This window comes from Aegilops tauschii, chromosome 2 (assembly GCF_002575655.3).
Source record: "Aegilops tauschii subsp. strangulata cultivar AL8/78 chromosome 2, Aet v6.0, whole genome shotgun sequence".
Lineage (NCBI taxonomy): Eukaryota > Viridiplantae > Streptophyta > Magnoliopsida > Poales > Poaceae > Aegilops > Aegilops tauschii.
Window position 1 is genome coordinate 623253555 of NC_053036.3, and position 70246 is coordinate 623323800.

General features: G+C 45.8%; 6 protein-coding genes and 1 pseudogene across 7 annotated transcripts; 2 read left to right on the forward strand and 5 right to left on the reverse strand.

The window, feature by feature from the left end:
• Window positions 1–8699: 8699 nt before the first annotated feature.
• Window positions 8700–10765, reverse strand: LOC109735536 (uncharacterized protein At4g06744). Its single transcript, XM_020294751.3, has one exon. The coding sequence runs from the start codon at window positions 10503–10505 to the stop codon at window positions 8934–8936; it is 1572 nt and encodes a 523-aa protein (XP_020150340.1). The 5' UTR covers window positions 10506–10765; the 3' UTR covers window positions 8700–8933.
• Window positions 10766–12493: 1728 nt separating this feature from the next.
• On the reverse strand, window positions 12494–16148 carry LOC109735537 (reticulon-like protein B11). Of its 2 annotated transcripts, none has more exons than XM_020294752.4 (6): window positions 15944–16148; window positions 15660–15840; window positions 14649–14790; window positions 14449–14518; window positions 14171–14347; window positions 12494–12729 (listed from the first exon to the last, which is right to left on the reverse strand). In XM_020294752.4, the coding sequence occupies exons 1-5, from the start codon at window positions 15990–15992 to the stop codon at window positions 14193–14195; spliced, it is 597 nt and encodes a 198-aa protein (XP_020150341.1). In that variant the 5' UTR covers window positions 15993–16148; the 3' UTR covers window positions 12494–12729; window positions 14171–14192. The 2 variants fall into 2 exon arrangements, with proteins under 2 accessions (XP_020150341.1, XP_020150342.1); XM_020294753.3 differs by lacking the exon at window positions 12494–12729 and adding an exon at window positions 13765–14038.
• Window positions 16149–20539: 4391 nt separating this feature from the next.
• Window positions 20540–23568, reverse strand: LOC109735527 (probable glutathione S-transferase GSTU6; annotated as a pseudogene).
• A 2549-nt stretch (window positions 23569–26117) lies between these two features.
• LOC109735538 (disease resistance protein RGA5) lies at window positions 26118–29698 on the reverse strand. The gene is made up of 3 exons (XM_020294754.4): window positions 28793–29698; window positions 26625–28368; window positions 26118–26428 (listed from the first exon to the last, which is right to left on the reverse strand). Exons 1-3 carry the CDS (start codon window positions 29596–29598, stop codon window positions 26417–26419), a joined length of 2562 nt encoding a protein of 853 aa, XP_020150343.3. The 5' UTR covers window positions 29599–29698; the 3' UTR covers window positions 26118–26416.
• An 8075-nt stretch (window positions 29699–37773) lies between these two features.
• On the forward strand, window positions 37774–39291 carry LOC109735539 (probable glutathione S-transferase GSTU6). The gene is made up of 2 exons (XM_020294756.3): window positions 37774–38164; window positions 38363–39291. The coding sequence occupies exons 1-2, from the start codon at window positions 37835–37837 to the stop codon at window positions 39122–39124; spliced, it is 1092 nt and encodes a 363-aa protein (XP_020150345.1). The 5' UTR covers window positions 37774–37834; the 3' UTR covers window positions 39125–39291.
• Window positions 39292–40207: 916 nt separating this feature from the next.
• LOC123497419 (probable glutathione S-transferase GSTU6) lies at window positions 40208–41170 on the reverse strand. The gene is made up of 2 exons (XM_045233826.2): window positions 40850–41170; window positions 40208–40633 (listed from the first exon to the last, which is right to left on the reverse strand). Exons 1-2 carry the CDS (start codon window positions 41168–41170, stop codon window positions 40208–40210), a joined length of 747 nt encoding a protein of 248 aa, XP_045089761.2.
• A 3535-nt stretch (window positions 41171–44705) lies between these two features.
• On the forward strand, window positions 44706–48439 carry LOC141041365 (uncharacterized). Its single transcript, XM_073507509.1, has 4 exons — window positions 44706–45444; window positions 45519–45694; window positions 45983–46132; window positions 46943–48439. The coding sequence occupies exons 1-4, from the start codon at window positions 44706–44708 to the stop codon at window positions 48437–48439; spliced, it is 2562 nt and encodes an 853-aa protein (XP_073363610.1).
• Window positions 48440–70246: the final 21807 nt, after the last annotated feature.

Consider the following 70246-nt stretch of genomic DNA (forward strand, 5'->3'; position numbering starts at 1 on the left):
CTTTCGGTCTCCGTGTTCCGAGGCCATATCTGTTATATGCTAGGCTCGTCAAGTTTAACCTGAGTATTCCGCGTGTGCAACTGTTTTGCACCCGTTGTATTTGAACGTAGAGCCTATCACACCCGATCATCACGTGGTGTCTCAGCACGAAGAACTTTCGCAACGGTGCATACTCAGGGAGAACACTTATACTTTGATAATTTAGTGAAGGATCATCTTATAATGCTACCGTCAAACAAAGCAAGATAAGATGCATAAAGGATTAACATCACATGCAATCAATATAAGTGATATGATATGGCCATCATCATCTTGTGCTTGTGATCTCCATCTCCGAAGCACCGTGCTTGTGATCTCCATCTCCGAAGCACCGTCATGATCACCATCGTCACCGGCGCGACACCTTGATCTCCATCGTAGTATCGTTGTCGTCTCGCCAACTTATTGTTTTTACGACTATCGCTACCGCTTAGTGATAAAGTAAAACTATTACATGGCGATTGCATTTCATACAATAAAATGACAACCATATGGCTCCTGCCAGTTGCCGATAACTCGGTTACAAAACATGATCATCTCATACAACAAATTATATCACATCATGTCTTGACCATATCACATCACAACATGCCCTGCAAAAACAAGTTAGACGTCCTCTACTTTGTTGTTGCAAGTTTTACGTGGCTGCTACGGGCTTAGCAAGAACCGTTCTTACCTACGCATCAAAACCACAACGATAGTTTGTCAAGTTGGTGCTGTTTTAACCTTCGCAAGGACCGGGCGTAGCCACACTCGGTTCAACTAAAGTGAGAGAGACAGACACCCGCCAGTCACCTTTAAGCAACGAGTGCTTGCAACAGTGAAACCAGTCTCGCGTAAGCGTATGCGTAATGTCAGTCCGGGCCGCTTCATCTCACAATACCGTTGAACCAAAGTATGACATGCTGGTAAGCAGTATGACTTATATCGCCCACAACTCACTTGTGTTCTACTCGTGCATAGCATCAACGCATAAAACCAGGCTCGGATGCCACTGTTGGGGAACGTAGTAATTTCAAAAAAATTCCTACGCACACGCAAGATCATGGTGATGCATAGCAACGAGAGGGGAGAGTGTTGTCCACGTACCCTCGTAGACCGACAGCGGAAGCGTTATTACAACGCGGTTGATGTAGTCGTACGTCTTCACGATCCGACCGATCAAGTACCGAACGTACGGCACCTCCGAGTTCTACACACGTTCAGCTCGATGACGTCCCTCGAACTCCGATCCAGCCGAGTGTTGAGGGAGAGTTTCGTCAGCACGACGGCGTGGTGACAATGATGATGTTCCACCGACGCAGGGCTTCGCCTAAGCTCCGCAACGGTATTATCGAGGTGTAATATGGTGGAGGGGGGCACCGCACACGGCTAAGAGATCTCAAGGATCAATTGTTGTGTCTCTGGGGTGCCCCCCTGCCCCCGTATATAAAGGAGCAAGGGGGAGGCAGCCGGCCAAGGGGAGAGGCGCGCCATAGGGGGGAGTCCTACTCCCACCGGGAGTAGGACTCCTCCTTTCCTTGTGGGAGTAGGAGAAGGGAAGGGGGAAGGAGAAAGAAGGAAGGTTGCGCCCCCCTTCCCTAGTCCAATTCGGACCAGACCATGGGGAGGGGTGCGGTCACCTTTTGAGGCCTTTCTCTCCTTTCCCGTATGGCCCATTAAGGCCCAATACGAATTCCCGTAACTCTCCGGTACTCCGAAAAATACCCGAATCACTCGGAACCTTTCCGAAGTCCGAATATAGTCGTCCAATATATCGATTTTTACGTCTCGATCATTTCGAGACTCCTCGTCATATCCCCGATCTCATCCGGGACTCCGAACTACCTTCGGTACATCAAAACACATAAACTCATAATACCGATCGTCACCGAACGTTAAGCGTGCGGACCCTACAGGTTCGAGAACTATGTAGACATGACCGAGACTCGTTTCCGGTCAATAACCAATAGCGGAACCTGGATGCTCATATTGGCTCCCACATATGCTACAAAGATCTTTATCCGTCAAACTGCATAACAACATACGTTGTTCCCTTTGTCATCGGTATGTTACTTGCCCGAGATTCGATCGTCGGTATCTCAATACCTAGTTCAATCTCGTTACCAGCAAGTCTCTTTACTCGTTCCATAATGCATCATCCCGTAACTAACTCATTAGTTACATTGCTTGCAAGGCTTATAGTGATGTGCATTACCGAGAGGGCCCAGAGATACCTCTCGACAATCGGAGTGACAAATCCTAATCTCGATCTATTCCAACTCAACAAAGACCATCGGAGACACCTGTAGAGCACCTTTATAATCGCGCAGTTACGTTGTGACGTTTGGTAGCACACAAAGTGTCCCTCCGGTATTCGGGAGTTGCATAATCTCATAGTCATAGGAACATGTATAAGTCATGAAGAAAGCAATAGCAACATACTAAACGATCAAGTGCTAAGCTAACGGAATGGGTCATGTCAATCACATTATTCTCTAATGATGTGATCCCGTTAATCAAATGACAACTCATGTCTATGGCAAGGAAACTTAACCATCTTTGATTCAACGAGCTAGTCAAGTGGAGGCATACTAGTGACACTCTGTTTTGTCTATGTATTCACACATGTATCAAGTTTCCGGTTAATACAATTCTAGCATGAATAATAAACATTTATCATGAAATAATAAAATAAATAATAACTTTATTATTGCCTCTTGGGCATATTTCCTTCAACACATAATAGTAGAACCGTAGTTACATTTCAGTTTTCTCATTTTCTCTAATGAAGAAACATGTGGAATGTTATATTGAGTTAAATACACAATGGATGCCTTAACTTGTCTGCCACGGTCAGTTTGGTATCCAAACTTGCAAAATAAACAAAAGTGGTGCTATAACTTGTGATAGAGTTCAAATATGATGCCTCTGTACGTATGCGCCCGTATGGGCTGCACGCGTGGCATGCCAGCTGGTGGCTGGCCCGCATGTCAGTGGGTGTGGGTAGATGCTTATTTTGCAGAATCCTCCCTTGGCTTTAGTTAAACGTAACAAAAAAGCCCTCGCTCTATGCTAATTATGCTAATTAACATGAAAAAGTTAACTTCATCATTTAGTGGTTGACACTGGGACCTACATGTTTTTTAATGGTAATAAGTGTCTCATTTATATTATAAGGATCATAGTACAAGCCACGTACATACACATACCAACCTGACAAAACTGAAAAGACAACAGAACGCTAGCCTTTGCACACAGGAACACCAACCAAGAAGTAAAATTACAAACAAGACCGAGGAATCCTCTGAGCTTGACAGCAACGCCCGTCACCTGCCTCTGACATCACCAGAGCAGCCACCAAAGAAAAAAAATACGGACAACTCCACACCCGAGCTCAACGTGGCTCCGTCGCTGATATGCAGCTTTGCGAACTTCTAAGGTGACTCGCCAATAAAGGCGAAGCCGCCGTTGAAGGAATCCAACGGGGGCAACACCCCTGACATGCCAACTCCAGATCTAATGGTTTACATAGCATGCAGGCTAGCCACCGGGAGAAACAATACTTCGTGTAAAAGAGTTAGCTGGAACTTATGTAGATCAAATCTACCTTTACATTATTTAATGTTTCTTTAAGTTACTGTCTACATTCATGATATGTAAATTTTCCCATATAAAAATATGATAATTACCAATAAGCGATTATTTTCTATTTAAATATTCATTATTTTCATTATTGTGTAGTTTGAAGAGGTAAGCGTGGTTTTTCCTTCTAAATTTACGTGGGTTTGAACAGTACAAGGTATATTACAAAATATTGTGTGATTTTTTTTGTATCTTCATTTAGGACCACAAGCATGCACAATTATTGTGTATCTTCACCGTATTTTCAGAATACATAATTATTAAAAGAATAAAAATGTTGTATGTTGAAAACTGTTCAACATGTATTAAAAATCATTGTGTAAAAACAATAAATTCTATAAATGTGTTAAAACTTGTTAAACATGTTTGTAGAAATGTAAGAATAATTTTACACATTAATTTTTTAATACATGTTGAACATTTTTTAAAATAGATGTTATCCAGTTTTTGTTTGCATAACGAACATTTTTTTAAACACGTTTACAATTTCATAATTCATGTGAGACTTATTCGAAAATATCTTCAAGATTTTTCTTTAAATGCACTAACACGTTCTTTAAGTTTATGGGAGTTGCAATATTTCTTACATTTTTTCAACCGGAAAAAATAATATCAACAATTAAACATGAAAATTGAAATAGATAAAAAGAAATATTATGCATGCCCATAAGAGAAAATATTACTTGTGGTCAGCTTGGGCGTAACAAAACTGCCATGTTCTAGTTTGTGCAGCTCTCTTACATAATTAAATTAAACACGAGGGGGTTTCTACAAAAATCTTTATACACGGGACACCGGGCGCCTTGCCCACTGCCAGCCACTGACACGTGGGCCAATGTCGTGCTGGCATGCCACGTGGGCAAGACATATACCTGGATACGTATGGAGGCACCATATTTGCACGGTAAGACAAGTTACAACACCACTTTTGTATATTTTGCAAGTTTGAGTACCAAACTGGCCGCAACGAACAAATTAAGGCACCCGTGGTGTATTTAACACTCGATAGTAGGGAGATAGATGAACCAGCGGGATTAGTAGTTGTGGTCAACTGGCGACACTAGTTGGTAGCACAATAGCTATATGCAAGTCATTTGAATTTGGAATTTGGGTCAATTGATTTTCACGTGAAGGAAGGAAGGAGCTCGCCGGAGAAGACACTGGCATCTATCTTAGGGTGGCAAACTACCACATTATCTATCTTAGGGTGACAGACTGCCCCATTATCTATCTTATTAGGGGTGTGGGGGTGGTGCAAGTTCGCTGGAAAAGAACCGGCAACCGCTGGGGTTAGAGGGACGGCCGGAAGTGGCGAGAGCGGCGGTAGCGCACCGATGGGCAAAGGTTAAGTGGAGGGCGGGCCAGCGAGGCGGTCGCGGGAGCGCCACCGGCCACGGGCGGCGGAGGCCAGTGGTAGCTACCGGCTTCGGCTCTGGTCAGGGTAGAAGATGAACATGGAAACAGTTGAGAGGTGGAAGAAGAAATATACACCGTTGGATCCGCATCTAAAGGCTGAAAACGATCGACTGGCCCCAATTTATGTTTCAGTCGACTTACCCCTAGCCTCTCCTAATTGGTAAGTACTTATTTGACCACATTAGCTATATGTAAGTTGCCTGAGAAATGAATTTGGGTCACTCGATTTTTGAGCCATTGTTTTCTACTTTACGATTAGTGCTTTTGTCTTTTTTCCTGTTTTATCTATTGTCTTCTTTTGGGCTGAAATTTTCGAATGACCACTACTTTGGGTTAGTCGATTTCTTATTGGGTTGAAGCCATATTCCTGTTCCTGTTGCCTATTAGACTGACACGCTTCTTCTTTTTCTTCTATTCGTATTCCTCTATTGATCTCTTTTTCTTAGTCTTTTTTTCTTGGTATTTCTTGGGATGTTGGTTGAGTGTAAAATATATACATGCAAGTATTGTATAACATGTGAATAAATATTATTAGAGTGTAAAAATGACATTGTTACATGTTTATTCTTACATATTAAAAAGTGTAAAGTTTTGTGCAGGTTTTTGTTTTGTTTTTTGTTTTCTTAAAGGATAATATCAATATCATTAATTTATTCTACCTTAAATTTTTCATTATTCTAGTTATGTTTTAGTTTTTATTTCATTTCTTTCTTCATTAAGGTTGATACCAATTTCACTAATTCACTTTTATTAGGAAACTTATTTAAAACAATCCACTCTTATATGCTTATTCTAGCATATTATAAAAAAAAGCGCAATTTATATGTAAATTTTGTGCAAATTTTTATCATTTGCTTTATATTTTGCCATTTTCTCTGTTCTTAAAGTATAGCAATGCCACTAATTCATTATTTCCTAGGATACTTAATTATTTTGTTTTTGTTTCATTTTATTTCCCTTCAAGGATAATACCAATGCCACTAAATCCATTCTTTCTTAGAAATCTTTTTTTTAATTCCACCGTTATATGCTTATTTTTGCATCTTAAAGAAAATTGCAATTTCTTTAAATTGTGTGTAATTTTTGTCATTATTTGATTTGATTTTTTACTTTTTTCTTCTTCTTAAAGGGGCAATAATACGAATGACCCTAATTCAATCTTGTCTTAGAAAGCCTCATTATTATTATTATTTGGTTTTAGTTTATATTTCATTTTCACTGTTCTAAAAGGGTAATACCAAAGACACTAATTCATTCATTCTTGGAAACACTTAATTATTATTATTTTATGTTCTTTTTTCATTTAATCTTAATATCAATGCCACTAATTCATTCTTCTCAGGAAACTTAAATTTTTTAGTGAAAAGTGAGTATTATATGCTTGTTCTTGCATATTATAAAAGGGTGCAATTTTTATCAATGTTTTTTTAGAAAACAAATTCATTTCATTTCTTCGGTAATACCAATGCCACTAATTCATCCTTCCTTAGAAAACTTCATTATTATGATTTTGTTTTAGTTTATATTTCATGTTCTTTCTTATGAAAGGGTAATACAAAAGGCCCTAATTCATTCTTTCTTAGAAAAGCTTAATTATATTGATTTTGTTTTAGATTTGTTCTTTTTTTAATAGTAATAGCAATGCCAATAATTCATTCTTCTCAGGAAACTTAATTGTGTGTGTGAAAATTCCGCTATTATATCAGCTTGGTCTTGCATATTGTAAAAAAACGCAATTTCTATGTAAATTGTGTGCAAAAAATTCCAATGTTTGTTTTAGATTATTTTTTAAAATTTATTTCTTAAGGGTAATACCGATGCCACTAATTCGTTCTTCCTTAGAAAAAATCATTATTTTTATTTTTGTATTTTTTTTGTTTTATTTATTCTCTAAGGATAATGCCAATGCCATAGGAAACATTTTTATTATTGCGACAATTTCCCTATTATATTCTTATTCTTGGATGTTATATTAAACCACGATTTCTATGTAAATTGTGTGCAGTCTTTTTTTTTCCTTTCTGAAATGTTCTTTCATTATTCGTTTTATCTTGGTCGATGGGTCAAGATATTCTGAGATGTTGTGCTTAAGTATCTTGGGATTTGGTTATACTCCAATAAAAATCACATCATCTGGTGGGCCTAGCTCATATGTAAATCTCAGTTTGGTATTTAGGGTACAAAAAGTTGAGGACATTATCAAATATTTCGATTAAGTAGGAGAATTCTTAGATGATTTTTGATATATCGATTTGATAGGTGACATATGTAACAAAAATAATTATTTGTGGTTTGAGCTTATTGTAAGTTTTCTTTATCCTCTGCATGATATTTTCACCCTTTTCAGAAAACTTTTCACGTAGCTACACTCTACACACTCGGTCACATGTATTAGTGTGGAATATCAGCTCTATGTGAGTCAGAGTAGTTTTTGGCTAGCTGCATTACAAAATGGATGTTTTTGATTTATTTTTATTTTTTTGAGAAATACAAAAAGGATTTTTTTTTCTTTTTTGAGGCGTAAAGCTAATTTTTATTGATCGAAAGCCACTTGGAGTGGGATACAAAAAGGATCATGGGGATGAACCAACTAAGTGTGGTGTCCCCGGTCCAAAGAAATTGAAAACTTAGCTAAGCTATCTGCTTCCTTGTTTGCCTCTCTACGGTCAAAATTAAAATTACAATTGAAAATAAAATTAAAAATTAAATGGATATTATAATGAGAGATGGGTTGCACCTTGGCCAACACTATCGTTAGATGGGCCAAGCTTGCGGGCTGCTTGTTTCAACGGCTGGCCCTAAATACTACTTAATATAAAAAAATCAGTCGACTGGAAAAAAAATCAAAAAGCCCCGTTCTCGTGCCACCGCTGCCACCGCATCTGAGAAATTTAGGTCCCCTCACCTCCGGCCGCCATCTTGGCGCTGAGAGGTGGGGGGACCTCGGATCTTGAAGATCTCTATGTTCTCGGTCAACGTCTAGTGATCATCATAGTTTTGTGAGAATAAATTTCCTCTCGTTTTTATGGCGGTGCCATGAGATTAGAGAGTTTTTTGTTCTCGCAAATCCGAGTACTCGGATCTGAGGAGTTTATGTTGTTGTGTCAAACTTTTTTTGTCGGTCTGATTCTTTGTGGAGGTGGAATCTTCATCGACATCATGGTGTAGATATAGTGATTCGACGGACTGCACTACTAGGGGTCATCCCCGGCCCAAGTACGTTCATTGATCAATGCTTCCAATCTTTTTGGATGGGCGACTAAAGGCGCTTTCAAAAATCATTATTGGTAATGTTCGTGCGGGTGAAAGGGTGACAACATCATTGCTCCTGTCCAATTGCAGCCACTTATCAAAGTCTTTAGAGTATTTCTTCGAGCAGAGATTTGATACCGCGAAGATGGTGTTTTCAAGAGATTTGATTGTAATTCTTAGTCATATGAATTACTTTGTATTTTCTTGGATCTAGGTAAAAATCAGTGTACTTGTAATTGTCACGAGTATGAATAAAGTTACAGATGTTTCTAAAAAGAATCAAAATATAAAAAAAGAAACTATAGTATCTACAATACCAAGTTCGTATCATTGGATCCACTAGGAAGTGTATTTTCCATATTATATATATATTTGCATATTTTATTCTATATTTTGGTCAAACATACACATGTTTGACTTGCACAAAAATTGATACCCCTTATATTTTGGAATGGAGGGAGCAGTAAGAGTTGAACTTATTTGCCGGTAACACAACACAATCATGCTTCATGCGATCAGTTCGACATGCTATACAACACTTAAAAAAATCATATGACGACCAAACGATTCATATCTGTCACCTTTCTTGCTGTCCGTCTCACCTAACCACCTATCCCGACGTCAGTTCCCACGGCCACACTCCCGTCCGCGCCGTAGCCATGCGCCGCACTCTCCCCCACCGGCAATGCGGCGGTGGCGGCCGTCGTCTTCGGCTTGAACCCCGGGAGGTCGCAGGGGATGTGCGGGATGAACGGGCAGTGCTTGGTGGGGTCGGCGTAGAACATGGCGCACTCGATGTGCGGGCGCTGGCCGGGGAAGCCGAGGATGCAGTTGCGCCGGACGTCGAGCACCCGGCTCCTCACCAGCTCCATGCAGTGGTACCCCACGGAGTGGAAGTAGTTGTCGGAGAGCGAGAGGTTGGTGAGCTTGCCGGTCTTGGCGAGGAGGCAGAGCACGTCGGGGACGTGGCCGTAGAGCTGGTTCCCGGCGAGGTTGAGCTCCTCGACGTCGGCGAGGCAGCCGAAGGAGAGCGGGATGGGGCCGCGGATCTCGTTGCCGCCCGCGTCGAACACGGTGAGCCCCTCCACCAGCCCGATCTCGTAGGGGAGGCAGCCGGAGAGGTCGTTGTTGAGGAAGAGGATCTCGGAGAGCGTGCCGGAGGCGTTGAAGATGGTGCGCGGGATGGGGCCGGTGAAGCGGTTGTTGGCGACGACGATGTACTCGGCCCTGCTGGTGCCGAAGGTGCTCTCCGGGATGACGCCGGTGAAGCCGTTGTTGTTGAGGAAGAGCGCCTCGACGGAGATGCCGAAGACGGAGGGCGGCACCTCGCCGGCGAAGCCGTTGAAGCGGAGGTCGAGGAAGGCGAGGCGGCCGAGGGGCGGCACGGCGGCCGGGAAGGCGCCGGAGAAGGCGTTGTTGGAGAGGTCGAGCTCGTAGAAGTAGCGCAGGGAGGTGAGCTCCGGGAGCACGCCGGAGAAGTTGTTGGAGTTGGCGTGGAAGAGCGCCAGGTCCGGAAAGGCGTCGATGAATCCGGCGAGCGTGGGCGCGCAGAGGTGGAAGCCGTTGAAGTCGATGGACGCCACGGTGAGCGTCTTGTTGGCGTCGTCCGGCGGCGTGTCGCAGTAGAAGCCCTTGTACGCGCTGCCGCCCTTGGAGCTGTCGCAGATCTTGGTGCCCACCCATGTCGCCGTCACGTTGAGTGGGTCGCTCGTGATGGTCCGCTTGAACGCCTGGATCACCGGGTACAGCAGCTTCAACTTCTCGTTTTCGAAATCCCACGGCGTCGGCTCCGGCGGTGGCGAGGGCGGACAGGCCGGCGGTGGAGGTGGAGGGCACACGGGAGGTGGCGGCGGGCACGCCGGTGGTGGAGGTGAAGGCGGTGGCGGGCATGCGGGAGGTGGCGGTGGCGGTGTTGGCGGACACGCGCAGCCTTCCAGTGACACCGTGGACGGCACGCACACGCAACCTACCACCGACACCCTCGACGCCGGAACATGATCGCGGGCAGCTAACTCCCTGCCCTCCTCACCGGCCCTCAACGACGGCGCATTGCCACCGTTGGTCCGTTCGTCGGAGGCACTCACCACGGCGAGCACAACCGCGAGTGCAAAAACGAGCCCACGGGCAGCAGCCGGAGACGGAACTGCTGCCGCTCGAAGTACAGCGGGCGGCATTGTATTTGTTGCGCACGTTGGCAATCACTTGGTCACTCACAGCATGACACACCGGCGGCCGGCCTCCGCTCCCGTTCTCGGAGAATGGCATGTCGGCCGTGGTATAAGAAGGGAGGGAGAGAGAGACACAAGTGGAGGACAAGCGAATATGAAATGCTTTGGCGAAACGAAAGGAAAAGGGGTGGGAACAACGGAAGCTTAAGTGGGAGATGGTAGTGGGGTTGGCGGTTAACTGGTCCTCGTCGGCGGTGGGAGAAGATCGATACTACTCCGGCAGCGTGAAGTGCAGTGCAGTGCAGACCTCGCAGGAGATCTCCGTCTGATCCGATGGTGGTCTCACGAATCTCGCATGCATCCTCGTGCAATCCCCGTCGTGATGATTCAAGTCCCGCGCGATCCCCGGCCCGGGTAGACCCCATGTAAACCCTTCTTCAAATTTGCGCAATGGCTGGCTAGCTAGCTAGCTAGTACTAGTCTAGTTCTTTCTAGTCTCCATATAAAATTTGGTCAGAGTCTAGCTTTGTAAAATTTAACTAACTTCATATTAAAATTTGGTCAGAGTCCAGCTTTATAAAGTTTGGCTAACTTTATGTTAAAAAACATCAGCATTCGCAATATGAAGTCAATATTATCAGATGCAGCATGAAATTTATTTTCATACCATATAATTTTAATATTGTAGATGTTCATATTTTTTTAAATTTGATCAAACTTTGTGTTGTTTGACTTCAACAAAATCTTATACGCGGAGTAGAAAGAAACGGAGGGAGTACGTGTTGCCTATTTGCATGTGTCAGTTTAGTCAAATAGTTTTGGCAGCCCTGGCGATCGAGCCTCTTGGTCAGTGAGGAAGGCAATGACGGCAGAAAGATTTGATCAGGTCGGCTTCTCACAATCGGTCTAAGCACAAGAACAGCAGAAGAGCAGGTACATGACGATGCTTGTGTTCAGTTCACCTGTTCTCATTACCTTGCTCTTGTCGACATGATTGGAACCACGGACAAAGGCACTCTTCACAAACCACGATGTGGGACATGGATGATTGTTGGACATCATCATAGTGTGGGACAACAAAGGCACTCTAAAAAAATTTAAAAGATGCATGGCCAAGAAAGAAACAAAGGAATGCACACCGGAAAACTTTAGCTAAACAAATAAACTCCTGATGGCATGCAAAAACTGCCCCCATCATCGTTTCTGTATTTTGATGAAAGGGACACTACTCATTGTTTATGTTTTTCTAAGGGACACTCATTTGCCGTTGTCAAGGGCCCTACAATTTGGCAACCCTCACAAGTGGCACCCAAGGTTTTTTTGCTACGGCTCGTACAAATGTGATAGTGATCAGAAATTCGAATTGCCAGTTGATATCTGGCACTCCACGCAATTTAATCGCTTCGTGTGCTTACACCCTGCAAGTAATGGTGGGGTGATGCAAAGGCCGGCGGTTGCACGGTAAGAAAAGGTTGAAGATGATCAAAATGGCGCAATCGTGGCAAAAATTCAACAGGCCAAAAATTCAAATGACATAAAAATGAAATCAGTTAACTGATAAATAGGAGCTTCCAGAAAAAAGACCTGCAAAGAATCAACTGAATAGTGCACTTGTTCGAGCAAAAAGAGGGAAAGCAAAGACCACAAATGAGGAACCTTTCAGTTGAAGGAGTGGCGATTAAAGGCTGTATGAACGGAAGATATACATGCCCATCAATTAAGGACCTTTGAGCTGGAAGTTTGAAATAACCTAGTGATCTATGATTGGTTGTTCAAAAAGTGGTCTCAAAGTTCAAACACGCGGAGCACGCATTGCAAGTGCATAAAAGGTTAGCATATACAACATACAACTCACCAGCTACGCGTGGTACCTTTTCAGTGCAACCACCCCCTTCGGACTGCAGAGTAGACATACAGAACCAAAGACTCGAACAAGGACTGCATTTGTACATGCAAGACACGACATCGCGCGTAGAGCCATAGAGAGAAGGATGTTGCGAGAAAAGGTATATGTCATTATCCACAACATGTAAACCTCGGCAAGTTTCATGTTCATGGAAACAATATACAAATCATTCCGTTTCTCAGACTGAAGAGCGTGCATCTAAACCCACGTATCAGCAGTTAAACATTATGCCCTGGATATCCAGAAATACTCTCAGCGGTGGATGGATCACGGTATAGAGACTCTGAGGACGAGGCCAACTGCGCTGGACAACTGGAGAGCTTCCTGATAAGCCAAAAAAGAGCCATGGTTAAGAAACGCTGCCATTGCCAGGAAAATGGTGATGATATTTGATAACATTTGTAAACAAAAATCGGTAACCCCAGACAAATTCCCTTGTGCCAGTGAGTCCTCAGGATTAATGTTTGAGCATACACTACTATTAGGTATCCTTTGCTGAAAATATTATTTCGCTGGTTTATTAAAATAGCCTGCAAGTAGGCTTCCAGGTACCTCGCATAAACACTATGAACTTCCGTAACCACAAAAAACCGGCATAATGCTACCCTATTTCAGTATTCTTTTATCCAGCAGACAATATATTGTGCTTCATGGGATTGTTTTTTCTTTCTAGAAAGAAAGCCCAAAAGAAACTCAATGACTTGAAAACATTAGACTTGTGAGATGCCAGAATTCAAAATAATGCAATGTACTTATATACTCCATGAGATTAAAAATCAAGTAGAAACTTCAAAGAATGACACGATTGTTAAGGATTGAAGAGCCTAGTCTTTGTCCTGACTTGCATTTTGTGTAGAGCAACGGGTGGCGGCAATTCATTTGAATTTGTTCCTCTAACGATATGTAAACAGAAAGACAAGCTACAGTAGTAGGAGAATCATAATAGACCATAAAACTATGTGAGCAGCATAGGTTACAATAGTTAATAAATATGACAAAAAAATGGGGCTAGTGGTGAGCCCGACTCATTGATGTGACTCATTGATGTTGATAAACTGAAAGTGATAGAAATATGATTCTTTGCATATTGACGCCAACATAGGCAGTTCTATAATTTTAAAACAGACAGATAACAACTTCTTTCGACTTAATCATGATGTTGATAAACTGAAAGTGATACAAATATAAGTCTTGGCATATTTAAAGCCAACATAGACAATTCCATTAAATTCTAAAACAGACTGATTGGAGCTCTTCTTATGACTTAATCATGTCACAGAGTCCCTCTCGAAAAAAGGAAACAACATTATGATCCCAGAATATGTTCAAAAAAGAGTTATCCTAGTAGCTTCCAACAATTATATTTTAGCCTCTAGGCCCTACTACAACTCTAGTCGCCTCACCTCCCATGCCATCTGCAATACATCGTAAAAGACACTTTTGAAGCAATATAATGGCCCTTTGATAGCATCTTCCAGGGATTTTTAGCGACTGCCCAAACTTGAGATCCAAGAGGCATTCAACAAATTCCACAGACACTGTTAACTACACCCAGAAATATGCTAAGGATGTACTCCGTACAACACAGAAGCTATTAGCTTGTTTGGATCACTGGATTTATCATATACTCCCTCTGTAAAGAAATATAGGAGTGTTTAGATCACTGCGTTTAGATCACTAAAGCAGTGATCCAAACGCCCTTATATTTCTTTACGGAGGGAGTACCATATAGATGTGAAAAAAAATAGTTGCTTCAAGAACTCACCAAATGGGCCAAAATATTTCTTCTACTCGGCCTTCTTTTGTTTAGGTGGTTGCCCTGTCTTGCTAATGGCGGTATTCAAGTGCCTTGACAGTATGCTGTGTACTAAACCAACCTTTTCATCAATAACATCCTGGTGCCTCTCATATACCGGGGGAACCAACAGAGCGAGTAGTACACCTGAAAGAAAGCCCAAATGGTGTAAACTTAGTGTAAAAACAGTAATCCAAATACTATAGAAATCCAAGAGGACAAAAATAAGAAAATTCATTATAACTCACCAATGTAAATGAGCGTAAAGAAGTTGAAGAGCATCCCAATACATGAAACCACCCATAGAGCCATTATAACCTTTTGCGCCGAGCAGACCATGAGACAAAAGGAGAACTTGCATGAGGTACAGTACAGAGAGAAGTTTGTGTGTGCGCAAGTATATGAAACGTGCACGTAAGAACAAGTGATGGGTACGCAAGAGAGATACCTGTATAAAAACTGTCCTGTCTCTCTTGATGGCAATGTCATGGGCAACAGCCAACACCTTGTTTACCCATACAAGAGCCCGAACTACAGCTTTCTCAACAACCACATCTGAGACCTCTAGATTAGGCACTGGTGGAAGAGGTCTGCAAACAACAGTACTTGTTATTGCGGTATTGCAGAAATAAATGAAGTACAAAGCAGTGCTACACAATAATCAATTAAGATGCACTGACTAGTTTATAACTAGTCTCGATCAAGTTAACAGAAACCCACGTTGTGACCAAGTGCAACAAGCTCCTAAAGCTGGTTATGGATCACAGTCCATCTCCAAAGACGAATGTGGAGCACTTAATACAAATATCTAGAGAAACACGGACAGACCGGTTTTCCAAGAGTCCACACGTCATAATTAATATGCTAAGAGATAAAGGACATGTGCTAGCAAAAGGAATATCAAACTGCTGTCATAACTTGACTGTAAAGTTAAGGAACCTGTTTAGTCTTTACTTTGTAGAGAAGGGAGCACGTAGGTTCATGATAACTAATGCGCTAGTGGACAAGTGGTAAATTAGAAGATCCTCTGCACACTGAATGGGCAGATCCATCCTTGAACCCAATCTAACATCTCCCAAAGATTAATCTCAAACTACAGCCAAATTCCAAAGTGCGCAGGCCCAAATTCTACAAAACATCTGAAGTACAGTAATATACATTGTAGCAAACCGACTGGACGACTTCAGTTTGAACAATCCACCAAACAATTTAGCAGTAAGAGCATAAAACTACAGAAGCAGGGCAAAGTTCAGTTCTAATATGCACAACTGAAAATTTTGGTCTAAATCTGTATAGTGTATACAGCACGCATCAGTGACCACAGAGCATACAAGGACAGCAAAACAGGCGAGCAATTCAGTTCTAGATCAGATCTCGCACGAGAGCTACTCTTGACTGGAGTAGTAAGACAGGCCGGTCGCCAGGCAGAGCAAAGTGGGGAGTAAACGCAGGGACGGACCTGTTGAGCAGCGAGGCGGACTTGGCCCAGAAGAAGAGGATGACGACGAGGAGGAGGAGGGCGTTGGAGAGGACCGACGCGAGGCTGTACCCGGCGCGCTCGAAGAGGAACCAGACGACCGAGGCGCCGGCCACGGCCGCCGCGGAGGCGTTCCTCCGCCTCCAGAGCAGCAGGTCGGCGACTGGGCGAGCAGCGGCGGGGCAGGGTCAGTCAGTCAGTCCCGCAGATCGGCGGAATCGGGAGAGAGCAGAGGAGCGGGAGGAGGTGCTAGCGTGGGTGCGTACCTGCGCCGCCGCCGAGGAGGGCGTGGAGGGGCCGGTGGTGGGTGGCCATTGGGATCGGCGGGGATAGCTAGGGTTTGGTGCGCGGCGAGGAGGACGAGGCGGGGGGCTTTGGTCGAGCTTTGGGAAATGGGGATTGCGGTGGACTGGTGATGCGCACGAGGCGACGAACGTGCCGAGATGAGATGGGATGGGATCTCTCCCTCGGTCTCTCTCTGCCTTTTTGGATCCTGAAAATTCAGGACGGCGTGAACGGCCGGTCAATGCCATGTGGGCCAGGAGCATGGTCTTTTCCTTTGGCATGAACAAAATGATTCAAGTACTCTAGAAACCCATAAAGAGAAATGAAAACTCGAAAAGAATCTTTATGATTCTCAAGGAACTAGGGGCAAAGGGATTGATACCGGAAAACTTTGCTTCTTATTGTATGATGTGCTTTTATTTAAAATTCGCATATGTTTGGTAAAAGAACAATCTTCTCTTTTGATCATATTGTAAATAGAAAGTGTTCCATTACATCATGAGCGACTTGCCACGTCGTCGGTAGGCAAGCGTTCGCCACGAAGCGAAAACCGCGCGAGCGAGGAATGCTTCGTCCACCCACTCGTCGTGTCGCATTTTCCCAACCACTAGCCCAATGACGGGGCCAAGAATTTGCTCCTTAGTATTCTTGTAAAAAAATCGATACAGTATAATAGGACAACGAATGTGCAGTAAGATAGCAACATCAATGAGCAGTCAATGACCATTTATCAATAATAGTAGCAAAATATCATTATTGCTATAACTGTATCAAAGTACTCTCTATAAACAAATATAAAACATAGAACAGAGGGAGTAGCAAATTAGAAATCAGTATCAACGGCGATGTAGCATGGACAAATAATTACAAGAGTAGCAATCAATGTCAACAACAATGTGGCATGGACAAGTAATTACAAGAATAGCAATCAGTATCAACAACAATGTGGCATGGACAAGTAATTACAAGAATAGCAATTAGTATCAACAACAATGTGGCATGGACAAATAATTACAAGAGTAGCAATCAGTGGCATGGACATACAAAAAAGCAGTGGCATGAAAAAGAGGATAAATTACCTTATGTAGATTGCAGAGTACTCTTGTAGATGGATCAAACAACCGGAGCATCAGAACTACAGAAGCTAGAAGGTGGGCAGGGACGCACACCCAACGGTCGACGGAGGCCGGAGCAGTACTGGGCCGGATGGGGATGCTAGGAGGGTTGCAAGCTGCGACAGTGCGGCTGAGGTAGGGTCGCAGGGACCTGTCCACCTAGGTCCGGGGACTAACGGAGCACAGAGGTCGAAAAGAGAGAGGGTCATGCCCGACACTGTCGGGCCTGGAATTGCTTGTCGCCGATGTCACCTACAACTAGGAACCGAGGCACTGGGATGGAGCGCAAGCCTATGACCTGGCGACATGCGTGGAGCCGAGGGAGCCGCTTTGGGCTTCAATTGGGGACCCGTTAACTGGTAGTGTGCTAGCGTGAGAGGTTTCAAACCCTGGTCGCCTAGTTTACAGGAAGGCAGCTAACCACTAGGCTTTGCCTCAGATTCGTGACAGAGTAGTAAAGCTAGGTTACTTAAGTCCACAAGAGTTGAGGTTTCCACTATTTCTTCTCTGTTTTTCCCCTTTTTTTCTTCATTTTTTTCATTCTTTTTTGCATTTTGTTTCTTCATTTTAATCTTTTCAGTGGTTATTATTTCTACAAAAATTATATATGTCAACAACATTTTCCCAATACATGTCTAACATTTTTCCAATACAAATTAAACATTTTTGTAATACATAGTCAACATATTTCTATACATCTTTTCAAATGCTTGATTAATATTTTTAAATACAAAATTAACATTTATTGAATGCAGGGTCAACATTTTTTCTATACTTTTTAAACATGTCCTAAAATGCTTGGTTAACAGTTTTCAAATAAAAAAGTTACATTTTTTTTAAACATGGTCAATATTTTTTAATACATGATAAACAATTTTCTACACAAGTTTAACATTTTTCGAATGCTTGATTAACATTTCTCAAATACTTGTTCAACATTTTCCGAATGCTTAATTAATTTTTTTAAATACTTGTTCAACATTTTTTAATACTTGTTCAACATTTTTTGAATGCTTGTTCAACATTTTTCAAATACTGTTCAACATTTTCAGAATGCTTGATTAACATTTTTCAAATACTTGTTCAACATTTCCAAATGCTTGATGAACATTTTTCAAATACTTGTTCAATGTTTTTCAAATACTTGTTCAACATTTTTCGAATTCTTGATGAACTTTTTTAAATACTTGTTCAACATTTTTGAATACTTCTGTAACATTTTTCGAATGCTTGATCAACATTTTTCAAATACTTGTTCAACATTTTCCGAATGCTTGTTCAACATTTTCCGAAAGCTTGTTCAACATTTTCCAATACTTGTTCAACATTTTCCGAATGCTTGATTAACATTTTTCAAATACTTGTTCAACATTTTTCAAATACTTATTCAACATTTTTCATATTTTTTGTAGAGTATTTTTGTAATGTGTGTGTGTGTGTGTGTGTAAAATATTTTAAAGTATAAACAAAAATAAAACAAAAAACAAAAACAGGAAACGTAAAAAAAACATGTTGTGGCCTCGCTCGCCCCCCTCAGCGAGTCGAAACTTACACTCAGTGAAGGCGAGGTATAGAGGTGCTCATCGTATAAGCGTATATGTTAATTATTTTGTGCGAAAATCTTGGGTATTCCATAGAATACCTAGGAAGAAAACCCCTAGCGCCGACCTGCCCCATTCCCTCTCCCCAACTGCCTCTTCCCCTCTCTTGGTGATTCGAGCGGTGTCCCTCGCCTACTCCGTGCGAGCTTTCTCACCCCATGCCACACCCACTGAGCTCGTCACGAGCTTGCTCACACACATTGTTCTTCTAGCCACTAGAAGGACCAACGACAGTGCATATGGGCTGGTCGTCAAAGGGCAGGGGCCGATTCGTCACATTCGACATGCGCGAGGAGGATTCAACATGCGGATGGGGGTTCACGTTGATTCTGTCCAAGCCTACCCAGAATCAATGCAGTGAGGGCTATGAGTACGGGCTCAAGTCATAGCATATAAGCATGCCCTGTGCATTCCGAGGTCATGTATGAGGCAATTCAGGTTAGTTCTTCTTCATTCGTCAATACAATGGTTATGCATATTTGCCTTGCAACACTGATTACAATGCGTTAGCATGTTGTAGGCCCGGCTAGATGCAGAACAAGGACCACGGGGGGGGCAGCAGAGATCGCGGGCTGAAGACCGATCCATAATCGAGAAACAGAACAAGGAATTGTAGACACTGAAAGAGATGGTTGCACAACTTTATGCCATGAGTGGCAAAACTATGCTAGTATCACCAACCCACCCTACAGAGACTCCTGCCTTGGACATGGTAAGTTCTCTTCAAACTTATTCAACCACCATCTTAGTTCTTACCATTCATCTTATTCGTTTCATGTGCTTATAGGTCATTCCTTCAATTGGGTCTAACAATGTGCCGGTAGCTAATCCTGGAGTTGAGAAAGCAAATCCAATAGCTACTTTCAATGTTCCCATTGCGAACAAAACTGTGTGAACCCCTAGTTATTTACATGAACTTTGTGCTTTCCTATGCATGCACTTGTGCTTTTTATGAACTTGCTATGCTTGAGAACATTGTGTTTGTGCGCTTGAGACAATGAGTTTGTGCTATACTTGAGGCAATATGTTGTTTGACTATAATGTGGCAATGGTCAAGTCATCTGCGAAGTGATATTGCTTGTTGTATATATGTGAGATATTATTTCAATGTGATTTGTTGCAGGGCAAACAAAAAATTGCCACTGCCAGATGCTTTGTTGAGTTCGGTACTCGGGGAAATAGATTTACCAAGTGTAACACTCAGCGGTAATGCCACGTGGTGCCATCTGGTTCCTTGGATACATCATTGCCAAGTACCCTACAGTGACAACTCGGCAAATAGCGTATCCTAGGTTATTGCTGGGCTAATCTTTGCCGAGTGAGGAACTCGGCAAACTAATGTTGTCTTTGTCGAGTTTTTGCACAGCGCTCGGCGAACGTCTCGTGCCACGCATCATCCGCCCATACGACAAGGTTTACCGAGTGCTCGACTGGGCAAACACGTCCATATTTGCAAAGTACATCTACGTGGGATCTCGACGAAGACGGCACCTCATTACACTGTCGCGGCCACATGGCGGCCGCAGGGCATACGTGGTCACCGCGTACTTGGCTGAGGGACTCATCAAAGGTTTCTGCCAGGTGGCAGCCGCGGTCTCCGTCTGGCCCATCAAGAGTGTCTTTTTTTTGTCGAGTCCTGGTTTTAGAGCTCGGCAAAGTGTTTGTCGAGTCCCTGTGTTCTGGTTCTCGGCAAAGTCACCTTTGCCGGCAAGATTCGGGTTGAGTACCCTGGGCCGAGAACAATACTCGGCAAAGTCTTCGCCGAGTGTGAAACGGCTTTCGCCGAGTTTTATTGGTACTCGGCAAAGTTGTAAATTCCAATAGTGCCAGGGGGTAATTAAATTTGGTTACTGTTAAATAATCACATTTCTCCCTACCACAAGAGAAAATTATACAGCGAGCAAAAAAAAGAGCTTTTGGAACTAGGGTTGCTTTGTAGTCCATTCGTAAAAGTATAGTATTTGAAAAAACTTCAAGAGACAAATATATATCTATAAATTTTCAACCATTCAATCAAATATCAAAACAACCATATCATCCACTAAACTTTCCGAGTTTTGACAAAAGACACATCAATTAATGAAATCTAGGTGTTAACGACAACAATAAATGACAAGTGCGGGTGAATACCACGTTCTGGTCTTGATCGCGGACGGTCACACATGATCTCCTTGGAGACACTGGTGTGGTGTTGTTTTTCTCTACCAGGTTCATCTGTGGCCCCCTCTTCATGCTGACTGCCAAAGGCATGAGGAACTGCGGAAATCAGATCTCTAGCTGAGAATCACATGCCCTGAAAACCCAAGGTTTCTTCGGCAAGGTTTGTCCATGTAGGATGAATCAGGGCCTAAGAGATCAGGCCAGAAGTCGTATTCAATGGATAACATGTCAATATTCTTATATTACTCCTTGTTGACATGGAGGGACGGAATATGTGCCCTTTTGGTCCACGTTGGCTCTATAGGCCCGTCCAAGTAATATACACGATCAAAATTATCGAAATTACGTACATGATTGCCAAATATAAATAAGGCATCGCGCTCGATCGACCGGGATAGCGAGCATGCATGCCAAATCCGACTTGCTTCCCCATGTTTGGCATGCCCCAATGCGCCGTGTCCAACTCACCGAAGCGGTCCGTCCAAGTGGCCAAGAGCGGCGTTGTGGTGGGGTCGAAGGTCTTGGTACCCCATGTCGCGTTCGATCGTCCAGCGTGGCGAGCATGCATCATCGTGGCAAAGCCGACTTGCTTCCCCATGTCCGGCATGATCCACCGGGCCTCGTCCAACGCACCGAAGCAGTCCGTCCAAGTAGCCAAGAGCGGCGTCGTGGTAGGGTCGAAGGTCTTGGTACCATGTATTGCGTCGACGGCATGCACGAATGGAAGAAGGCTCCCGAGAACAACGTCCACATATCCGGCGTTGTCGCCCCCAAAAAGAATGGCTTAGAGCACCCTCTAGGGCCTCTACCGCGGAGGCTGTGTGGGGTTCTTCCCCTCTGCCTTCTCGCGCTCCGTTTCGCCCCATGTGGCGTTATACATCGCCTTGATGAGCTGCAAAGAGACACATGATGAATTTCAGAGTTGAACCATGGTCGAAGTGCTCACAGAAATCAACGACCGGAGTCTATGGAGTCAAATTAACGATGATTATGCCTGTAAAGTGTTTGTAACGCACAGACCAAAACAAAAGCTTCTAATGCCATTTAGTATTTAATAAAATACCGTGTCATCGATGAACTCACACTAGTACAAAACATGGCTTTCGTCACAGGGCAATATTCACATTAGTCCCGGTTCAGATGTGAGCATTGGTCCCGGTTCGTGCGGCTAAGGCATTAGTCCCGGTTCACCTGGGCCCTTCAGTCCCGGTTGGTGCCACGAACCGGGACTAAAGGGTGCGATGCCCATTAGTACACCAACCGGGACTAAAGGACTACCTTTAGTCCCGGTTGGTGCCACCAACCGGTACTAATGGGCTTTGAGGCATTAGTACCGGTTCATGGCACGAACCGGTACTAAAGGGCCCATCAAACTCTACCCCCCTGGACCGCCTTTTCAGTTTTAGAAAAAATAAAAGAAAATGATGGAAATGTCAAAAAATAAAATAAAATAAGTTTCCCATGTGATATGTGGTCTAGTTCTTGGGGAAATTAACAAATATGAATTTCGACTTTATTTGCAAAATCTCTCTGGAATTTCTTAAAATGGGCATAACTTTTGCATACGAACTCGGATGAAAAAGTTTTTTATATGAAAAATCATCTACTCGAAAAGTTACATCCGAATTTAACTGGGGGAACCATGTTAAACATTTTCAAAATCCTCAAAAACCTAACAGAAAAAAAGATACGGGGCTTTTAAGATCTGGAGAGGCAAAAAAATTCAAATTATGGTCAAACTGTGGTCAAACAATGGTCAAACTAATTATTCTAGAATATTAGTGTTACTAAATAATTATTTCAGTTTTTTTTTGAATTTTGGTCAAATCTGGTCAAACTAATTATTCCAGAAATATTAGTGTTACTAAATAATTATTGTTTTTTAAAACAATAGTTTCAAACTCAAACAGTGAAATGTGTCACTTCATGCTCAAGCTAAATTCCTGAGGGTTAATAGAATTGACATCTTACTATTGTCAGGAAAACAACAAGTGCAGACTTGGAAACGAGGGAGAATAGAACCCGGAAGTTAAGCGTGCTCAGGCTGGAGTAGTGAGAGGATGGGTGACCGTCCGGGAAGTTAGATGATTTAGAATGATGAGGGGTGATTAGAGATTAGAGGATAAATTGAGCAGTAATTACAGGTTAAAATAATTCAGAAATTTGAAAATAATTTTTTTTTAATTCGCAATTTTTTTTAAAAAAATATATCATAAAATTTCCTTTAGTTCCGGTTGGTAACACCAACCGAACCGGGACTAAAGGTGGAGCTCCAGGCTGCGTCCACGTGGACGGCCTTTAGTCCCGGTTCGTAACGATGATTATGCCTGTAAAGTGTTCGTAACGCACAGACCAAAACAAAAGCTTCTAATGCCATTTAGTACTCCATTTAATAAAATACCGTGTCATCGATGAACTCAGCCCAATAGCGAGCGATGGCACGGTCGTGGCTGCCGGCGGGGATGAGTGAAGGGCCAGCACTGTTGGGGAAGGCTTCGTCGACGTACTGCATTATGTTGAGCGAGCCGGGGACAGGCTTGGCGCCGTGGATCAGCAGCTCCGGCAGCTTGCCGTGGCGGAGCAGGTCGTCGATCTTGTTCTTCTTCCTGGGGTCCTGCTCCACACGTAGTCGTAGCTCAGGCCCTTGAGGCGGAGCGCGAGCCGCACCCGCAGGACGTGCGGGCTCCCCCTGATCCCCAGTAGCTTGAGCCCGTCTTCTCTCCCGGCCATCCCTCCCTAGCCCGTGTGTTGATCAGCTGAAACTTTGCACGAAGCTAGCAGCTTTAGGAAAACAAAATACCACTTTGAAGGTTGGAAGGATTCAACCCGAAGACACACGAACGTAGACGAACAACGACGAGATCCGAGCAAATCCATCAAAGATAGATCCGCCGGAGACACACATCCACACGCCCACCAACGATGCTAGAATCACTGCCGGAACGGGGGCTAGGCGGGGAGACCTTTATTCCATCTTCAGGGAGTCGCCGCCGTCTCGTCTTCCTGAGCAGGACACAAACCCTAACAAGACAGAAAAAAACGACTGAAAACGGAGCCCTCCCGCCGGCCCTTGGCAGGATCCACTGCGCCCCCATGGCCCTAGGGCCACCGGAGACGAGGCGGACCTGCGGCGGCGCCGACGAGAGGCAGAAACCCTAGCTTTCTTTCTTGGAGGAGGAGGAGCGACTTGGCGGCTATAGAAATTATGCTTTCGAAAGGAAACTGTACCTCCTAGAAAGGAAAAATGTGTTTTTTTTCTTCCAGGAGAAGCATAGATTTGCTTCTTGTGGAGGCACAGATTTAATTCCATAAGAAGCACAACTGTACCTCTTGAAAAAACACAATTTCTTAATTTCATGAAAAGCACAGATTTGCTTCTTGTGGAGGCATAAATTTGTTTCCGCGAGAAACATAGTTGTGCCTCTCGTAAAAAAAAGACATGTTTTTTTTCTTCTTCTACGAGAAGCACAAATTGCTTCTAGTTGAGGCACAATTTGTTTTTGCGAGAAGCGTAACTGTGCCTCTCAAAAATAAAAATAAAAACAAGTTTTTTGCTTTCATGAGAAGCACAGATTTACTTATGCAAGAAGCACATCCGTGCCTTTCATCGCGGTGGCCGTTGACAACGGCCAGGACGCCAGGTTGCCCGTCTACCATCTTCTCCAGCCCGCTTCATATGGTGTCCTTCTCCCCCTCTGCTTTTTTACGTACGTCTCTCACCTCCGTTTCTTTCCCTTTACAGAAAAGACTAGCACGTCTCTCTCCCTCGTGCGAGTGTTGAATGAGTCGTGTGAAATTTCTGTGTAACATTCCTATGCCAAATACGTGCCAGGGCGTCGCCGCCACTCTGTGCCTGCCGCAACGTCAGCCCTCCCATTTCTGCAATGTCGCCACCACCGACGTGGTAGCTCGTGCAGCCACCTCAAGTGTCCTCCGCCGCCCATGCCATGTCCCTTGTGTGATGCGGGATCTGCCTCATCGGGCAAGGAAACCAGAACCTCGACTGCCATCGGTGTGCGGTGAGAATGATGCATTTTCCCAATGGGACATCTTCATTCAACAAACTTTATGTTCTTACAAGGATAGTTTACAAGATCGTGTTATTATCGTAACAGCTACTGGTGACATGGTTTTCAGTAGCCATGGCGACATCAGGTGATCCTTATGAGCAGAATCATCATGACAAACAAACGGGTCAATAGAATTCATAAAGTTGCAGTTTATTTGCTCCATTCAATAATGCTTTCAGTTTCAATGAAAATTGTTATCTAGACTCCCATGATTGCGGTGGTGTATTATTCTGCAAAAAGTAGCTTTTGTGGCCTTTTAATGTTTTCATTCACATCCATGGTCATATTGCCTGACAAGATGCGAGTTATCAGCCACTTAGTTCTCATCTTTATTTCCATCACACTTTTGGACAATTAGTTAGCTCCGTTGCATCATGCTTCTGGATAATGAATAAAATGATTACTTCTTCATCAACCTATGTTCCACTCAACATTCATCTTTTGGATTACTTCTTCACCAACTTATGCTCCGCTCGCTTTAAAAAAAACTTATGCTCCACTCTACATTTATATCATGGAAAAATAGTTTTCTATAGTGACCTTGTATATAGTTGTTTTGGCGGGCATGGTGTTTGCATTTTCCTCTTTTTTACCCGTTGCAACGCACGGGCCCTTTTGCTAGTAAGTACCTACACACTCGTACTGGCCAAATTCCGTTGGGTTCACTTAAACCCAACGGTTATACATTGGCTCCGCCGCTGGGGAGGCGGCCAGGCCTAGTGTCCCATGTGGGCTGGTCCGTCTTCCGTGTTCCACTTTTCCTTGCCGAAGACCGCATTTTCACTTTATCGGTTTTATCGCCGGTGCTCATGGAGACGGCGGAAGGAGGACGACACGGGTTTGAACGTTGGGCGCCGCTGCCGTAGGATAGTTTTAGGATCGGGTCTTATTTTTTGTTTTGAGTCCCAAATGTATGCGGCTAGCGTTGGATGGCATCCTCTCGCATCCGTGTCCGCGGACTGGTCCCCCATCTCCGTGGACGGATGCGGGAGAGATTTGCGGGTTGCCGTTGGAGATGCTCTTAACCCCTAGATTGAAGATTGAAAAAAAAGCATATATTTTTTCGACAAAGGGTTGACTTTATTGGCTCAGAGAGGAGCATCAAGAGGATACAAACCTAAAGAGCACACACCCGACCTCTACATAGATAGGATGCACACAGCCAACACCAACGCACAAAAAAAAAAGCATAAATAACACAATGTCCGATACATGTTGACTTACTCGATTCACATTTCACATTAACGTCATTTCAAATAAGTAGCGGCGACATTTGAGGATACAATGATATAATACGATCCTTTATTTATGCTTTGGAAATGCAGATTTAAATGCAAATATGTAATAGTACTAATTCAAGGATGTAACAAGAACTTCAGTTGGGTTGGCTGCTCTGCCTCAGCTTTTCTTTCATTGTGGCCCACCGTAGAAGAAAGAACGTGGATTGACTTAGTAGTAGGAAACGTAAGATGGCCCCAGCTTCCGTGCAAGATTGACATCATGCCTGTTTAACTTCGGAGCTAGGAATCGCAAAAAAAAAAAAAAGTTTCAGAGCTAGGAAACAGGAGATGATAATTATACCCTCTGTAAAGAAATATAAGAGCGTTTAGAGTAAGATGCATTATGTTTATTGCGAGATGGCGAGATATCGTGACAGGATGTGATGAAGAAATGTATTCTGAAGAAAGAGTTGTTTGGAGGAAAAGAAATCCATACCTGCAAGAAGCTAGGCAATGGGTCCCACTCAGTTGTCCAGACCAAGGTAGGACGGTTGGGATGGTCTTCCATCGCTTTCCGTAAAGCAGCCTCAACCACCTCCATGGGGGGGTCGTCAAACATGTCGTCATAATCAAAATCAGCCCACTCGATACAGAGATGACGCAGAGATGGCAGGCCACCCAGGATCTTCACCTCTTCCTCAGGCATCTTATATATGCGGAGGTGCAGTTTCTCGAGGTTGTCAAGCGAGGCCATCCATGTCGGAACTCTTGTGACTGATTTCCCCTCGATGACAAGCTCCCGCAGGGCATAAGGAGGAACGGAGAACCATGAATCCATCTCGAAGATCTCAACCACTTCCTCGTCGATGTAAAGGTGCAGAGACTCGAGTCCTGCTTTTCCCAGCTCACACACGGAAGATTGTGCCTGCTTCAGATTCGCCTCCCAATCACGGCCACAATGGTAGTATATTAATACCATGCCCAGCCTCCTTAGGTTTTTCAGTTGGCCAAGCCCCTTGAGAAACTCAACTGACTGAAGGTAGACACTTAGACCTTCCAACACTCTTAGCCTTTGCACGGATGCCGTCTCATCCGGCACCTTATTATGCCCATTAAGATATAGAGCTACATTACATACCAGCCGTTGGAAGGCCTCTGGGAATTCCATCTCGTAGACGGATCCATCTATATCAATCTGCAACTCCTGCAGCCTTGCTAGCTCTTCCGGGAGCGCTTTGAGTGCACCTGTGTGCTTGAGCCTCAGGTACTTGAGGTGCAGCAAATTTCCGATGCCAGCAAGGTCGTAATCCTTTAACTGCCAACAGTCTTCAAAGTCCATGACACGCAAGAGCCCGAACTGCGACACAGACGGAATCTTCGCATTACGCCCGAAAACATGGAGTGACCGAGCATTAGATACAATCAGACACGCCGGAATCTCTCCGTTGTTCTGCAGGGACAACCGACGAACCTTCATCTGTGGATCATGATTTACACCAGGTACACCTATTACAGTAACAAAGTTCTCATCCACGGCCTTCGACACAATGAAATCATGAACAGTGTCGTGAACTCGGCAACTCTTGACCTCACTACATTTCCCATCAATCCCCGTGGGCTGGATCAGGCTCCTGTTGATGAGGTCATTGAAATATATCTCTCCCGACTCATACATTGTACGACTGCTCTCTTTACATATAAATCCCTCGCCAACCCATCTCTTTATCAAGTTCTCCTTCTCGATAATATGATCTTCTGGGAATATACTCAGATACAACAAACAAGTTTTGAGATGACGAGGAAGATCCAAGTAACTAAGGGCTATTATATTTACCATTGCTTCAACGCTAGAATTTCTTAGTGCACGGCCAATTGAGTCCTTCACTTGATTCCATTTATCCTTTTTACTTGCCTTGTGAGCCAAGACACCAGATATAGCAACGATTGCCAAAGGTAAGCCATCACATTTCTGCAAAATCTGGTCAGCGATTTCCTTAAGGTCCGAAGGGCATTTCTCTTCAGAGTTGAATAGTCTTGTATACAGCAGTTGTCTCGATTGCATCATATTAAGAGGCCTTAAATTGTATATGTGGCCACTAAATGATGAACAACATGATTCAGCGACATCATTTATACGAGTAGTGCTGATTATCTTACTCCCCGGACTTGTTCTGGGAAATGCACACTTGATAGCATTCCAATCATCGACCTTCCATATATCATCAACAACAATTAAGTACCTGCAGAAAAGCAAAGCTAAATACACATTATGCTTATTGAGCACAGAAAAATAGATACACAAATTAGTTCGAATATCTGGAGGCATATGCCATGATAGTACAATCTAACAAGAAATTGGCTTGGTTCCGCATGATCCAAACTTTAACTCAGTGTAATGAAAAAATATCTATAGTGCTTTTCGAAATAGCGCAATAATCATTTTTGTCCAGAAATTCAAGCTGGTTAATGAAATACCACGCACGATTATATCTTAATCACTAATCACATACGAAAATCACAGAAAACATAAATTTATTTCTCATATATATTCGAAACATTTAAGATGGTGCTCTCGCCAAAAAAAAAAGATGGTGCACTCTCACTGCTGTGATAGCAGAATATATGGATGATAAAATGAGAAGCCGGAAAGATTTGAATCATTACCTTTTGTTTTGGAGGAACTCCAAAATCTTTGCGATGAGTGTCTGCAAGTTCTCAGTGCCGCCACCAGAATACCCATGATTCAATTGGCCATAAATATTACTCATAACGTTAACGATGTCTGGATTCCGTGACACGGATAAGAAGGCACGATATTCGAATTGCCCTTTGAGCTCTTGGTATACCTGGTTGGCAATTGTTGTCTTGCCCAATCCTCCAAACCCAACAATAGCGACCAACTTTGTTTGTTGCTGGTCATCGGCCAAGCGTTGGAGGAGCTCTTTCTTGGGTCCATCGACCCCAACAAGTTTAGACACGTCCTCGAAGATGGCAAGAGCTCGGGGGTCAACAATCTTGGGCGACCTGCTGGTGTTGGAGATGGCGTGGTCCCTGTACCTCTTGTTCCTCTGGCTCACCTCGATGGCATGTTTCTTGAGATCTTCGATCGCCTTGGCGATCTCATGGCGAGCCTTGAGTCTCTTCAGCTTGCTCTTGATATTGTCCACGAGTCCTTCCGGCTTGGAGGATTTGTCGGCGACGACGCGAGCCATGAACTCATCGAGGTTGTCCTCGACGTCATAGGACAGCTCCCGCACCTCCTTCATCCACGCCTTGTCCTGCGGGTTCGGATCCTCCGCCTCCGCCATGTTCTCGAGGAAAGCATCGATAGTTTCGAGCTCCCGAGTGAGGGTCTTGATCTCGGTGTGTATACTCCTCAGGCGCCGATACTCATCGCCGAGCAGAGCGACCAGCTTCCCCATAACGGGTCCCATGGCCCCCGTCGCCGCGCTCACCACAGCATCCTCCATCTCGATGGTTCTTCCGCTAGCTAGCTCAGTGGTCTCTTTTTGCGTGGTGCGGCAGCAGGCTGGAGCTAGCGTCGATATTGATTTATTCAATCCTTGCTCGACAATGTGGTAGCTGCATCTCATCTATCCGATGTTAATGGTTGTACCAGTGGGTACAGCGTACAGCACCGACAGCTGCCCCAACGGCGCGCGATGGGCGGTGCCAAATTATGATGGCCATCATTACACATTTCATTCAATTCAATGTGACGGGACGCTGAAGAACCGTCGTCTTCATTGGTCATCCAAGCAACAGGTCCGTCGATGTGTGTAAACATCACATGCGGTTGGTACCCGCTCACAATAATTGGTACCCCTCAGCCCAAATCTTGAGCGGTGTGGCGGGGTCCGGACGCGTCAATCACTTCGGACCGGCCTAGCCTGGTTCATTCCGACCCCACATATAACCCCACTTTAAAGAATCGTAGACCAAAGTCAACACACTTCACTCCACTATCACTCCGTCTTCTCGTCTCCCCATCCCTTCCCCTTTCGATCTATGGCAAGTGACGGTAGCAACGCTGTGCTCCATGCCCCTCCAGATCCTTCGGTGCTCCCTCATGACGACAAGGACGGACGCGCGGCGGCTCCGCGTAAAAAACACCAAAGCGCTCCGACTCACCATTGAGCTCGGAGCGCGAGGCTACGATGGAGGCGGCGGCCAAGGCGCAGGACCACGCGATCCAGAGGATTTTTTTTATTTTTTTTAGAAAAGGAGAAAGACCCCCGGCCTCTGTATCTGGACGATACATACATCCATTTTATTAATGGACTGTGTTAACCACCAGTCGACTGGTCGTTAGCAACAGATCCGAACGATCCTAACCTAACTAATCATCCATCGCTAAAGAAAACGCATGCAATCCCGCGTCGCATCTCCATGCCCGTGCATGCAGTGTGGTTGGCACATGCTTGAAACTAATAAAAATCAGGATGATGTCAGTAAAGATTCTCTTTATTTCGAAACTTTAAAATACTTTGTAGCTCAAACCGTCGCTCCGATTAAAAAAATATTTTCACATAAAAGGTTCGTCGCGACCAGACCTTCGAAACTAGATCCATTGTTGGTATGTTCCGACGACTTTTTTTTCGTGTAAAAATTTACCACATGTGTGCTACGCAAGTTATCATGCGAGTTGAGATAAGTTATCATGTTGATTATACAGAAATTATCAAAGCTTGAACATGATTCCTCCAACATTCTTTGCACGCAAAAAAAAGTCAGAACATATCAACATGAGATCCAATTTTTGTAGGTCTCGCCACAGTGGAATTTTTATGTGAAAATGATTTTTCGATCGGACCGACGATTTGAGCTATAATTTTTTTTGATGTTTCGAAAATATGGGAGAATCCAGGATTATATCAATTTTCCTCCTCTAATGCATGCATACATGTGTAAATATAGGTTACCAGCTCTGATGTGTGTGAATTATTATGCTACTTACATGGGAGTTATCGGGGGTGGGGTGGGGTATGTTTCTTAATAAAAAATTCTCTTGGGTCTAAAGTTACCGCGTTGTTTGTACATATTTTATCATCTTTGGTGTGCGTAAATTATCATGTCATTTGCACATAGGTTATCGAGAGGAGGGGATGATGTTTTCAACGACCCCCCCTCCTCCCGTGTCAATGTTACCGCGATGTTTATACATAAGCTATCAAGTTCGTGGTGCGTACCTTACCACACAATTTACACATAAGTTATCAGGTATGTTGTTTACCAACTTTTTTTTCAAGTCAAAAGTTATCGTGGTGTTTGTACATAGGTTACCCTCTATGTTGTTTCTAAATTATCATACTATCTAGACAAAAGTGGTCAGACATATGTTTTCAATAGCCTTTTCCCCGGGTCAAAGGTTACCGCGGTATTTGTACGTAGTTTATCATCTTAGATGTGGTATATTACCATGATATTTACATAGAAGTTACCAGAAATATGTTTTCAAACATCTTTTCCATGTTGGGTTATCATGTCTGCGATGTGTTAGTCATCATGTTATTTGCATCGAAGTTACCGTGGCATGTCACAACGACTCCCCCACCCCCACCCCTGCCGACAAAGTTATCAGGACCGAGGTACATAAGTTATCAGGTCTGCATGTATGAGTTATCATGTTATTTGAATAGAAGTTATCGTGGTATGTTTCAATCCCCACCCTCGCCGACAAAGTTTTCAGGACCGGGGTACATAAGTAATTAGGTCTGCGAAGTGTGAGTTACCATGTTATTCACACAACAAAAGTTATCGGAGGGATATCCCCCCCCCCCCCCCCCCCCAGTCGGTAAAGTTACCATGATTGGGGTATATAAGTTATCAGGTCTGCGATGTCTGAATTATCATGCTATCAACAAAAAACTTACCCGGGGCGGGGGGGGGGGGGGGTATATTTCATCAACTCCCCATCCCACCTCTCCAAAAGTTAACATGGTGTCACCAACTCGAGATGAGTTGGTAAAAAATCTACTTAAGTGCAGAAAAACCGGTCACTAAATTAACTTGTTTTTATGCAAACATGGTAGAGGAAACGGGTTAAATAGCCTATTTATTTTCATTCCTTAAAAAAAGGGAACGTAGGTGAGTTGGTTGGCTAGCTGAGTAAATGGATCAAAATCAGAGGAGATTGTTCCGCGGCGGAAAAGGTGGATCGGGGAAACGCCCCTCCGGCCACCGACGCCTACATGGAGGGCGCTAGTGCTACAGTACATCTGCGTATATGTGAGCACATAGAAACAGGGAGGGCAACTTTGGTCAAATGGGAAATGTACTGATCAAATCTGCAATCAGAAAGAGCTGAAACATGGAAGTGAGCCTCACTGATGTTTTTGATACCTCTGCTCGTCCTGGCTGATCCTCAACTCTTGCTTAACTGAATCCATTGCAAATTGATCTAAGAGCATCTCCAGCCGCCCCCCCAAGAAGCCTCCCCAAGCCACTTTTTGGGCGCCGGCGGACAAAAAATGGTCCAGTCAGGCACCCAGAGACCCGATTTTTGCCGGATTTGGCGATATTTACGGCCGGCACTCTCACCCCAGACCCAGCCCCCTGCAGGGCAGCTGGGGACGCCGGCAGTTGCCTTTTGCATGCAAAGGCCCACTGCCAGCCCCTCTCTCCTCTTTCCTCTCTTTTCTCTCTCCTCTCTCCTCTCCCTTTCCTTTCACACCTACCGCACACAGAGCGCATGGCCGGGGCGGGGCTTGCGCTCGCGCGGTCAAAGCCGCCTCCCCCGTAGCTCCGGCGGCCCGAAGCCTGCGGGGTCTGAGGCGGTGGCCGGAGACACGACCTCGGTGAGCTCCGGCGAGTCCTCCGTGCCCAGCGTGCAGTGCTGCCTGCTGCGGCCGGCCGCCCCCGCGCCTCCAGCCGGCTTCGCCGCCTCCGGCTCGCCGCTCGCCGGCACGGACTCCACCGCCTCGCCCACGGCTCGGCCCCGCGCCGGCCCTGCTTCGCGTCGCCGTCCGTCCTCCTCCGCTCCGTGCCGGCCCCCTTCGCTCCGCGCCGGCCCCGCTCGCCGCCTCGCGCCAGCCGATTTCCCGCGCGTCGGCTGGTCGGCTGCCGCCTCGGGCACCCAGACCGCGCTGCCGCTGCCGCCTCAGCTGCCCGGACTGCGTCGGGCCGGCTCCGCCTCGCCTCGAGCTTGCCATCGGCCTTGCTCCGCCCCCGCCTCGCGCCTGCACCCCGCGCACGCCGGCTCCACGGCTCGGCCCCGCTCCTAGCTAGCAGCGTCGCGGCTGCCGCCTTCCCTTGCACCGTCCCGGTCGGCGGTGGGGACGGGCACGACGGAGACGGAGGGGAGCTCGAGGAAGAGGAGGAAGCAGAGGTACCCCGCCGCCGCGGAGCGCCAGCCGGTTCGGCGGTTCGCGTGGTGGCGGCGGCGGGGATACGTGCGTGGGGGGCGGAACGAGTGGATATTTTCTCGATCGCAGGCAAAAAATTTCGCCGGCAGCCCCCCAAGGGGCGATAAAAATGCCTCCTGGGGGGCTCTACGGCTGGAGATGCTCTAATGGTTCCTCTCCCCTCCACCGACCCTACGTCCACCGTCCCGGCTCTCTCTCTCTGGTTGGCCACGGCTCACCGCGGTCAACCACCACGCCCACATTTCCACTCCCATCGGAGTACCATGAGCCTCCACACGTCAAGTCCGGCCAAGTTGTGCTGCGATGGTTCCTCGGCTGCGGGAACGCCATGGGGCTGGAATTTGAAGATGAATGCTGCAGGAGCATTTGCACCTTGCCTTTCCGCTCTTCATCACCTTCGACTCCACCATCGTTGTCGCCCTCCTTCAAGCTGCCATTGTTTTATTTTTTTGAGAAACCCAAAAGCTGCCATTGGTGGTTGCGAGATAGATTTCTTCAGGGCCAGGCCGGCAAAATATAAGGCCCTGTGCCAAACTCTAAAAGGGGCCCTACCTGTGGATACTTGTGATACTTTAAAATATATTTATTCATAGCTCCTCTTTGAGATTGAATTAAATTATCTATTTGTGAACATTTTTCAAATTCGATTTTTTGGCAAATTCATGAACAACTTCTAAAATCCAAGATTTTTTTTGAAATTTGTGAACACTTTTTCAAACTCAGGAACACTTTTCAAATTTGTGATTTTTTAAATCCAAGGACATTTTTTATTCTTCAAATTCTTGAACTTTTTTGAAATTGAAGAACATTTTTTTAATTTGGGATTTTTTTGAAATCGCAAATATTTTCTAAAATTCAAAAAAAAAATCAAATTAGTGAACATTTTTTGAATCCCTTGATCGGCATACCGATGCTTGGTTGGCTCAAGTTTGTTCACACCAGTCCGAGTCATTCAAGAAACCGCGTTGATACTTGACAACTCTTCCAAAGCGAAGAATAATACGTACTATTACTAGATAGGTTCAATGACCAGCCAACTAATTTGACCCTCGTGATGGCGCGGTCGTGGCAGCCGGCGGGGAGAAGGGAAGGGCCGGCGCTGTCAGGGAAGGCATCGTCGACGTACTGTATTATGTTGAGCGAGCCGCGGACAGGCTTGGGTAAATTCTATTCGGCGTTTATCAAAGGATCAAAGGCTCAAAGGCAAATGTGTACGTAGTCGTTCACACGAGCAGCAAATCAATTTAAAAATCAAGCCATTAATGCAAAGTGTCAATTGGTATTTCAGCCTACAAACAGAGAACTAATGATGGTAAGGGTTCGCGCGATTTGGACGCGGATGGTTCGGCCCGCGGTGGGTCTAACGAGACTGTGGGCTGGCCGGCCCAGTCGATGGGGGGTCCTGGGGAGGGGGGGGGGGGGGGGCTGCGACCCCGATGAATTCCCTTAGGTTTGGCTCCTTCGGTGCGGCGTCAACCCCCAGCCGATTGTGGGGGCACAGGGCTGACATGGATGACCCGGTGGAACAGGAGTTGCCACCGTCGTTATCTTCGTTGGCCTCGCCTGCTGCGCCATCTGTGGCCGAGGGGGGGGGGGGGGGGTATGAAGGGAGCGACCCCTCCTGCCTCGCCTTCTTCGTCTCGTCGACTTCTGCTTGGGGGTGTGGTGGGGGACACTAGGGGCGTGTTTGGTTGCCTGGGTAAAGCCCAACCAGGCCCGCGCGGGAAGCAAGAGACCCGTTTGGTTGCCTGGTTTCAGGGTTGGGCCTGCATCGCATGCTTCTTAAAGCAGCCCAGAGCCTGGCCCGCTGGAAACCCAGGAATCGACAGTTTCTCCTGAGCCAGGCCGAGCGGAGCGCAACCGAGTAGGCCCTTGCACGAGTGGAGACGGAAGGGATGCAAGGCGTTTAAGTGGTGTCTTCTTCAACCTCGAGTAAGCTCCTCTCTAATCTCCTCTCTTCCATGCCCCTCTAATCTACACAACGATGCTTCCATTCGTGGTAAGCTCTACACGAAAAAGATGCACCTTGATGCTACGGTTCCATTCAGGCGATCGGTTTGTAGTTTCGTCGGTCGTAAGTTCTTAATCTCGTCTTCCCGTTTGGAGCTATTCTGGACGAATTTTGTCAGATTTGTCGCACACGATCGATCATTTGAAATTTTCTTTGACCAGCAGCCTAATCTCACAGTTCCTCACAACATTCGTGTTGTAAGTTTTCGATTTCGACGATCGTAGCTGCATCTCTCTTTGAACAGCAGCACTGATGCCGCCATGTCGAGCTCCTCTGTCCTCTGCTCAAAGCCCTCCTATTCGTCCCTCTCGATGCCAACGCCCTTCCCCTTGATCTCCTTGCACGCGTCCTACTACACTAGAGTCGTTTTCGGCGTCGCTCATCTCGGCCTACTCTCTGTCGTCCTCCTACTGCACTGACACTGCAATGGCGCGCTCACTGCTTCTTGTGTCCTCTGCCTCCGTGCACACTGCAGTTCGCCGCGCCGCTGACGGGGTCGATCATCTTAGCCTCCTCTCTCTCGCCCTACTACACTGGAGTCATTTCCCGTGTCGATCATCTCGGCCTCCTCTCTCGTCCACTGCACTGACGATAGCATGGCGCGGGCAGTGCATTCTTCTCCTCTGTTGACTGTCTTTGCGCGAGCACCGCAACTAGTTCGCCGACGGTGTCGCTCGCCGTGCCGCCGACGGGGTCGCTCGTCCACGACTCCATGCTCGTCATGTCGGACACGGCGCCACGACCACTATCCACCGCAGTCGCCATGGTCCGGCGCACACTGCATTTCTTCTCCTCCTTCCTCTACTAGCTCTTAACCCTGTGTACTAAGTGCAAGTGCTAACTCTTAATCATACCCCATGCGGGTAACCAAACAGCGTGTAGTTGCATGCGTCGAGACAATGCAGGCAACCAAACAACATGCCAAAGTTGATCCACTAATGCAGCCAGTCCATATGCAGGCTGTTTTTCGAGAGCCAGGCTGAGTGGAGAAGCGTATGCAATGCGGGTACTGTTGTCGACGGCAACCAAACACGCCCTAGGCAAGCCGCCTTGTCCAGCCCTACCAGCCCGCGTTGCCCTGGGCCGGCGCCATCCCCTGAGGAGTTCTCGGGGGGGATTGGCTTCGGCAAAGAGGGTGACCTCACCTGGAGGTCTTTCGCCCGTCGTGGGTATGCATCGGCCGAGGACTCCCGAGTGCAGCCCGCGCGTGACTCCGAGGGGGTCTCCGGTGCCCGAGCGCTTGACTCTGAGGGGGTCTCCGGCGCCTGCGCCCGTGGAGGTGGGTGCGACTTCTCCAGTAGGGCAGATGGCAGGCGGCCATAGCCCGACTGGCTTGGTGGACATACTACTTTTCAAGAAAATCGCGTTGATACTTGACAACTTTTCCAAACCGAAGAATAATACGTACTACTACTAGATAGGTTCAATGACCAGCCAACCAATTTGGCGCGGTCGTGGCCGCCGGCGGGGAGAAGGGAAGGGCCGGCGCAGTTGGGGAAGGCCTTGTCGACGTACTGTATTATGTTGAGCGAGCCGCGTACAGACATGGCGCCGTGGATCAGCCACAGCTGCACCTTGCTGTGGCGCAGCAGGTCATCGATCCTGTTGTTGTTCCTCGTGTCCTGGTCCTGCTCCACGCAATCGTAGGTCAGGCCCTTGAGGGCGGAGCGTGAGCCGCACCCGCAGCACGTGCCGGCCATTCCGGCGGGTCTTGATTTGCACGTAGCTAAGCTTTGTGTTTGTGGTTATTCCTGCCTGCACGTACTTTCTTGGTGCTTTGGTTGTAATGTTTGACTTTTGAGGATGCAGCGAGAGAGGTCAAATTGTTTGGTTGGTCTTTGAACCATATCTGGCCTGGTTACTATTCTTGGGTTTAGAAAAGTAATCAAGTATGACAAAAAAAGTAGACATACAGATTTTGTAGCAATTGTTACGTAATAAGGATAGCAATTCTGAAAAAAGTACGACCGTACGCCAGCTTATTGCTATCCGTCTAGAAATCTTTGACTCGGACAGGCATGAGCAAACTTTAGCCAGCGGGGAACAGAGAGCAGGCAATGAGGCCTCGTTTGGGTAAATCTTATTCGGCGTTCAAGAAACCGCGTTACGATACTTGACAACTTTTCCAAAGCGAAGAATAATACGTACTACTACTAGGTAGGTAACCAATTTGACCCTCGTGTAATCGTGTCCATCCTTTTGCTCTTCGACAAGTCTACAACTCTACAAATACACACTTCTCCTTCTACCCATCAAACAAACAACCCAACACCAACAAGGGAAAAAACACACAGAGCTAGCCAGCTACGTGCAAAGTTTGAGTTGATTGAAATGGCCGGAGGAGACAACCTGACGCTGGTTGGCATGTGGGCGAGCCCTCACGTCCTGCGAGTGCAGCTCGCGCTCCGCCTTAAGGGCCTGAGCTACGAGTTCGTGGAGATGGTGGGGGAGCAAGGCCTCAAGAACAACAAGAGCGAGCAGCTGCTCCTCAACAGTAAGCTGCCGGTGCTGATCCATGGCGGCAAGCCTATCCGTGGGACGTCGTTGAGCATAATACAGTACATCGACGAGGCCTTCGCTGGCGCCAGCCCCTCCCTCCTTCCCGACGACCACTCCGAGCGTGTTGTGGCTCGTTACTGGGCTGACTTTATCGATGACACGGTATTGTGCTATTTTTTCTAGAATGATTGAAGGTTTTTTTACTAACCTCATCATCAACCGCACAGGAGTTCAAAACATTTTACACGCATGATTGATCGACTTTAATTAAATTCGTCTTCTTCTTATGCTTTGAGTTTCTTTTATGGTAATTATACACTACGGTGGAGTTATTATAGCTTGTACCCTGTGTATGTGCAGCTCGTGAAGGCGATGCACAAGGCGGCATGGGGCAAAACAGACGGGGAGAAGGCCGAGGGGAAGAACCAGGTCGCCTCAGCCGTGGAGACCCTAGAGGGAGCTATGAAAGAGTGCTCCAAGCCCTTCTTTGGAGGCAGCAATGTCGGATATGTGGATGTCGTGCTCGGTAGTCTTCTTGGGTGGGTGCGCGCGACTGACACGATGCAAGGTGTCAAGACCTTCGACGACCCTGCCATCATGCCTCTCCTTGCCATGTGGGCATGCCGCTTTGATGCACTGAAAGCAGTCCAAGTGGTCATGCCAGACATGGGCACGCTGGTCGATTTTGCCATGCCCATGATGTCGGCTCGCCACTCTGGTCGATGGGGCCTCGTCATTTACCTATATGTTTTTGCGGTTCTTCTGCAAATGGTGGCGTCCTATCTCACTTGGTTGGGTCGAGCCGAGGGCAAAGGAGATCCCCAGGACGGAAACCCTTGTTCTCGCCTTCACTGGTTGGCTCCAGGCGCATTACCGTATTGGGGTTGCTATGCCCTTGAAGGCATGGACTTCGTGACCGGATCTATGCCCACGCTGTTTCTTCTCTATGTTTTCGTGAAAGGTTTCAAGAGTAGTATGGTCAGGGTGCTGGTGACGGGAGTCCCTGTGTTAGTCATCACATGGTATTTTCTTACCCTCTACAAGCCGTGTGGCCCTGACACCTTAAACATTACTAGTACATTGATGAGTGCGTTGCCGCGCCCATCCATATTTACCGAATAACTTCAAATAAACAGGAGTATGGCGACACATAACAGGATTGCCGCGCCTTGTGTTGGACATTTATTTTGAATAGAGTTTCGTTGTGTGCATCGTCAATGCAGAGACGAGGAGCATTGTAAAGAAACATGGGAGCTTATTATAATAAAAGGGTTGATTCTTTCTTTTAATTTTCAGAAGGTGAAATTGTCCAGAAAGATGAAAGCATCGAGATCTGGTGGTGTCTTTAGGTAATAACGGTCATGAGGTGGCATCTTCGGTCAGTGAGTTGTTGAACTCAGAGACCGAAAATGCCTTGGTTATGTTACAAAAAAACGGCCTCTAAGACCCCCGTCAAGAATGATGATCTGGATTTGCCAGAAAAATCATACAGTTGTTCTTGGCATTCTTGAAATGATACTCAACCCTCTCTTTCTTCATTTAATTCTACGTCACCTCATAAAAAATGCTAGTTGGCATGCGTGATACTACTAGTTATGATACTCCCATTACAGGTAACCTTATCTGATCCATAGCCCGGCTAAATCAGTAACGTCTATTGTTTATTTCTCATCTACTGTTCGCGTGTCTTTCATCATTGTATCAACATCCAAGACAAAACATGGGTCAGAACCTACATTGTCATCTAAAAAAAACTAATATTTCATTTTCAGGTGTCAAAATATTTCTCTGTGGGCAAGCTACATTTTCTCCACATGAGTTGTATGTTCCACTGGCAAAAAAAGGCAACAATGACATCCAGTTCTTTCTAGGAAGTGCCATCCTTCCGGTCTGTGTATCCTGACAACCATGATGAACACAATCAAATTTTATTCAAGTGACCCTCAACAAGCCGAGGGCGAATGGCTCAGAAAACCAAAAAACTTTCCTCACAGTGGCTAATGCATGACAATCCCATGAGCTGCAGTATGACCACCTTTCATCGAAAGAGCATAGACGGAAAAACAACATATGTATCTGTCTTGCTCACCAAGACAGCACCTTTCAAAATATAGCAACACCGATACGGTAACATTCTCAACACTAGGCAGTGGAAGTCAGAACAAAAGGAATCACCATACAGCTCCCCTCTTTCGTCACCTAAAATCAACTACTACATGCAGTCGCAATTTGCACAAGAAGTGAAGACAAAATTAAAATAACTTGCAGGGATTCACGCGAGCAGTGAGTAGGCACCGGCATGGCCAAGTCGACCAGCTCGCCCACATCTGGCATGAGTCCCTGAACCTTTTTCAACGAACAGAAGCGGTCCTGCCACGCGAGTAGGAGCGGCGTGGTGATAGGGTCGAAGGTCTTCACACTGGCTTGTCTCTTATCGGTGACGCACAGCCATGGAAGAAGGCCACCGAGCACCACATCCACATATCCGGGGCTATCGCCTCCAAAGAAGGGCTTGGAGCACTCTCTCAAAGCTCCCTCTAGCGTCTCCATAGCGGCCGCCACCTGGGCCTTCACCTCTGCCTTCTCCCTGCACGTTACGCTCCATGTCGCCTTCTCCATCGCCTTGACGAGCTGCAAATGCACACGGCACCAGCAGCACAACCGTTATTAAAAAGTTCAAAGCATATACGAAGTCGAAGAGAATCAAACTAATGGCGATCACACATGCGACATGCTTATGATGCAGAGACCCAAGGTGAAACTCTTATGCAATTATGTATAATCGGCTTGATGCGATGATATGATTAATGAGAAAGACTTCTGTTATCAAGAAAAAAAATACAATACCGTGTCATCCATAAAGTCACCCCAGTAGCGAGCGATAGCACGCTCGGAGGGGTCGTCGGGGAGGAGGGAGGAGCCGGCACCGGCGAAGGCCTCGTCGAGGTACTGGATTAGGCTCAACGATATGCCGTAGACAGGCTTGCCGTCGTGGATCAGCACCGGTAGCTTACTGTTGAGGAGCAGCTCATCGCTCTTGTAGTTCTTGAGGCCTTGCTCCTCGACGTACTCGTAGCTCAAGCCCCTGAGGTGGAGCGCGAGTCGCACTCGCAAGACGTGCGGGCTCGCCCAAATCCCCAGCAGCTTCAGGTCGTCTCCTCCGGCCATGTCCTAGGTGCCTGGTGTCGAGCGATCAGCTCAATTAGGCCGGTCTCAGCTTAGTTTGCATGTAAAGGTAGCTTAACGTGTGTTTTTGAGTTTTGATCTTTCTTGCTATATATGATTTCTTGGGGACATGTGGACCAAATTCTTGGGTTGATAACTATTCTTCGACAAGAAAAGTACTATTCTTTGACTTTGACTAGAACATTGTTCATCTACCTCGCCTCGTGGATGGTACACCTCCCAATATTGCACTCGCCATCGATCTGCTGACAAAGTACAGTCATGTGCCTACCAGGAAACATCGAGGAGACGTAAGAGAAATGTTTGGATACATTTAAGGGACTGAAAATCTTGGATTATTTTATAGAGCAGAAGGAACCATGACCTATCAGTGCTAGGCTATCTTGGACGTTATGTACTCTCTCCGTCCGAAAATACTTGTCATAAAAATGAATGTATCTAGACATATTTTAGTTATAGATACATGTACTTTTATCCATTTATGGACAAGAAATTCTGGACGAAGGGAGTACCTAATAACGACCTATCACACATCTGAGTCATGCACTATACACGGTACCACTATATCATCAAAATCGTCAAACAAAGTTTTATATCGGGCTATGAAATCATACTAACACAACAGTGTATGACTTTGACCGATGATGGACTACATTCAGTTGACGCATACATGTCAGTTGAGGCTTTCATGGACTACATGGTACTACCTTTTTTATAGCCATGTGCGTCAACCGATTCAAGATTACTGATTGATTCTCCTTTTATTTAAATACACTTTTTTTGAACTGATTTAATAGTATGTTTTTAAAATCTTATAATTAATATTGTTTCTAAATCTCTATTGGACCGCACCATTGCCAGCTTATATAGACGTTATAGGTCAATACGTCGTTGAATTTATCGCGTCAAGATCTTTGAAACTAGATCCCATGTTAATAGGTTTCGATAAAAAAAATAGTTAGCAAAACATAAAAACCAAAAGAAAAAAAAACAAGCTGAAAGCATGTTTTTTTTTTACCTTTTTCTCTTCGCGGAAGCAAATATGTGTCAAACACATAAGGAAAGTGGCAGATATGTCGTGGTTAGGGTTTCCTAGCCCTGGCGATCTGGAGGCGTATGCCCAGCCGCCACCACCGCCGGCCGCCGTGCCGGCCGTGTGTGGCCTTCCTTCCGCGCCTAGGGCAAGCCTAGGAGTCGGAATTGTGGCGGCCGAGTCCGCCGAGCGGTCGCGCGGCCCCTCGTGGCCCCGAGACTCTGCGGTATGCGAGTTGGGTTCTGGGTGCCCTAACCCCCGACGCAAGGCTGAGATGCAGTCTGCCTACAAAAACCCATCTAGGGTCTGGGAACGAACGCATCAGGAACCGCGTAAGCCACCAGATCGCACAACTCTCAAGCCATCGCCGCCGCTGTTAGCCGAGATGTCGTCGTCCGCGAGCGAGAAAGGCAAGAAGTCGCCGGCGGTCGAAGTGATCCCGGAGGTTGGTGGGGCGCATATAGGGCTCCCTCCGTGGTCGCTGCTCGCCCGAAGCCTTCCAATGGGGGAGCTGTGGCTGCTAGGCGGATCAACCCGCAGATGCAATCGTTGACGATCTGGACGCGGATGAAGACGGCGGACGAGACGGCGGCGCCGTCGATGACCCGGCATCGCGCCGAGCGGGAGGTTGAAGGGCCAGAGGACTTCAGGGAAGGAGAAGATTCTGAGGGCGAGGTAGAGCTAGCGGAGGTGGACCTTGAGGAGGACGGTGTACTGCAGCAACAGGCGCATCCTTGGTCCGTGGTCATGCTGGTGTATTCCCTGGACCGGCCATCGCCTAGCGCCCTATTTGATAACATTGTAGATGGATGGCGGCTAAAGGAGGATTTTGATTACTCGTACCAGGGAAATAATAAGTACCTCGTGCACTTCGGGTGCGAGGCCGATATGTCAAGAATCCTTCGAGGGGGGCCATGGCAGTATGAGCACGATCCGTTGTTAATTGAGGCCTATGATGGTATGAGGAAAGTGTCGGACTATAAGCTGGATAAGATGAGGATATGGGTACGTATTCTTGATGTGCCCATGAACTGGAGGACCGATGCAGTGGTGAAAGCATTATGTGTTAATCTGGGAAAGATCTTGCAAGCGGAGCTCAATGAGAAGGCTGGTAACTATGTTCGGGTCAGGGTGGAGATCCCGGTGTACCGTCCGCTGGAAACTTCAGTAGCTATGTTCGCCAAGCTGCAGGGTACAAGAACTAAGATGGAGTTTGAGATTCAGTACGAGAAGCTGCCACATTTTTGTTATACATGTGGATATCTTGGACACCAAGAGAAGTCTTGTGGTAGGAAACGCAAAGGAGGTTCGCCAACTGGCAAATACAGTGGCAAGTTGCGCTGCTCACCACCACGTCGCTTTGGTCGGCAGTCCGGTACAGTGAGGGCGAAGACGTACCCGACGGTATTTCGGGGGCTTGATTTCTCGTCCGAGAGCACGGCATCATCGGCCCGTGGACGCGGCAGCAAGGGGGCGCGACGAACGGAAGGCGGCTCGGTTCGGCGTCAGCAACAGGCCGAGGAGCATAGCACTGGGAACCCTGCGGTGGACGAGCTACTGGCTGCAAAAATGGAGGCTACGTCTGAGGGTAGCAAGGACGTGTTGAAGGAGCCACATGCAGCTACAGTGGGAGATGGTGCTAGCCACGGACTCGCCACATCGGGTGTTCAGAGCTCCAACCACTCTGAACCAAGGAGTTCTGACATGATACCAGCCATGCGCAATCTTTCACATGAAATCACCATGGCTAACGCTGATCTCTCTGATGATTTATCAACCCTGGGCAAGCGTGCAGCCGTTGGAGACAATAGTACTGCTTCTGTACAGGAGGCGGGAGACCTTGCTTTGGTGCCATATGATAATAAGGCCACCTTGGCCGATCGTGTGCTTTCAGGTACCCCCAAAAAGCGCAGAACGTCGGGAACTCGGGAGGTGCAGCAGTCCCAGCATGAGGGTGAGGTGGCTGACCAGGAGATGGTGGACCGGACCAACAACTTGGAGGCTGTCGGCACAGGGGCCGCCGACGAACTGACGGGGCCGGCGGAGCCCCGTCAGAAAATGAATCTCCTCAGTTGGAACTGCCGAGGGGGTGGGAACTCTCGGACAGTTCGTGACCTTGTGAGTCTAGTGCAGGCTCACTCCCCGAGTATCGTTTTTCTTTGTGAGACTAGGCAGTCTAAGAATAAAATGAAACGTCTTCGTGCTAGGTTAGGTTTGAGAGGTTTTGATGCTTTTGATTGTGTTGGCCGTAGTGGTGGTCTTGCTTTGTATTGGCATGAGTCTTTGAGTCTTGATGTAAAAGAAATAAATGAACGATATATTGATGCGTATGTAACTGGTACGGCGGGTGAGCCACCCTGGAGGCTTACCTGTGTCTACGGCGAGCCACGGACGGAGGACCGTCATCGCATGTGGTCCCTTCTCCGTGATCTTCACTAAAAGGCCAACCTGCCGTGGGTCGTTGTGGGAGACTTTAACGAAGCGATGTGGAGTTTTGAGCACTTCTCTGACACACCGCGTTCAGCAGGTCAGATGCTTGATTTCAGAGATGTTCTTGAGGTTTGTGGTTTGGGCGACCTTGGTTTTGCAGGTCTGCCCTATACTTTTGATAATCGTCGAGGGGGGCGGGCTAATGTAAAGGTCCGCCTCGACCGCGCCGTGGCCAACAACATGTGGAGAGATGTCTTCGCTCATGCCAGGGTGGAGCACCTGGTGGCGCCCAGCTCCGACCACTTGCCCATCTTGCTTCGATGCGCGCTCGAGGAGACGAGCCAGGCAACAGGCAGGAGATGCAGACAGTATGAGGTAATGTGGGAACGGGACCCATCCCTGCCCGAGGTAATTATGAACACATGGACTGAGTTGGGTGCTATGCTGAATCTTGGTGATATTGCTTCCGGCTTGGGTAACTTGATGAAAAAACTGCAAGGCTGGAGCTGCAAAATTTTTGGTAATGTGATTAAGGAAATTAACAAATCTCGCTCCCGCTTGGAGGAGCTTATGTCGATGAATGCAGATAGGAAAGACATACGGGAGGAGACCGACCGCATGAACGAGCTGCTATACAGAGAGGAGATGTTGGGGATGCAGCGGTCTCGTATTGCATGGCTGAGGGAAGGCGACCGCAACACTCAATTTTTTCACCGGAAAGCGGTGTGGCGTGCGCGGAAAAATCGCATTAAGGCACTCATTGATGAGGAAGGGGTCACGTACAGGGACCATGGTTCCATGGCGGCTATGGCCACGGCCTACTTTTCTAAGCTTTTTACTGCTGATTCTCTCTATGTGCGGATCCAGTTATAGATCTGATACAGACTCGTGTGACTGACAGTATGAATGATGGCCTGTGCGCAGATTTTTCAGATAAGGAAATAGCTGATGCTCTCTTCCAGATTGGACCACTCAAGGCGTCAGGGCCGGATGGATTCCCAGCCCGCTTCTTCCAGAGGAACTGGGCAGTTATGAGAGAACAGGTTATGGCAGGAGTGCGGGAATTTTTTCGTACAGGGATCATGCCTGAGGGGGTGAATGACACTTCCATTGTTCTCATCCCGAAGGTGGATAACCCGGAGAGGCTAACTGAGTTTCGTCCAATAAGCCTATGCAATGTCATATATAAGGTGGTGTCAAAGTGTTTGGTGAATCGACTGAGACCTATTTTGGATAATATTATCTCTCCTCAACAAAGTGCCTTTGTCCCTGGCAGGATGATTACATATAATGCACTAATTGCCTTTGAGTGTTTCCACTTTATTCAGCAGGAGAAGGACCCTAGCAAGAGCTTCTGCGCATATAAGCTGGATTTATCAAAAGCTTATGACAGGGTGGACTGGATCTTCTTGGAGCGAATGATGAAAAAGATGGGCTTCGCTCGCCGGTGGGTGGACTGGATTATGGCTTGCGTCACCTCGGTGAGATATACAGTGAAATTCAATGGAACCCTCTTGGAATCATTTGCACCGTCGCGCGGGCTACGGCAAGGTGATCCTTTGTCCCCGTTTTTGTTCCTGTTTGTGCCTGATGGTCTATCTGCGTTATTGAAAGATGGAGAGCAAAGAGGAGATTATACCCCGCTAAAAATATGCCGAAGAGCGCCGGAAGTGTCTCACTTATTATTCGCAGATGATACGTTGCTCTTCTTCAAGGCAAAGGCGGACCAAGCTAAAAAGGTCCAACAAGTGCTAAATACATATGCAAAGGCCACTGGACAATATATTAATCCGTCTAAATGCAGTGCCCTGTTTGGCACTTCGTGTCCAGCCATGATGCAAGACGTGGTGAGAGATATTCTCCATATCGGTACTGTTACTTTTGAGGAAAAGTACCTAGGCCTTCCAACGCCCGAGGGTCGCATGTCTCGAGGTAAATTTCAGAATCTGCAGTCCCGGTTGTTGAAAAGGATTATTGCGTGGGGCGACACCCTCTCTCTGGCTGGCAAGGAGACTATGATCAACGCAGTAGCTCAGGCCATCCCTACGTATATTATGAGTGTTTTCAAGTTACCTATGTCTGTCTGCGATGATCTGAACAGAATGGTCCGGAATTTTTGGTGGGGGGCATCGGAAGGCAAGCGGAAAACACATTGGATAGCATGGCCAAGGATACCAGCTCAGAAAAGCAAGGGTGGTTTGGGATTCAGAGATTTCCGCCTCTTCAACCAGGCGCTCCTAGCGAGACAGGCTTGGCGTTTGCTAACTAATCCTACCAGCTTGTGTGCGCAGGTTCTCAAGGCACGGTACTATCATGACGGGCGCCTCGAAGATACGGTATTCTCGGGGAATGCATCTCCGACTTGGCAGGCGATTCAGCACGACCTCGAGCTCTTGAAAAAGGGCATCATATGGCGCGTCGGGGGCGGGCAGGACATCCGCATTTGGCAAGACCGGTGGCTGCCTAGGGAGCCATCACGCCAACCCATATCCCTGCAGGGTACGTGCCGCCTAAGGAGGGTGGCGGAGCTCCTGGATGGCGAGGGGTCCTGGCGCATGGACCTGCTCCACCGCTACTTCCTCCCTGCGGATGTCGACGTCATCATCAGTATCCGTACGTCGACCCGCGTCACCGAGGATATTATTGCATGGGCACCGGAGAGGAACGGTATCTTCACCGTTCGGTCTGCCTACCGCCTGGCCATGGACGAGCGCGAGCGTCCTTTGGCTTCCGCCACGAGCAGGGCACCGGATGGTCGTCGCGCCATCTGGAAGATCATATGGGGGTGCCCTGCTCCCCCTAAGGTACGCGTGTTCACTTGGAGAGTCGTCACCAACTCACTTGCTACTTGGGCCAATAAAGCCTCGCGACACCTCGAGCTTACTGACATTTGCCCCTTGTGTGGTGTTGAACGCGAGGATGGATTCCATGCGCTTTGCAGGTGTCCCTTGGCAAGAGAGCTCTGGCGAGTTATGGCCTTGGACTGGAACATCCCCAAGGTGGAGGCCATCGTCAACACTGGCCCAGAGTGGATCTTTTCACTGCTGGACCCCTTGGATGAGACGGCGAGATTGGTGGTGCTCATGACCATGTGGAGAGTATGGCATGTCCGGAATGAGATCACACACGACAAGGCGCCGCCCACTGCCGAAGCCTCTCGACGCTTTTTGCACGGATACATCAACTCACTCATGTGCATACAACAACATCCTGATGGTAACCTAGAGAAAGGGAAGATGGTGGTCCTGCCTTCACCACCACGCGCTCCAGAAAGTACGGCGCCCAAGGTGCGCGCACACTGGGTACCGCCCCAGCCGGGCTGGGTTAAGTTGAACACGGATGGGAGCTACATAGCGGCCACAGGTGCGGCGGGAGGAGGTATGATCCTGCGTGATGACAGAGGCGAGATCATCTACAACGCATGTAGGGAGCTACGTACATGCGACAACGCTTTAGAGGTGGAGCTAGAAGCGTGCAGAGAAGGCTTGGAGCTGGCCTTGCACCGATCTAACCTACCTATTCTGGTTGAGTTGGATAGCGCGGAGGCGGTGTTGATGATTACAGCACGCGAGATGGATAGATCGTCACATCATGCACTTATAAAGGAGATTCGTAGGTTGGCTGGAAGCGATGCTAGGGAGATCTCTTTTACTCTTTGTAGCCGTCTGCAGAACAGGATTAGTCATGAGCTGGCCGCCTATGGCCGTAGCACTCCGCGCACAGCAGTCTGGCTTACTGCCGGGATGGACTTTGTTGTAAATCTGGCTCTCGCTGAGAAGCCTCCTTGAGTAATGAGAATTCCTTTTTCCCCGCAAAAAAAGAAGCAAATATGTGTCTGCAAGAGAAGCAAATCTGTGTCTCCCATGGAAGCAAAAAAAACACAACTTTTTTTTCCTTTTTCGAGTGTGCCTCTCATGGAAGAAAATTTGTGGCTCCACGAGAAGCAAATTTATGCTCCCGTGAAAGCAAAAAAAAACAATTTGTTTTCCTTTTCAGAGAGGCATAGTTGTGCCTCTCATGGAAGAAAATCTGTGCCTCCGGTCGAAGCCTAAAAACGTTTTTTTTCCTTTTCCGAGAGGCACAGAAAGAAAAAAAATGTGTTTTTCTGCGGGAAAGACAACTTTTTCTCCAAAACCTAGGGAAAAGTGGACCAAAACAAAAAGGCAAAAAAAAAGAAAAAACCATTGATGGCCCGAAAATACGTAAAGGGAAATATAAAAACAAAATCCTGAGAGAGCGCCCATCATGCGACACGTGGCGACGGCTGACCAAAGTGACCTTTGAGGAGCTCCCGCAAGGGGTGCGAAAAATTAGCACCTACGATCACCCAAGACCAATATGAAGATGCATAACGGGTTGGGATCACGATTTTTATCGTCACCGAGTTGCGGCGGAAGAAGAACATGTTGGTGTAGATCGTACTTAGAGTCCCTCGAACCGTCATGAACGATCCCTCGTACTGCCCATGAACAGTCCCTTTAACCGAAGACGGATAGCACAACCTCTCTACTTGGTTGCAAGCATGCAGCCTTCACGATCCGGTAGCGATTCGCCTTCCACAGCTAATCGTCGCCAGAATTAGAGGGAGGAGATTAGAACCACGCGGGGCTTGTAATTATGATGACAAGAGGATTAGCCACACTGTAATTATCCAACTAGGACCAACTAGAACATGAACTAGAAGAACTAGAGGAGGCTCCAAAACTTGTGTATCCAAAGGGTGGAAATCGAGCCTCCTCTAGTTCTTCCGGATCCTCTCATAACTATTCCATATATTCATGAAATAATTCCACCAATATATTCTCATGACTCTTGTCCTACTAACACTCAGCGGACCGTGATCGCCTTAAGCTTGTGACCCCATAGGTTCAGTAACTCACCGACATGGATGAAACCTTTCGTTCAATGACCGACAGCGGGATTGTTCCATATTGGTCCCTGTGATCACACGAATGATATTCAAGTGAACATTTGGTTATCATGTGATGTTCCCTTTGCTTCGTAATACTTCACAAAACCGGAGATGCATCGGTATCCTCCTGAGTCATCACCATGCTCACTATACCGAAATCCTCATTATCGGTTTTGTTCTTCTTTCTCGTTATTGTGTTCTGGCATCCCTGTGAAGAAGTCATGTGTGTCTGGCCAGACGATGATTGATGCCGTCACACTAAGAGGGCCCTAATAATATCTCTCCATCGTCAGAGGAGCAAATCCCACTCTTGAGCTATCCGGTCAATTGGTAAACTTTCCGATGAACCTATAAGTTCTCGCTATAATCTCCGTGTTACAGGTGACGTTTGAGCAACCCCAAAGCCCATCGTACAGTAAGAAGTACTGTTCAAAAAATCTTCCGATTCAGCGATTTATCGTTCAATTTATCGCTACTTCTGGGGTGACCGATAAGATTATGCCTTATCTTCACCGTTTATCGTTTAGGCCGATTTATCGCTCTGACAAGCAATTTATCAGAATCTACAGATAAATCAAGCCTATTCCTAGCACTAGTTTTGAAAAACCTATGTTTATTTGTGTTTTGTGGACCTTGTTAAGCAATATGTACTATTGTCCTATTTTGTTTGTTATTATATGAGGATTCAGAGGTTAGGAATCAAGTAACACTTCTGTCCAATATTTTTTTGGTGTCGAATATAGCATATTTTAGTGTTGGTAACCTAGTATTTGCAAAAAATAGCCGATTATTAGTCGACCAATAAAATCGATTAATCGGCTGATTTCTGATTAATCTCTAATCCTGACCAGAGCGAGACGCTAATGATAAGTGATATCCTCACATTGGTAAGAAGTGACAATAATACTCCTGATCTAAGGAGCAATATCGCACATTAACACTCCGTGTTATTAGAATTGAATGCAACCGATATTAACTCATTTCATAACAAACAAGATTGGGTCGATTCAATATAATCGTTCTTCCAACGTCATAATATCAATGTTGTTTTAGGACCATCATTACACTTAACGATATCCTAAGATCCAGAAAACATGATCACCAACAACACTTGAGCTAGTCTTAGAGGCGAGACTATTAAACTTTTATTTACCGTTTATCATTCCACATATGTATATGAGTTTTCCACCGAATCACATATTCCAGGATCATAGCAGTTATAGCATAGAATATAAACTCTTAACTATGAATATGGAAATAAAATAATACAAATGTTATTGCCTCTGGGGCATATTTCCAACAGTCTCCCACTTGCACTAGAGTCAGTAATCTAGTTAACACTTTTAACTTTTATACCAATGGCAATCCGGTGTCATTCCATGCTTTGCTTGTGGTATAGACTTCGTCCTATCGATTCTGACAACTTCAGACCCGTTTGTATCATTTGCATTTCTATGCATCCGTCATGCTTTCACATGAATTCATAATTTATGTGAAACAAGCTTAGTATATATTGAATCACTGGCAAGACTTTTGGTTCCTTAGATTGAGCCATAGAACCACTATATGAGAATCGTGTTCTATTTGCACAATCATCTAGAAAACATACTAAGTTCATAAATGAACTTTTGATTCATCACCCTCTATTGTTGCTTATAAAGCGACAATATACTCAAGCTTCCGTTATAGAATTCACTACAATAACTTTCTTGGACCAACTCCAACTTACTGTGCCACCATATTCATTTAATTGAAATCAAAATTCGTTTGAAGCACCGATTGAAGTTTTTTGACAATGTACTACTTACATCAAGCATGTATTGATGTAAACTCCTTACACCAATCTCTTCATTTTCTCCATATGCGAGAAACATGTCGTCAGTACTCAACGACATTTTTACTATTGTCCTATGATCAACAGTTTGACCTTTCTGCTAACTTTGCTCACAACTTTACTTGGAGTACTGGACTTATATGGTTATTTACATACCATGGAATTAACACAAGTGTGATTGAAATCATGTATTCCACTCATCAGTATTTCACGACACCGATTCTTGCTAAGAACTCCTTCCATCTTGAAAGAACATGCGGTGCCCCCATGTTTGGTTTTGGTAATTGATGACAATATCTATGGACTAATGGTTGCCTTGAGTTATATTTGAAGGTTTTGTCCATAGGATTTTCTTGGAGTACATGTGTTGGTTTCAAGGAGAGTTTGTGTCGACCAAGGTGCTATTCAAGGAATTACATAAAGATTGGTATTGTGAGAGGTTGATCAAGACTAAGTCAAAGAGTGAATCAAGTTGATCAACACACAAAGTGTAGAAGATGTACCGAGAGGGATCAAGTGATCCCATGGTATGGTAAGCACTGTCAATTACGCTTTGTGTACTAACCCATGGTCTTCGTGAGAGTTCTTTGTGGGGTTAGGTTGCGGTGTGCAAGTTCAAGTGATGCATCACGAAGAGATCAAGTGCTTGAAGCTTGCCGTCCATTGTGGTGACAATGGACTTGTGAAGATGTGCTGAAGAGTGGCTCACCCATAGTGGACTATGGGGGAGCAATCATCTAGTCTTCATCGAGCCAACGCATTCAAGAAAGGTGGTCCAACTTGAGGGAGTCAACATCGTCATCATATAGCTCAAGTGGACTTTGTGCAAGGCAAAGTTTTTCCCTTGATAGGTCTTCTATTTTACCGGTCTCATGGTGGTAGTTGGGGGACCGGGTTATAGGATCGATTGCCGTACTACCAAGGGGGGCTCTCGATGAGTAGCTTGATCGTATCATTCGTAGAGAGATCAAACCATTGCATACTTGCATCATCTTTCTTGGTTCTTGTTTGATTTCTTTGTGACATTTGGAGCTTATGGTCATCTTCTTGACAAGCTTGAGTTCATCGAAAACGGAGTTCACATGCTTCCTCTATTGCGTTTTCGGTGTTGGAGGTTTTACCGGTCTTATTCGAGGAAGGGTTCTCACCATTTTCTTATGGGCCTTTTATAATTTCCTTCTTATTGTTATTTCTATCAAGATTCTGTTAGCCCTTGTCTCTAGCTTTCCAACAAACTTGGTTTCATTGAATTCGGAGTCCGTTTGCAGAAGTTGTGTTAGTTTTGGTGTCCTTAAAAAAGCTGCAACGGTACTACCGCTCATGGGAGCGGTACTACCGCTTGCAGAGGGTGTAATTTTTTAGTACCACTCCCTCTAAGCTATAGTACCGTGCCAGATTTTTGAACTGATCAAAACTCAGCGGAAGTTGCCACGGATGTATTTTTTAGTACCGCTCACAAGCAGTAGTACCGCTACCCTCAGCGGTAGTACCATGAGGACGAGCGGTAGTACCGCTCCGGCGGTTCTACTGGCCTTCTGCCTCCTCGCTGTTGTTTTTCAAAGGGCTTCCACCGCCCTAGCGGTAGTACCGCTCCCATGAGCGGTAGTACCGCTCTGTGCGGGCTGTGAGCATAACAGTTGGATTTTTCCCCACCTATAAAAGGGGGTCTTCTTCCCAATGAACCTTATCCTTTGAGCTCGTGTTCTTTGATACGTCCATTTTGCATCATGCTTTTATATTGATATTTATTGCATCATGGGATGTTATTACACATTATGTCACAATACTTATGCCTATTCTCTCTTATTTTACAAGGTTTACATAAAGAGGGAGAATGCCGGCAGCTGGAATTCTGGGCTGGAAAAGGAGCAAAATTAGAGACCTATTCTGCACAACTCCAAAAGTCCTGAAACTCCACGGAAGTTATTTTTGGAAATAATAAAAAATACTGAGCGAAGAAAATACCAGAGGGGGCCCACACCCTGGCCACGAGGGTGTGGGGCGCGCTCTACCCCCCGGGGCGCGCCCCCTGCCTCGTGGGCCCCCTGGTGGCCCTCCGGTGCCCATCTTCTGCTATATGAAGTCTTTTGTCCGAGAAAAAATGATAAGCAAGCTTACGGGACGAAACTCTGCCGCCACGAGGCGGAACCTTGGCGGAACCAATCTAAGGCTCCGGCGGAGCTGGGAAACTCCCCCCCGGGAGGGGGAAATCATCGCCATCGCCATCACCAACGATCCTCTCATCGGGAGGGGGTCAATCTCCATCAACATCTTCACCAGCACCATCTCCTCTAAAACTCTAGTTCATCTCTTGTATCCAATCCTTGCCTCTAAGTCTGAGATTGGTACCTGTAGGTTGCTAGTAGTGTTGATTACTCCTTGTAGTTGATGCTAGTTGGTTTACTTGGTGGAAGATCATATGTTCAGATCCATTATGCATATTAATACCCCTCTAATTATGAACATGAATATGATTTGTGAGTAGTTACGTTTGTTCCCGAGGACATGGGAGAAGTCTTGGTATTAGTAGTCATGTGAATTTGGTATTCGTTCGATATTTTGATGAGATGTATGTTGTCTTTCCTCTAGTGGCGTCATGTGAACGTCGACTACATGACACTTCACCATTGTTTGGGCCTAGAGGAAGGCATTGGGAAGTAATAAGTAGATGATGGGTTGCTAGAGTGACAGAAGCTTAAACCCTAGTGAAAGTGAGAGTATCACTTAGATTATATTTTGGTGTGATGACAATGTGGTTAGTGGAACTAATGTTGGTTGCTAAAGTTTATCTCAGGACTTTGGTTCCAAGGTGTCCATTGATGGAGGTGTGCGACCCCCCAGTCCAAAAAGATCAAAGGCGTGGTTACCGGCGACTCGAAGGTTTTTCGTTTTGGTTCGATTTGAGTCGTAGGTAAAACCGCACTATCAAGAGGGGTCTTCGTGGATTTAGTGTCGTGTGGGAATGCCTCCAAGACAGATACACCAGCCCTCCTACACCTCCTCAGATATTCCACTTATTGTGTGCTTTGCCGTGGTGTCCTGTGATGTTTCATCAGAAATCTTCTGGACACCCCGTGCGCAGGGGGTCTCTGACCCCCGTGCGCACGGGGTACCTCGAAACTCACTAGACACCCCGTGCACACGGGGCTGACTTGGCCCGTGCGCACGGGGTCCAACGGGCAGAAATCCCCTCCCGGCCAAGAACACTATATAAGCCCCCTTCTTCCTCCTCCATCCTTGAACCCCAATGTCTTGTTGAGCTCCTCCATTGCTACACCCCATTTTGCTCACTACTCTCAATCCCTCCACCCAATCTTGTTGAAGCTTTGGGGATTGGGAGAGCAAGACCCGATCTACACTTTGACCAAACCAAATCGCGTTCCCCGCAACATTCATCCACCATGACTTGTTACTCTTGGAGCTTGGGCTCCTAGGCGGTTAGAGGTTCCTCCGGAAGCTTCCTTGCTTGAGGTGTGCTCCGGAGAAGTTTGTAAAGGTGTGGTGGTCGCCTTCAAGACCAACCCCGAGTGATTCGAGGCTCATCCGTTGGGGGTGACTCGAAGGAGATTACGGTGAGCCTTCGGTGGCGTTCCGCAAGCTTTGGCTCCGGCACCGCTCCAAACGGAGAGTAGCTCTTCCCCAAGGAAGAGTGAACTTTGGGATAAAATCCGCGTCCTCGTCTCACTTGTGGTTAATCCTTTCCCGCACTTTACTTAGCCTTGTATGCTTGTTGGCTTGCTAATTAGTTTGTTGCCTAGCATATTTATCTTAGAGCTTGCTTGTCATATAGGTTGTGTTCACCTAGTTGCATATCTAGTGAACCCTTTTTATCCGCTAAGCCTTAAAATTGACAAGAAAGAGTAAAATTTGTAGTCTCCTATTCACCCCCCCTCTAGTCGACCGTATCGATCCTTTCAATTGGTATCAGAGCCTCGTGCTCTAATATAAGGTTTTACAACCTTAGAGGATATGGTCGATCTAGGGAATGAGGGAGGTGACGCACCACTTGCGGAGGATGGTCAAAACCTACCCCCCGCCGCGGCCGACGCACTTGTTGCTCCGGCCGTTGCTCCCGTCGCCCCCATTAACCCGGAGGGCCTGTTGACCGCGGCCGATATTCTTTCAATGTTTGCGGACCTCAAAACTGCTATGTTGAAAGAAGCTCGCTCCTCGGTCAAGGAGGAAATTGATGCTCGCTTAAAGCCCTCGACATCCGCCTCAAACTCATTTGATCCAAATGCAGTTCATGATGCGGATGATTCGAGAGAACCTCTTGCATCCCCGGCTCTCACTCAAGTTCCCAAGTACAATGCCGTGGAACCCTTTTACTCACCACAACCCTTGCAGCACCCTCGCATTAATCCTGTGGGGCCTCCGCCCCTTTGAAAGCTAACGCGTTTGCTAAGTGGAAGCTAGATATGGAGTCTCATATTCGCAGTGCATCTACACAACTATGGTGGATTGTGGTCAATGGTTTCAACCCCAAGGATCCCATGAATCTCACTCCAAGAGAAGCGGTTGATGATCAACTCAATGCTACCGCCCACAACATGTTGCGCACCGCGGTGACCGATGACTATAGTGACTCCATTGCTCTACTCAAGACCGCCAAGGAAATTTGGGATTGCCTTGAGGAGGCCCTCGAAGGTGATGAAGCAATTCGAAGATCTCGGTTGGCTTTGCTCAAGCAAGAAGTCAACCTATTTGTGAGAAATGAGGGTGAGTCCGCGGAAGAGGTATATCGAAGGTTGAAGTCTCTTGTGCTCAATTTGAGAACCTTTGGGTGCACTTGGGCAAATGATGATTTCATTAAGGACAAGTTCATTGATGCTATGGTTCTCACGGAACATACCATGGTGGTGATGATACATCAACGCCTGGACTATCAAAAGTTGACCGCGGCACAAGTTGTATCCACTTTATCAACTCATGTTCTTTTGGAGACCAAGTCCAAGAAGACCTTTGCCATAGCTCAAGCCACCAAGAACTCAAATCTTGCATTAAAGGCCAAGAAAGTAGTTGCCCAACCCTCAAGGGATGAAGAAGTTGTTGAAGAGACTTGTGAGGAAGATGTTGACACCTCATGCCCGGCAAATGACTTTGCGGAAGACTTGGCTCTCTAGGTCAAGAAATATTCCGGGACCATGGCAAACAAAGGGAAGAATCTGCAAGGAAGATCGTTTGGACGAAGAAAATGCTACAATTGTGATAGCCCAAGACATTTTGTGCACGATTGTCCTTATGAGAGACGTGAAGACAAGTCCGAGAAGCTTGTGCTCAAGAAGAAGAAGTTCACCAAGTTTTCCAAGAGGAAAGATGACAAGGCTCTTGTTCATGAGGAGTACATGTCCGGAGATGAAGATGACGGTGATGATGATCATGTGGGCACGGCCGCCATTGCCATGCATGCCACTACCTCCTCCTCCACCACCGGCCTCTTCGACTCTCCCAACGAGGACAAGCCGTTCACTCATCATTGCCTCATGGCCAAAGAGGTAAAAACAAAGTCCAAATCTCTAAAACCCTTCATCCACACTCCCAATGTTTCATGTGAGATAGTGGAGGATGAGTGTGATGATGGTGTGGATAATGATGAGGAATCCTTGATGGCTTTCATGAAAACTCTTCATGGTGAAGCTCGTGCTCGTTTTAGCGATCTCCTTAAATCACTCGCCGAACGCGATGATTTTATTGAGAACGTTGAAAACCTCCTCATAGAGGAAAAAGAGAGAGTCGAACTCCTTGAGCACGAGCTACATGAAGAGAGTGTCATGAGAGCATCACTTGAGGAAGCCTTGTCTTCTCATAAAATTGACTTCGTTAAAACCGATGATGCGTTGCAACTTGCTCTTGAGAACAAAGATGCCCTTAAAGTAAGGGTTGAAAAGCTTCTAGTTGATCACACGAGACTTGTTGGGGAACATGAGCTCCTTGTGACTAGTTCCAAGGTTGTCAAAGTGACCTCATTGCCCTCACCGAGTCTTATGCTCAACTTAAAGCTACAACCATTAAGGCTCTTACTTCCGTCCCTCATATTGATTTAAATGATGGATCTTGTACGGCTAACTTTGCTCATGATTGCACCTCTCTCCAAGAGGAGAATAAGAAGTTAAAAGCCCAAATTGAGAAAGGGCTTGTGTCGTGCATTCAAGGGGAGAAAAACCTCAATGACCTCTTGAGCAACCAAAAGGAGTGTGTTGCCAAGGAGGGAATTGGGTTTGACCCCTCTTCTAAGAAGAAGAAGACCAAGAAGAAGAGCCACAAGAATAAGATCGGTCCTACTCCTCCTCCCCAACAAAAGATAGCATTTGTTCATGAAGGACACAAGGAGAAGGAGAAGGAAAAAGGGAATGTTGTGGATGGCAAGGTCACTAGGGACAAGGCCATTCCCAAAGAGTTTGCCGGCAAGAACAACCCATCTTATGTCCTCATGAGAGGAGATGATGGTTATACCTTTGCTAAATTTGTTGGCACTAACTATGATGATTATTCTTGGACTATTTGGGTTCCTAAGACCCTTGTTGCTAACTCTCTAGGACCCATTGCAAAATGGGGACCTAAAATCAAAGCTTGATTCTTGTAGGACTATACCTCCAATGGAACACAATGGGTGATCGATAGTGGTTGCACCAATCATATGACCGGAGAGAGGGAGATGCTTGTGGAGTTCATTGATTCGCTCAAGGCCACTTCAAACATCTCTTTTGGTGACAATAGCAAGGGCAAGGTATTGGGTTTGGGCAAGGTGGTAATCTCTAGTGATGCATCACTTAAGAATGTCATGCTTATTCAATCCCTTCACTACAATTTACTTTCTACGATTCAATTGGCACGTGCCGGTTATGATTCTCATTTCGGTGAATTTCATGTGACCGTCTTTAGGAGAAGCAATCTCAAAGTGGTCTTTGTTGGGCATGTTGAAGACAACCTTTACGTGGTTGATTTCTCAAATGAGAAAACTTATCTTGCAACATGTCTAATGGCCAAGGCCGACGTGGGGTGGCTTTGGCACCGTTGGCTAGCACACGTTGGCATGAGAAATTTACAAGCTCTCTTAAAGGGGGAGCACATCCTTGGACTAACCAATGTGTCTTTTGCCAAAGATCGTCCTTATAGTGCTTGCATTGCCGGAAAACTTCATGAAAAAGCTCATAAGGTGACGACTATCATTACCACTTTGAGGCCTCTCGAGCTCATTCACTTGGATCTCTTTGGGCCTCCATCTTATGATAGTATGGGAGGGAGGAGGTATTGCCTTGTCATTGTCGATGACTATACAAGATATACATGGGTGTTCTTTCTCAAGACTAAAGATGAAACTCAAGACACCTTCATCAACTTGCCAAAGAAGCTCAACGTCAACATAATTGTGAGATCAAGGCAATTCGAAGTGACAACGACACCGAGTTCAAAAATTACACTATGAACGAGTTCTTGAGCGATGAGGGTATCAAGCATCAATATGCCGCGCCATACACTCCCGAACAAAATGGTGTTGCGGAAAGGAAGAACCGGACTCTCATTGAGATGGCAAGGACCATGCTTGACGAGTACAAGTCTCCATACAAGCTTTGGGCCGAAGCCATCAACACCGCGTGCCATGCTACAAACCGGCTTTATCTTCGTAAGCTCAAGAACAAGACTCCCTACGAACTCCTAATCGGGAGAAAGCCTAACGTCAAATACTTTCGAGTATTCGGTTGTAAGTGTTTCATTCTAAATAAGAAATCCCGTTTAGCTAAGTTTGCGCCTAAAACTTATGAGGGCATATTTGTTGGATATGCATCAAACTCTCATGCTTACCATGTTCTCAACAAATCCACCGGATGTATTGAGGAAACGGTAAATGTGGAGTTTGATGAAGATAACGGTTCCCGTGCGGAGCAAATTGTTCCTAGTGTTGTAGGTGATGAGGCTCCTTCACAAGCTATAAGGACTATGGGGATAGGCCACATTCGTCCACAAGAAACACCCCAAGTCCAAGTAGAAGAAGAAGGAGTAAGAGCCCCTCTTGTGGATTCTCCACAAGGGAAGTCATCACCGCCACCACAAGGTCAAGATGCTATGGGAAATCATGAACCTATCCAAGAACAAGATCAAGTCCCTCATGTTCCCGAGCAAGATCAAGGGCAAGCTCAACCAAATGGCGAAGAACCAATCCGTGAGGCCCAAGGTCAAGCTCTTGATCAAGATCAAGATCAATCCCAATCTCAAGTGTCTTCCACATCATCACATCCAAGTGATCAAGAACTAGAGGTTGTGAAGAGAAGGGTGTCTCCAAGGCTAAAGCATTCCCAAGGCCAAGCTTCTTCCACAAGTTCAAAACCAAGTGAAGAAGAGCTTACCCTCAAAGTGCAAAAAGCGGCCGCCAAGTTAAAGCATCTTCAACATCTCACCGACAACATTTATGGAAGCATCAACAAAGGGGTAACTACTCATAGACGTTTGGCAAACTTTTGTGAACATCACTCGTTTGTCTCTTGTGTTGAGCCCCTTAAGGTTGAAGATGCACTTGACGACCCGGATTGGGTAAATGCCATGCATGAAGAACTCAACAACTTCACCCGCAACAAAGTATGGACTCTTGTGAAGAGACCCAAAAACATCATAATGTCATTGTAACAAAGTGGATCTTTAAGAACAAACGAGATGAGCATGGACAAGTCACTAGAAACAAGGCAAGGTAAGTGGCACAAGGGTTCACCCAAGTTGAAGGTTTGGACTTCGGTGAAACCTTTGCCCCCGTTGCCCGTCTTGAGTCCATTCGTATCTTGCTTGCATATGCTTCACATCATGATTTTAAATTGTATCAAATGGATGTGAAGAGTGCATTTCTTAATGGCCCTCTTAAGGAGTTGGTGTATGTCAAACAACCTCCCGGTTTCGAAGATCCCGATCACCCCTCTCACGTCTATGAACTCCATAAGGCGCTCTATGGACTTAAACAAGCACCTCGTGCTTGGTATGATCACCTTACGGCGTTCTTAAGCGAGAAGGGGTTCCAGATCAGGTTAATAGATTCCACTCTCTTCACGAAGAGGGTAAAAGGAGAATTGTTTGTGTGCCAAATATATGTTGATGATATTATTTTTGGTTCCACTAACCATGCTATTAACGTTGAGTTTGAGAATCTTATGACCAAGGAATTTGCTATGAGCATGATGGGAGAGTGGAAGTTTTTCCTCGGATTTCAAGTGAAGCAATTGAGAGGAGGAACCTTCATCAACCAAGCACTTTATATTCAAGACATGCTCAAGAGGTTCAAAATGCAAGATGTCAAGCCCATGAAGACGCCCATGCCCACAAATGGCCAACTTAATCTTGATCCCAATGGTAAAGATGTGGATCAAAAGGTATATCGCTCTATGATCGGTTCTTTGCTTTACCTTTGTGCATCTAGGCCGGATATTATGTTGAGTGTGTGTATGTGTGCAAGATTTCAATCCGCTCCCAAGGAGAGCCATTTTTCGGCAGTGAAAAGAATCCTTCGATATTTGGTTCATACCCCAAACTTGGGCCTTTGGTATCCCAAAGGAGCAACTTTCAAGTTATTGGGATATTCGGATTCGGATTGGGCCGGAGACAAGGTAGACCGCAAGTCCACTTCCGGGTCATGTTAATTCCTAGGGAGGTCATTGGTAAGTTGGTCTTCAAAGAAGCAGAATTGTGTGTCCCTTTCAACCGCCGAGGCCGAGTACATTGCCGCAGGAAGTTGTTGTGCACAATTATTATGGATGAGGCAAACTTTGATGGATTATGGTGTCAAATGTGACAAAGTGCCTCTATTTTGTGACAATGAAAGTGCAATCAAGATCGCCGACAATCCAGTGCAACATAGCCGAACCAAACATATTGAGATTCGTCATCACTTCATTCGAGATCATGTGGCCACGGGAGACATTGATTTATTCCATGTCAACACCGAGAAGCAATTTGCCGACATTTTCACCAAGCCACTTGATGAAGCAAGATTCCGCGAGTTAAGGCATGAGCTGAATATCGTGGATATAAGTAACTTGGATTGAGGTTCTTGCATACACACACATACTCTACTAGTATCTTGTTTTAGATGTAGGCACCTAAGTAGGGGGAGCTAGCTCAACTAATGAGCTATCTTATCCTACTAGTGCATAAATTGAACAAAATCTTTCACATTAGCCATTTGAAGAAATGGCATTTGTGCTTCAAAGATGAGTATTGGTCTTGGGCCCAAGGTTCATATCTTCGCGGTGCCATACCAAACAAACTCAAACATGGTGGCTTCGGCCACCGCCCTCCGTTGGAGGTTGGATCTTTTTTCTTTTTTTGTGTGGTTCTTCTTGTCCTTGTGTTCGTGTTTTGGTGTGTGTGTGTTTCTCGATTCTCTTCCAGTGCAAGTGCTACACATACTCCTTTCTAGTAGTGTTGGATTTCTTCTGCGACGTGTTCAGAAGTGAGGCGGAAATGCTCTTTGGGGTCTTGGTAAGAATTTGCATTCAGCCATAACCCAACAAGCTTCTTCCTGTCAAAATCCTCTGGATACCCCGTGCCCACGGGCACCCCGTGCCCACGGCCCTTGTACCGTGCGCACGGGCCTCCGTGCGCACGGGGCCTTGAGCCCGTGCGCACGGGGTCTGCGGTTTCTGGCCCTGAAGAGGTGGGACGTGGGGGGGTTTGGGTTCTTTCCCACCCAGTCGCCCCCTCCACGCCCCAGATCGCCTCCAGGCCACCGCCGTCGCCTCCTTGTCGCCGGTGCTCCTCCGTGCGCCGTGGGACTTCGCTGCTCCGTGAGATCTCCCGGGATGGGTTCCTCCTCTGGTATCCCCCTTCCCTTGTCCTTCTTTTTCCTCCTTGGATCCTTATTAGTCTAGGGTTTCCTCCTCTACTAGTCTAGGCCAGTCGTTCCCTTGTGATAGACTAGAATCGGATGGGCATTACTGTGGCGGTTCTCCCTGCCGCACTCACTCCCGGATCTCGATCTGGAAGTGGTTGCCGCTGGGCGAACCCCGTGTCCATGGGCCTTGTACTGTGCGCACGGGACCCCCATGTCCACGATGGTTAGACCCCCGTGTGCACGGGGTACACAGTGGTGCCAGTCCTATTTCTTCTCTGTCTTCCATTCCTCGCCAGCTTCTCGAGCACTTGTACTTATTTGTGTCTCTCGTGTTTGTTGTGTTTTGTTGCTGTTGTGTTTCAGACTCTGCTGACAAGAGGTCCGAGCTCCGTCGCAAGCGCACCAAGGCAGGTTCCAGGGAATTCACTTTGGCTCTTCGTCAGCCGTCCGAAAGAATTGGTCAGGGCTCTGAGCTGGGCCGTGTTCGCCGTGCCGCCTCCAAGCAGCCAGTGATTGAAGCCTCCGAGGATTCAGAAGAGGAGTATGATTCGCAGGAAGATGCTCACTATGAGAACCCCGCAGATGCAGAGATAGAAGATGAGGATGATTCTGCTGATGATGTTGATGAGGAGGAAGGAGAGGAACATGTGCTCCCGGGAGGTCGGAATGTCAAGAATCTACCTCTCTCTAAGTGGACCAAGCCAGAGCTTTGGGCTCGCAGGCAGGATTTCCCCTATGTGCCAAACACTGATGCAGGGGTTGACCCAAGATTCAAGAGTGATTTTCAACACCGTGTGTTCTCTGAGCTGATCATGACCAAGAAAAACAAGTTTTCCCCCCACAAGCAAATCAATGTGGAGGCTCTTCGGGACAATGATCATATCTATCCCGGTGTGTATAATGCTCTTGGGAGGCTTGGCTTGATCCCGTTCGTCGCCTTCCACCATCCGTACAGTGAAGATCTTGTGATGCAGTTCTTTGCCACTGTATACTTCCACAGTGATGAGGCTCGCACTATGACTTGGATGTCTGGCACATATGAGTGTGAGGCCTCCATGGCCAAGTTCTCTGACATCATTCCGTATCGGTTCTTTTCTGAGGAGCATCCTGAGTATGGCCGTGCTCGGGAGACAGGTAGAGACAAGGCTGAGATTGCTTTTGCTTACAAGCCAGACAAGGCCTTCACCACCGGTTCTATCAAACATTTGAAGCCAACCTATGATACTATGCGTCACATTCTTAGGTACACGCTTAATCCTAAGACCGGGGACTCTCACAATCTGAGGAGCTCCATGTTGAACATCTTTGTCTACCTTCATGACAAGAAGAAAGTGGATGTTCTGGACTTCATGTTCTTTGAGATCAGGCAGTGTGTTCAGGAGAACAAGTCATGCATCTATGCTCCGTTCATCCAAGCTTTGATTGAGTCTGTCTGTCCCGCCAGGTACATTGCCAAGTACCGCACCTCCTTTCCGAAGCGTGATGCCAACTGGCTTCCGGCTGCTCCTCCACCATATGTGCCTCCCAAGAAGGGGCGCAACCCCAGGCCTGAGGATCGTGCTACCTACACTGAGGGATGTTCATCCTATGTGCGGATTCCGCGTAGCAAAGGGAAGCAGGTTGCTACTGATGCCAGTTTCACCAGAGAGGAGAAGAAGTCTCTTCTGAAGACCGTGAGCAACATGTTCAAAATGTGTCAGTCCATTCAGCGCCGTCAGGTCAAGGAGATCAACAAGGGCAAGCTGGTGAGGCGTCAGAAGAAGGCTGAGCGTGCTGCAGCTGGTGAGGAGGTTCGTCCAGGGTCCGAGGACAACGACAGTGTGGCCACAGCTCGTTCTTTTCCCTTGGAGGGATGGCACTTTGATGATGATGATGACGCTTCGAGCGCACCTCCTCTTGTCTAGAGTCTCGTTAGCATCGCCTTTTCCCTTTTTGTTGTCTTGATGACAAAGGGGGAGAAGTGTTCTATTAGGGGTGTTTGCAGTTGGTTTCAGTTGGGTGAGATCTCAAGGCTCGTTTGTTTTGGTTGTGTTTATTTGGCTTGAGATACTCTTATTTACTTGCTTTCGCGGTGTGGTCGTGAGCTACCTAGTCTATGTGAGAGACTATCTACTTTATGGAATTTATCTATGCTTATGTTGATATATCTTATGGAGTATGATCAAGCTTCTATAGGTTAGTCTCACGTTTTCTGCTCACCACACTTGCATGTGATCTAGGCACCGTGTTGGGTATTATTATGTTGATCGCATGCCTTGACAATGTGGACCTAGGGGGAGCCTCATATGTGTGTGCTTGATGCATAATCAAGCATTTTTTCCTTGCACATATATAGGGGGAGCTCCTTTGATCAACTATTGTCGCATGGTTGTTTACTTAAGTTGTATCCTGTATGCCATGTCCTAACCATATTGTCATCAATGCACCAAAAAGGGGGAGATTGAAAGTGCAAGTATCACTTAGATTATATTTTGGTGTGATGACAATGTGGTTAGTGGAATTAATGTTGGTTGCTAAAGTTTATCTCAGGACTTTGGTTCCAAGGTATCCATTGATGGAGGTGTGCGACCCCCCAGTCCAAAAAGATCAAAGGCGTGGTTACCGGCGACTCGAAGGTTTTTCGTTTTGGTTCGATTTGAGTCGTAGGTAAAACCGCACTATCAAGAGGGGTCTTCGTGGATTTAGTGTCGTGTGGGAATGCCTCCAAGACAGATACACCAGCCCTCCTACACCTCCTCAGATATTCCACTTATTGTGTGCTTTGCCGTGGTGTCCTGTGATGTTTCATCAGAAATCTTCTGGACACCCCGTGCGCAGGGGGTCTCTGACCCCCGTGCGCACGGGGTACCTCGAAACTCACTAGACACCCCGTGCACACGGGGCTGACTTGGCCCGTGCGCACGGGGTCCAACGGGCAGAAATCCCCTCCCGGCCAAGAACACTATATAAGCCCCCTTCTTCCTCCTCCATCCTTGAACCCCAATGTCTTGTTGAGCTCCTCCATTGCTACACCCCATTTTGCTCACTACTCTCAATCCCTCCACCCAATCTTGTTGAAGCTTTGGGGATTGGGAGAGCAAGACCCGATCTACACTTTGACCAAACCAAATTGCGTTCCCCGCAACATTCATCCACCATGACTTGTTACTCTTGGAGCTTGGGCTCCTAGGCGGTTAGAGGTTCCTACGGAAGCTTCCTTGCTTGTGGTGTGCTCCGGAGAAGTTTGTAAAGGTGTGGTGGTCGCCTTCAAGACCAACCCCGAGTGATTCGAGGCTCATCCGTTGGGGGTGACTCGAAGGAGATTACGGTGAGCCTTCGGTGGCGTTCCGCAAGCTTTGGCTCCGGCACCGCTCCAAACGGAGAGTAGCTCTTCCCCAAGGAAGAGTGAACTTCGGGATAAAATCCGCGTCCTCGTCTCACTGTGGTTAATCCTTTCCCGCACTTTACTTAGCCTTGTATGCTTGTTGGCTTGCTAATTAGTTTGTTGCCTAGCATATTTAGCTTAGAGCTTGCTTGTCATATAGGTTGTGTTCACCTAGTTGCATATCTAGTGAACCCTTTTTATCCGCTAAGCCTTAAAATTGACAAGAAAGAGTAAAATTTGTAGTCTCCTATTCAGCCCCCCCCCCTCTAGTCGACCGTATCGATCCTTTCACCTAGTTTATGCGTTGCTTCGTAAGGGGCTGATTTGGATCCATATGTTTCATGCTATGGTTAGGTTTACCTTAATACTTCTTTTGTAGTTGCGGATGCTTGCAATAGGGGTTAATCATAAGTGGGATGCTTGTCCAAGTAAGGGCAGCACCCAAGCACCGGTCCACCCACATATCAAATTATCAAAGTACCGAACGCGAATCATATGAACGTGATGAAAACTAGCTTGACGATAATTCCCATGTGTCCTCGGGAGCGCTTTTCTCTATATAAGAGTTTGTCCAGGCTTGTCCTTTGCTACAAAAAGGAGTGGGCCATCTTGCTGCACTTTATTTACACTTGTTACTTGCTACCCGTTACAAATTTCCTTATCACAAAACTATCTGTTACCGATAATTTCAGTGCTTGCAGAGAATACCTTGCTGAAAACCGCTTATCATTTCCTTCTGCTCCTCGTTGGGTTCGACACTCTTACTTATCGAAAGGACTACGATAGATCCCCTATACTTGTGGGTCATCAAGATTCTTTTCTGGCGCCGTTGCCGGGGAGTGGAGCGCCTTTGGTAGGTGGAATTTGGTAAGGAAAAATTTATATAGTGTGCTAAAATTTACTGTCACTTGTTACTATGGAAAGTAATCGTTTGAGGGGTTTGTTCGGGGTATCTTCACCCCGTCTGGAACCACAATTAGCCACCCCTCAACCTACTGAACCTACTGAAATTTTTTAATTTGAACTCCCTTCGGGTATGATAGAGAAACTGCTAGCTAATCCTTTTGCAGGAGATGGAACATTGCATCCCGATTTACACCTAATTTATGTGGATGAAGTTTGTGGATTATTTAAGCTTGCAGGTATGCCCGATGATGTTATCAAGAAGAAGGTCTTCCCTTTATCCTTGAAGGGAGATGCATTGACATGGTATAGGCTATGTGATGATATGGGATCATGGGACTACAAGCGATTGAAATTGGAATTTCATCAGAAGTTTTATCCTATGCATCTTGTTCATCGTGATCGTAATTATATATATAATTTTTTGCCTCGCGAAGGAGAAAGCATCGCTCAAGCTTGGGGGAGGCTTAAGTCAATGTTATATTCATGCACCAATCATGAGCTCTCAAGAGAAATGATTATTCAAAAAATTTATGCTCGGCTTTCTGACAACAATCGCTCCATGCTCGATACTTCTTGTACCGGTTCTTTTATGATGAAGACTATTGAATTCAAATGGGATTTATTGGAAAGAATTAAACGCAACTCTGAAGATCGGGATCTCGACGAAGGTAAGGAGTCAGGTATAACACCTAAGTTTGAATTTGTTAAATCTTTTATGGATACCGATGTTTTCCGTAAATTAGGCACTAAATATGGACTTGACTATGAGATAGTAGCTTCTTTTTGTGAATCCTTTGCTACTCATGTTGATCTCCCTAAGCAGAAGTGGTTTAAATATCACCCTCCCATAGAAGTAAAAGTAGTTGAACCTATTAAAGTTGAAGAAAAGACTATCACTTATAATGATCCTATTCTTCCTACTGCTTATGTTGAGAAACCACCTTTTCCTGTTAGGATAAAGGATCATGCTAAAGCTTCAACTGTGGTTCGTAAAAGTAATATTAGAACTTATACACCTCCTGAGCAAGTTAAAGTTGAACCTAATATTGCTATTGTTAAAGATCTCTTGGCTCATAATATCGATGGCATGTTATTTATTTTTGTGATGAGACTGCTAGAATTGCTAAACCTGGTGCTAAAGATAAACATAGACCTGTGGTAGGCATGCCTGTTATTTCTGTTAAAATAGGAGATCATTGTTATCATGGCTTGTGTGATATGGGTGCTAGTGCTAGTGCAATACCTATTTCTTTATATCAAGAAATTATGCATGATATTGCACTGCTGAGATAGAAGATATTGATGTTACCATTAAGCTTGCCAATAGAGATACTATATCACCGATTGGGATTGTTAGAGATGTTGAAGTCTTGTGTGGGAAGGCTAAATATCCTGCTGATTTTCTTGTTCTTGGTTCCCCACAAGATAGCTTTTGTCCCATTATATTTGGTAGGCCCTTCTTGAACACTGTTAATGCTAAGATAGACTGCGAAAAGGATGTTGTTACTATTGGTTTGGATGATATGTCTCATGAGTTTAATTTTTCTAAATTTCGTAGACAACCCCGTGATGAAGAATTGCCTAGTAAAGATGAAATTATTGGTCTTGCTTCTATTGTTGTGCCTCCTAATGATCCTTTAGAACAATATTTGCTAGACCATGAGAATGATATGTTTATGAATGAAAGAAGGGAAATAGATGAAGTATTCTTTAAACAGGGACCTATTCTGAAACACAACTTGCCTGTTGAAATCCTAGGGGATCCTCCTCCACCCAAGGGTGATCCCGTGTTTGAGCTTAAACCACTACCTGATACTCTTAAATATGCTTATCTTGATGAAAAGAAGATATATCATGTTATTATTAGTGCTAACCTTTCAGAGAAGGAGGAGAGAAATTATTGAAAACTCTGAAGAAGCACCGTGTTGCTATTGGATATACTCTTGATGATCTTAAGGGCATTACTCCCACTCTATGTCAACACAAAATAAATTTGGAGAAAGACGCCAAACCCGTTATTGATCACCAACACGACTGAATCCTAAGATGAAAGAAGTGGTAAGAAAGGAAATACTAAAGCTCCTTGAGGCAGGTATAATTTATCTCGTTGCTGATAGTCAGTGGGTAAGTCCTGTCCATTGTGTCCCTAAGAAGGGAGGTATTACTGTCGTTCCTAATGATAAAGATGAATTGATTCCGCAAAGAATTATTACAGGTTATAGGATGGTAATTGATTTTCGTAAATTAAATAAAGCTACTAAAAAGGATCATTACCCCTTGCCATTCTTAGATCAAATGCTAGAAAGATTATCCAAACATACACATTTTTGCTTTCTAGATGGTTATTCTGGTTTCTCTCAAATACCTGTGTCAGCTGATGATCAAGCAAAGACCACTTTTACTTGCCCTTTCGGTACTTTTTCTTATAGACGTATGCCTTTTGGTTTATGTAATGCACCTGCTACCTTTCAAAGATGCATGATGGCTATATTCTCTGACTTTCGTGAAAGGATTTGTGAGGTTTTCATGGATGATTTCTCCATTTATGGATCCTCTTTTGATGATTGCTTGAGCAACCTTGATCGAGTTTTGCAGAGATGTGAAGAAACTAACCTTGTCTTGAATTGGGAGAAGTGCCACTTTATGGTTAATGAAGGTATTGTCTTGGGGCATAAAATTTCTGAAAGAGGTATTGAAGTTGATAAAGCTAAAGTTGATGCTATCGAAAAGATGCCATGTCCCAAGGACATCAAAGGTATAAGAAGTTTCCTTGGTCATGCCGGTTTTTATAGGAGGTTCATTAAGGACTTCTCAAAAATTTCTCGGCCTCTGACTAATCTATTACAAAAAGATATTTCTTTTGTCTTTGATGATGATTGCGTAGAAGCATTTGAAATACTTAAGAAAGCTTTGATTTCTGCACCTATCGTTCAGCCACCTGATTGGAATTTACCCTTTGAAATTATGTGTGATGCTAGTGATTATGCTGTACGTGCTGTTCTAGGGCAAAGAGTTGATAAGAAATTGAATGTTATTCAATATGCTAGTAAAACTCTAGACAATGCCCAGAGAAATTATGCTACTACCGAAAAGAATTCTTAGCAGTTGTTTTTGCTTGTGATAAGTTCAGACCTTATATTGTTGATTCTAAAGTAACTATTCACACCGATCATGCTGCTATTAAATACCTTATGGAAAAGAAAGATGCTAAACCTAGACTTATTAGATGGGTTCTCCTCCTACAAGAATTTGATTTGCATATTATTGATAGAAAGGGAGCTGAGAACCCCATTGCAGACAACTTGTCTAGGTTAGAGAATGTTCTTGATGACCCACTACCTATTGATGATAGCTTTCCTGATGAACAATTAGCTGTCATAAATGCTTCTCGTACTGCTCCATGGTATGCTGATTATGCTAATTACATTGTTGCTAAATTTATACCACCTAGTTTCACATACCAACAAAATAAAAAGTTTTTCTATGATTTAAGACATTACTTCTGGGATGACCCACATCTTTATAAAGAAGGAGTAGATGGTGTTATTAGATGTTGTATACCTGAGCATGAACAGGAACAGATCCTACGCAAGTGTCACTCCGAGGCTTATGGGGGACACCACGCTGGAGATAGAACTGCACATAAGGTATTGCAATCCGGTTTTTATTGGCCTACTCTCTTCAAGGATGCTCGTAAGTTTGTCTTGTCTTGTGATGAATGTCAAAGAATTGGTAATATTAGTAGACGTCAGGAAATGCCTATGAA

Coding starts and splice junctions, on each gene's coding strand:
- LOC109735536 (XM_020294751.3), bottom strand. CDS start 10,505: ATGCCGCCCGCTGTACTTCGAGCGGCAGCAGTTCCGTCTCCGGCTGCT.
- LOC109735537 (XM_020294752.4), bottom strand. CDS start 15,992: ATGGCCACCCACCACCGGCCCCTCCACGCCCTCCTCGGCGGCGGCGCA. Junction 15,841..15,943: donor CCTCCTCGGCGGCGGCGCAG/GTACGCACCCAC, acceptor CTGCTCGCCCAG/TCGCCGACCTGCTGCTCTGG. Junction 14,519..14,648: donor ACAGGACAGTTTTTATACAG/GTATCTCTCTTG, acceptor TCGGCGCAAAAG/GTTATAATGGCTCTATGGGT.
- LOC109735538 (XM_020294754.4), bottom strand. CDS start 29,598: ATGGAGGATGCTGTGGTGAGCGCGGCGACGGGGGCCATGGGACCCGTT. Junction 28,369..28,792: donor GAGTTCCTCCAAAACAAAAG/GTAATGATTCAA, acceptor GCTTTTCTGCAG/GTACTTAATTGTTGTTGATG.
- LOC109735539 (XM_020294756.3), top strand. CDS start 37,835: ATGGCCGGAGGAGACAACCTGACGCTGGTTGGCATGTGGGCGAGCCCT. Junction 38,165..38,362: donor CTGACTTTATCGATGACACG/GTATTGTGCTAT, acceptor GTGTATGTGCAG/CTCGTGAAGGCGATGCACAA.
- LOC123497419 (XM_045233826.2), bottom strand. CDS start 41,170: ATGGCCGGAGGAGACGACCTGAAGCTGCTGGGGATTTGGGCGAGCCCG. Junction 40,634..40,849: donor GTGACTTTATGGATGACACG/GTATTGTATTTT, acceptor GTGCATTTGCAG/CTCGTCAAGGCGATGGAGAA.
- LOC141041365 (XM_073507509.1), top strand. CDS start 44,706: ATGTGGAGTTTTGAGCACTTCTCTGACACACCGCGTTCAGCAGGTCAG. Junction 45,445..45,518: donor GGTCACGTACAGGGACCATG/GTTCCATGGCGG, acceptor GTGCGGATCCAG/TTATAGATCTGATACAGACT. Junction 45,695..45,982: donor GGGCAGTTATGAGAGAACAG/GTTATGGCAGGA, acceptor TTTATTCAGCAG/GAGAAGGACCCTAGCAAGAG.